The sequence below is a fragment of the Capsicum annuum genome, chromosome 2 (assembly GCF_002878395.1).
Source record: "Capsicum annuum cultivar UCD-10X-F1 chromosome 2, UCD10Xv1.1, whole genome shotgun sequence".
In the NCBI taxonomy this organism is placed as follows: Eukaryota; Viridiplantae; Streptophyta; class Magnoliopsida; order Solanales; family Solanaceae; genus Capsicum; species Capsicum annuum.
Genome location: NC_061112.1, coordinates 119,114,843 through 119,186,617, shown reverse-complemented (window position 1 = coordinate 119,186,617; position 71,775 = coordinate 119,114,843). Strand labels below are relative to the sequence as shown.

The window sequence follows — 71,775 nt, the reverse complement described above, 5'->3', positions numbered from 1 at the left end:
AAGACAAGAGATATGCTTGATGATAAAATTGAATAGCCTAGCCCGTAGAGCTTGAAAAAAAATTGAATGAGTGAGGGGATAAGAAAGGCTTATAGGCAAAAAATCTCTTTAAAAGGTCAAAGAAGTGAAAGAAAGAAAATGGTGGCTTTGAATGGTTTGGTAAATGCTAAACAAATAGTTAAAAAAATATGGGAAATAATTTGAAAAAGAATAAGGTGAGTGGTTTGAAAATTTTGAGGGTAGAAAGGATTGAGCGATTGCATTGAAGGAGGTCCTTTAGTCACTTGATTCATACGTATTTTTTCCCGTACCTTAAATCTTCATATTGACCCGCAAGACCTTGGTGATTCCAAACTAAGTAAGTCTACATTAATGGCGAAAAACACAAAGGACAAGCCTATGTTTCTATTCAATGCACTTGAATTTATTTGTAAGAGTGAGTGTGAATTCTTTCTTTATTTGAGCTCCCTTAAGAATTAAAATGCCTTTGGTGTGTGGAGTTAACTCTTGCATGTGAGCTGCATCGGTACTTTTGGGTAGAGGGTGATGTTTTACTATCGATTTAGGTAAATGAGTGAAGTAAGTTGCATTGTGAAGATTGAGACAATCTTTGATGATTTTGTGTTTATCTTAAGATGTTTTGTGATTTGGAAAATTCATTTGATAAAAACTTGCATCCTTCATAATTATGTTCTTATTGAAAAGTTTTGGTTTACTTGTTGCCATGACATGTGTGGAAAGTGTTTGTAGAGTTTTGTTAGCCTGTTCCTTTAGTATAGCTTTCTTCTAGGTGGATTTGAGTTAAATACCCTATCTCATTGAATTATTCTTGGTTGCTTGAGGACAAGCAATAGTTTAAGTTTGGGGGGTTGATAAGTCGTCAATTTGACGACTTGCTAGTACCTTTTAAGCCCAAATTATCATGTTTTTCCATTGATTTGATGGTACTCTCTTACGTAATGCCCATTTATGTAGGTAAAAGTAAAAAAAGAAAATTGGGCAAGTCATTCAAGTCATCAAGAGGCCAAATGTGAAGGAAATGAGTCATCCGTTTCGCATCCGCTTCACATCTGCTTTGGAGCTGCTAGCCATCTGCTCTACATCCGCTTTGGATTCGTTCAAGCAGATCAAGACTAAGGTGGCAGTTTTATAATTTCCATCAAATGTAGAGTGGAATTTAAAAGGAGGGTTTTAGCTCTTTTTTCAAGACCTAGTATTTCATCTCTTTTGAAGATAGCCTCCCTTTTAGCTCTTAGCTTCTCTATTCTCTTTTAGCATCTATCTTTTCATCTTTTGAGAATTTTGTACTAAGATTGAATGAAAAATACATGGTAGTGATTTTTCTTTGAAGAATTATTGAAACCCCAAGTGTGGAATTACACTGTCTCTATCTCTCATGGATGAAGTTAATGATAACTTTGGTATATTCTTATCCCTTTTATATATGAGTAGCTAATTTCCAATCTTGGGGTTATGCTTGCTTAGGTAGTTGTAGTGCATGAGTTTTAGCTAATTATTTTTCTAATTAGTTAGTTGTGATGGGTGTTGCATTTATTTCATAAATTAATTGAGAGTTGGGGGTTGCAAACTCCAACCATCCTAGAACCCATGTCATTCTTGAAAAAGAGGATATGGGTGAGGAATAAATGCAACCAATAACTTGAATCATTTCATTTAATGATATCTCTTAGACATAAGGATGTCAATTGAGGCAATAGATGTGGAAAATTGTCACACTTGTGAGGTGTTCGAAAGAACTCATTTGTGAAATTTGGTGTTGTAATTGAAAGATTGACACCAATACATTGGCATCTAACCTACCCATGACTTTTAGCTAAAAATTGAATAAATAGACAAATACCCATGCCTGATCCCACACCTATAATTGCATAACCCCAAGGTTTATTCTCAATTGAATTCATTCTTCAACGTCAAGCTAGTGCACTTATCATTCTTATCAGAAAACATTTGTCATCGTATCCAAAACACCTTCATGTTGGACAGTTTTCAAGAACATAGCATGTTACTAAGACGAGGAACGTGTCAATTTAACGTTGAAACTGTACTCCTTTAATGTAAAAGATATTTTTGTTCAAAATTACACTTGAAGGACAAAAACAAATTGTAGCACTAAAAGTAAGGGACCATGTGATGCAAAGTTCATAGATTAGCTTGAAAATATAATATCATTTTAAAGCATTCATATCGTCACACAATACAAACGTGATGAATACTCTAATCTATGTACAAGAAAATACATTCCCCAAACATCATAAAACTACCTAATAATCACTCTTGAGGAAAAAATCACGTTTCGTGTTTGGGGAAGAAAAGGATAGCTTGAATGACTAAAATAAGTTTCCTCCTATGTTATAATGATGCATTCACATAATTGGTGCCTCAAATAAAAATACACCAAAACTTTAGTACATATAAAGAGTTTCCATAAACAGAGTGAAGCATCGAGTACTTCCTGAACTATGACACTTTAATTTTACGGGACTCTTATTACCTCCCTGAACTCAATTTTAACGTATTTTTGTCACTCTTTTGTGCTGACGTGATACCTTTTGTCAACCTTTTTAGCTGACATGACACCTTTAGCATAGATCCCATTTTATATAATAAAGATGTCACGTTAGCACAAAAGGATGCCAAAAATACGTTAAAATTGAGTTTAAGGGTAATAGGACCCAAGTTGGAGAGTGTCATAGCAACTTTGGTCATAATTCGAGAGGTACCGAATGCTTATCTCTAAACATTAATCAGTTAAGTTTGTTGAAGTAATTTGTTGAGGACATTGCTTCTAGAAAAGAAAGTTCCAAGTGCATTGCTTTTCCTCCCTGATTCAGTTCTCATAATCATCTTTTGCTCGCCACTCTGAGGGACAACTATTTCCACTTGGGGTGTCATAGTTTCATTATTTTCAAGAATGGCACCTTGCTTTTGTATGTATTCCCATTTGTCTTGGAAAAGATAGAAAAACCCCATGAAGGAGATTTGAGCTGTAAAAATTATTGTCCAAAGGCTTATTGGCTTAGATGTTCTTTCATGGTAGGCATTTAAGCCTGTGTAAGTGTTGATAATTCCTGCCAAGCATATTGTTGTTCCAAGTAGCCAATGGAAAAAGTACCATACACTTCTTCCTTTACTTCCCCTACACTCCAAAACAGTTCATAATAAGTTAGTCTTAAGAGTACTAGATACATGAGCTGTGGCTAAATAGCTAAGGCTTCAAGATTGAATAAGTAATGATTTCAGCTGAACCATAGAATTCTTTATAAATTTTACACTGCATCACACACCATACTCATATTGATATTATAAGTGTTCACTATAGGTATAAAAGGCTTAAATGTGCGATCTAACGATTAGTAAAGTGATTTAAGGACAGTAGATTCAGAATAAATGTGATCATTATTGCTATACATTTTGAATAAGTAGTGACATTGGTTGAATCACAGAATAACTGTTCACAAGGGGTTACTTGATACTTATACGGATGGATAATAACAAATACCGAATAAAATAGTTAATATGCGTGCAAAATGGGTCGAACATCATTGTTATAAAGGACAGTATATTGGTACAAAGGACAGACAAGAAATTTAAAACTGAAAAAAAAAAAAAAGTTACCTCTTAGGCCTGCGAAATCCCATAAGTAATTGGACATAGATGGCAACATAAAGTGCTAAGCCTATTCTTTGGTGATTGTTATTGAACGTATTCTCAAAGCTCTTTATTGATAGCACAGCTCCAGCAGTAGCCAACAGCACAGAGACCACCTTTTCAAATTGTAAATAGGATATTAAAAATAAATAAATCAATTAAGGCAGCCAGAAACAAAAGAGATAATGGAGCATAATTTTTAATTGTCTATTAGTTAAATTAATTCTCATTTCTTGCCACATACAATGGCCATAATCATAGTCAAATCTCTTTCACTTATATTCCCACCAAACTGTGGGCTCACATAAATGAATTTTGAACTTTTTAAACCCTTACTATGATTAAAGTGCACCTATGATAATTAAGTAGCAGAACAAAGTAAAGATCAATTTGTGATTCATGGCTCAAAAGAAACATCTATCATTCATCAAAAGAGATGTCAAAGGTTTTTTTTCAACAATTCCAATTCATTTTCAAAAGTTTTTCAGTCATTTTGCTATACTACAAGATTCAAATGTCTTATTTACTTTCTTAAACTCCGTATCAATTCAAGATCAGACAACAAATTGAAACGGAGAAAGAATTAATTACCTGAAGAGTTCCATGAACATAAAAGAGAATTTTGAGTTTTGTTCTGCTACATTCCTCTGTGTTGGAGAGTCTTATTGTGAGTATTCCAGCAGGCATCAAGAATCCCAGTGAAGCCCATAATAAAATTCCATGAATTTCAATCTCAAATATCTTGTGTGAATTTACCTATACAACACTTTGCATTAATTACTTGCAAAGAAGAGAAAACAAGGGAAAGTAAAAGATCTTTCTATGTCACATTTTGTTTCTCTAAGTTCTCATAAACCAAACAAGTGAAAGGAAAGCTTTTCCACTTAACTTACTTGGGAACATGAATCAGATTTAAATCCTGAATCCGCCTACGTACCCACAACAATTTTGTATGGGGTGGGGTGAGGGGGCCATACCTTGGGAACATGTTGGTTGATGCTAATCAACTGGCTGTTGAGTTGGATGTCTTCATTGGATAAACAAACTATGAAAGGTGGAAGTAAAAAAGAAGCAAAAATTGCATAAATGCTTGAACATGGCAGCCAATATTTCCTCATTCTTGATTCTTCACTGAAGAAGTATGATTTTTCAGGAAAGTTAGGTACTATGATGGAAGAGGAAACTCAAGATGACAAATTGTTTGGTGCAGTGACATATGGACTTTTAAAACCATGCAAGCATTAAAAAATTCTTCTAAAGTTTTTTCACTTTATAAATTCTTGGCTTTTACAGCTTCTTTTATTTTTTCTATTTCTAATGACAAACAAGGATAACCAATTGACTTTATTTAATCTAGGTTGTAATGATGAGCATGTTATCTAGATTAGACTAAAGACAATTTTTTTTAGACATTTTGTATTTTACATTAGCTCTACTAGGATGTGTCTTTTGCTTTATGTACAAAGAAGCTACTTTCAGATCATTGAACAAAATGAGCAAGTAACCATACCTTCATGTCTTGTGCAAAAATGCCAGCTATATATAATAGTAATAATAACCTCTACTTTCTATATACTAAAAGGAATGTATGGTAATAAGAAGTCCTTTATGGAGTAATATTTAATAATCACTAAGCTCAGTGCAAGACAAGTTAGAATTGGCTATACGAATCCCTACTTTTTTATTTGAACTCATCTCATATAATCATTTCTAAGGATTCATCATGAATTGATAAGTTTTACGTTGGCTGTCAGCCTAGTACGACCCTCCTCCTTTATCTGGATTTGGGACCGATAGTAAGCAAGCTCGTATAGGCAGAGTTTCCTTTTCTGCAAAGGGAAGAAGAAATTAAAATTGAGATTGCATTTTATAATTCAAGGTGATAATTGTGGCTTAATTAGGATTAGAGTAATAAGTAACCATTGCTTAGTCAGTCATAAGCTTGATTTATCCCTTCTCAAAATTCAAGGGGTTGAATGTTGATAGAGACACAATTATAGCTAGAAAAGAATTTTTAAATGTCATGTTAAGAATAACACCACAAATTTCAATCATTTGGATTTATGGTAGACATCACTTTTCTAACCAGAAATTGGACAAACATGTGATTTCTTCACAAAAATATATGAGCATTGCTATTACTAGATTCAACTAAAGCTTGATTAGCAAGTTTTTTTTCATGTCAGTTTATTGTCAAATTTTAGTACAAGACAGGTCAATAGTAGAAAATGGTAATGATATTTGCATACTGTGGTGGTAGACAAAGATAAAGTGCTTTTGCCCCATGTAATCATATAACAAAGCTTCTTTCTTCACATTCATAATAATGGTTCCCAAAGTGTACCATTAAAAAGCATATACATATGAATTAGATTGTCAATTTTCCTTCATAACATTAGTGTATAGTTTAACGTGTGACAGTAGGTTAGTTATCGTTTTATTATAGAAAATTTTCTGCAATCATCTTAATTGTGTTAATAATTCTTGTGCATCTTCAGTGCGCAAAACTTAAAAATATTTTATAAATCGAGCATACTTATTTTTCCTGTAGTCAAAGTCCAAATCTTTTTTCCTCCGCAACTATTTCCATAGTTCAATTTTATGTAATTCCTCTATTTGTTTTAAGTAAAAAAAAAAAATTAAAAAAAAAACAACTAATTCCTCTTCCTATTTCACTAGTTGAAGGAACTTCAGGAAAATGTTAATTTATGACATCATGGAATATTTAATCTTATTCTTTGTTGATCAAAGTAGAAAAAGATATCCTCATTGTATCCCCGTAGAAAGATGAGCGTCATGGCTTACTTTTATACTTTATATTGATTATATCTTTTTCATTTTCCCTCTTTGAAATTCTTGATTGAGGTTGGTGAAACATAAGTGTCCAAGTATATTAGAGGTTATTTCATCTTAGGCATGTCAAATATTGCAGCTATATAAAGTAGATTGACAAAACTTTAGTCCTTTTTATTGGAGTAATAATGGTTCCATATGTAGTTGAGATTTTCATATAATAGCATTTTTGTAGCAAATGAAGAGCATTTTGACATCTATCCTAGTTTGGTGAAGGGTCACATCCATGTCCTCAATTCCATCTTTGTTATGCATGCACTTTTATTCTCTTTATTGTATGAAAATTTCTACCCAAAATCCTTTAATCATTGTGAAACCAGATGATTGTAATATTTTATGACCTGTAATTGGCATATCTGATATGAGATGTTGCAAGAGCAGTGAAGATTTTGAGCTTCTTTTTACTTCTCCAAATATTCATATCAAACCTTTAATTTATATGCTAATACCTGCACAAATAAAAGCCAATATTTTTTTACTCTAGAATTTTTTTACATATCAAGTTACCTAAAAATAGTTACCTGCAAGTGTCCATACAAAAGAGAAATCAGTAAAATTACAACAGCGTTAAAATATGTTGATAGTATGAAAGTTTTTAAACCCAAACATCCAAAAAGACAAGAGACCCCCATGCTAATTAACAAAAATGTATTAGATAGAACTGCAACAATAAAAGCAAACAGATCAAATCCATGCTTGAAAATGTTCTAATAACCACCTTCATTTGATCAGAACAAAAAGGTTTCATAATGAACCTCAACTCAACTAAATTAAGCACCAAAATTGCATAAATTTGAAGTTGCGGTCTCCATGCACATATGACCAAACACGTTACATGAACAAGTTAGGCCTACTAGCCTTGTATGTGGTCTTGAGTCTCCTAGTCAGTGGCCTGGCTTTCTTTTAACACCAAGGGGGATTTGATCTTGGAGTCATGGAACTGCTTTGTGCTCTCTCTATATATGTTGCTCGGACTCTTCAAAATGTCAGTGGATGCGTGTCGAATTCTCCAAAAGTCGTATATTTTTGGAGATTCCGACATGGGTGCGGCGTCAAAGGTGAAGAGTCCGCGCAACTTAGCTCCCTTTTGCATAGCACTTAGCTGGAATATTGGTTGCCGTCTTTATGATCTGGATGCAATAATGGCGAACTCTGTGGCGAGAAGCCATCTCAGTGTACATCTGCTCCACAGCACCATTCAATGAGGTATCACGGTACTCCTTGTACATGTTGTGATACCCAGTTCTACTTTGATAACGGAGCCAAATACCATAATTCTTAATTTTTGTTGGGTTCTTCTCAAATATCTAAAAAGTTGAATATACAATCTTAGAGTTTAAGATATTCAACACAACGTACGTTTGTAGTTAAAGGAGTGGAAATTTTACTGAAACGAAATCCCACAGTTTGATGGAACAGGAAAAACACCGCGAAAATGAATAAAAATCAAGTACAGCCACATCCGCAGACAAGAGATCTAAACAACTACAAAAAAATCTAAATAACTATAGATATGGTGTATACGTTTTGTACCAGAGCATCATTGCATGATCAATAAACAGATAATACAACAACAGTGCCTTAATCACAAGCTAGTTGGACTAACTATATAAATCCCCGCTGTCCATTTTCTCCAACACTTAGAGGTTAGTTAGATTTGCTTCTAACAAATAAATCACTATCAAGATTCAAAACAAAAGGCTCTAAGCAAAAATTGGACCGTGTACAATTAATTACACCTCAAATTCCAATTAGACGGCACTGCCTGTATCAATTGTTCTCTCCTAACCAATTTATATAAAAGGTTTTTACCATGTTGTTGCAGCATTTCCAACTTCCTATCACAGCTTCGAAAATACTGTTGCACATTAAGAGACATGCCTCTTACCTCCTCTTTTAAACTTGGTGGAGATCTGCGTTTAAGTGAGATCCTATACTTCCCAACAACTTAATCCCCCCATCCCCACGGATTTCCTCTCCATGACTTACCAAATACAATTCAACCTTCAATTTGATGTATGGATCCTGGTCGCAATATAATGCACGATAACCTTAACCACCACGCGCCCCAAAAACCTCATGATAAAACCTACATGCAAACACAAACTCCACAGAATACTCATTTGAAACCTTTGCCCGACAGTGAAAGAAGAAGATGAGTACTGTAAGCATAAGAATACAAGTTTTGTTCATAGATTGGAAATGGAATCTCACAGTCCATTCACAAAACAAGTAAACTAAACCTAGAACATTTTATGGGGGTAAAGAAGGTGAAAGCATATTGAAAATGCAATCTCAAGAAGAAGTTTTTTTTTGAAGGGATGGATTTTGAAGGACTAACCACAGCCCAAAAAGAAGACCACCTATACAGCAGATTCACTTATGCAACTAGAACTTCATAAGATTTACGTTTGGTTATCCAAAAGACGAATCAATTAGAATCTCGATACTTTAAATCAAAAACCACTAACCAAATACTAAACACCATGCATCAAAATTTCCATCATTGAACTACAGATCATAACATTCCTAATACAGAATCTAAAAATACAGAGAGAAAAATATAGTCTAGAGAACTAAAAATACACAGAGAGAAATATCAGTCAAGAGAACTAAACACTTCGGAAAGGTATTCTGCATATAGGTTATCACCGTAATAAGTTAAACCATCTGTGAAGGCATGCAACGCCTTAAAACATTTACATAATCACTTAAGGGCTTAAGCGACCAAATGAGAGAGTAAGACACTTCAGACAACATCAACAGAAAAGCCGGTCAAATCCAAAACAGTACTAAACACATATAGCTATATAAGTTAGCTCTACATGTCACTGGTCTATGCCCAAAATGTGCCAATCATGGCAAATAACCTAAATCTAGACTGAACTTTGCGAAATGGGTCCAAGGTAATCACCCTCCAAGCTCACAACTGCTTGGAATTCCTTCTCCGCCTCCACATACCTAGCTCCAACCACGATGAAGCGCACCTGAGTGTCTTTCTCAATTCTTGACATCTTCTCATTCATAAAAATAGGATTTTCTCCAGGCACATACTTATAATCCGCCATCTTCTGATGAGAAAGGTATACCTTGTCGGTGGGGCCACATCGCAAAAAGACACCGTGCTTCAAGATCTTGTCAACAACCCCTTCCAAAATCTCTCCACGTAACATCTTGAAGGTTAGACAGCCGAATTCCACAGGGAAAAGAACATCACCAGTGTGTTCTCGAACTTTCCCTTCCCCAATCTTCTCCAGTGAAGTGACAGCCATAAAGTAACCAAGGTTTTTTGAGGCCTTCTTGGAAGCAAATTCATCCATGAGGCGAACAATAATTGCCTTTTGAAGCATTAAGCCTCCAACTTCAAGGATCTCAGCAGGGATTATGACATTCCATGACAATTTGGATTTCAAATACATTTTAGAGGACCTGCCAGAAACCAAAACACAGTGGGCTTTATTAAGGGAAATGTGGGGCCTTACAAAGAAACCATGCAGTCACAGCAATGCTAGTATGAAGTTCAAGAACATATTTTGAATTTCATATGCCACAACCACAAGAAATGTGGTGCATATCTACTGAAATTTATCCATCAGGAGAAGATCTGTAATACCCACAAACACTGTTAAGGTGCAAAAGTCCTGGCAGAGAACCGCCAAGAGACAGAATGGTACATCAAATAACGATTTGGACGGTATATTCTTAACTAGCAGTATCATCCATCTTTCCCTCAAATAAGTCGTAGAGATTGGCTTGAAACATCACAGAAAAACATAGAAAACTACACAAGTTCACTCCTGTGAGATGGATTGTAGCATTCATACGAGAATACAGCAATCAGGCTGTTGCAACATCGTCATTAATTACATATTACACCCCCACCGGTCACCACCACCACCACACACGGAGACATCTCTAACAAGAGTATTTACACAAATTTGAAACTACTCTTCTAAAGATTAAAATTGTAAGTGAATATCAGCAACAGCAGCAACTCCTTATGACTAAACCGACCATCAGAGGTAGAATGGTGAAATAGAGTTCTCCACTGAGAAGGAAAGAATTTTTCATGGAATCAAGTCGTTTTTGGACGCCAACAAATTACAATGTTATGTAGATGAAACTTAAATTCGTAAAATGTTACCTGCTCTCTCTCAAATCAAAACCCTTAAATTCGTAATGACTAATACACATATCCATCTTTCTCCCTGGGTTTAGGGCAACATGTGAAAATCAACCAAACATTGAATTTACCAAATGCCCCATATTCCAATCAGCTTCCCTTACGAGCATTTTCCAAGAGTCAATCAAAGACTAATGCAAAAAAACATACACATTGAGTAAGTTAAGATCAAAAGACGGAAACACAGATAAAGCAACCTAGGGTGTGGCCTAGTGGTCAATGACGTATATTCAGCACGACAAGGTCTCAAGTTCAATTCCCAAGCAGAGGCAAAAACACTAGGTGATTTCTTCCCATATGTTCTAACGTTGGTAAACAGAGTTAACACTCTAATACTGTGTTACTTGTGGAGATGGCACGTATCCCTTGGAATTAGTCTAGGTGACGGTTATCACAAAAAAAAACTAACCAAAAAAATGAGGAAATTAAAGGAACAAATTTTTGGCCCATAACTAGGGCAAAATCTAAAACAATTTTAGAATGGTGATAAAAGATAAATCGGTACTTCCAATTAGATTTATGTTAAGAGTAAGTATACTTATAGCATTGCACGATCGGAAAGTAACAAGTAAAGCAAGAAATCTGAACATAGAAAACAAAAACAAAAAACAGCGTAAGGAAAAAGAACCGGCGACGGCGACGGCGACGGCGACAGGGACGGCGGCTGTGCCGTGGGACTAACCTTTTTGTGGAGGAAGCAGCAGCGACCTAGGTACGATTACGGTTGTAGCAATTGGGTTCAGCTCAGTCCAAAGAGTTGTTGCATTATAAATGAAAGGGAGGGACTGAAACTTGATGTGATTGAGACTTTGGGGTTAAAATGTACTCCGTTTTATAATAAATAAATTGTTGAATTTTGACACACATATTAAGAAAAAAGCATTAAACACATAAATTTTAACATAACCTTTTATTTTTATCAAAAAAAGAAAAAATTAACTTTATAATACTTTTTCAAAAGTTAATTGATTATCAAATCATGAGGGCAAATTTAGAAAAAAATTCAATAATTCACTTCTTTTAAAACACTAATAAATACTTCAACAATTTACTTATTCTAAAACGAAGAAAATATTATTTTCCTTAATATATTGTATTGAATTATATTATGTTATATTATATTAAAATATATTATTTTAATGAATACAAATCTTTCGTAAATTCGAACAAGGAAGGTGCATAAAAGTTTCGATAAATACGAAGAAGCACATAATAATAGTATATAACCAATTTATCTTTCTCTATAACCTATGCACATATGTGAAGTGGTTGGATTTATAAGGAAAGATTATATCTAAATGTATTATCTTTTTGAATAAATTATATTATTTTTTATTATTACATAAGCGTCATATATTAATAATTTAAAGAATAAATCAATAAGAAAAAAAGGGCATGAGTAGGACTACTTTTGGATAAATTATATAAAACAACACCTTAAGTATTCTATATTACTTAAAATCTCATCTCATTAAACTAATTACAAAAATCCTTCTAAATCTCTAAACGAGTTTTTTCTCTGATACATAACACACAACTTCTATTTTTAAGCTTTAAATCAAGTTGACATTGTTGGAGATAAGAAAAATTCTGTTTTCCTTAGAAAATATAGTTATTAAATCATTAATCATTAAGTAATAAAAGTTAGCAATAAATTCAATAATTATTAATTCTCACTGATAAAATTTCAAAAATAAGCAAAAAAAAGAAAGTCGTATCTGTGTTATGGCCATTGACCGCCGAAAAAATTTCACAAACAACCTTCATTAACGTACTTCTTCATAAGTCTGTTTTTGAAGTTGCAAAGAGAAAATAAAAAGTTGTGAAAAGAGACCCAAAAAAATTCGTAGTATGTGTGTTATGACCATTGGCCACCAGAAAAATTTCATAAACAACCTTTATTAACGTACTTCTTCATAGGTTTGTTATTGATGTTGCAAAGAGAAAAAAAAATGCGAAAAGAGACCCATTACCAAAGGTATGATTTTTATGTATCAAATTGATAAATTTCATCCATGTACATTCTATTTATTTATTATAATGTTCAATGAAACAAACAGAGCTGTAAATATTATTTATGATACATAGATATTTTTTTAACAGAGATATTACATGCATTCTGATACATAAAACTATTTCTGACAAAGGTAATCAATGATTTCTGATACATTCAATATATATTTTCTTATTCTGATACATAAACATAAAGAACTTAAGTATTAAATTCGTTTTCTGATACATAGATATTTTTTTGACAGAGATATTACATGCATTCTGATATATAAAACTATTTCTGATAGAAGTAATCAATGATTTCTGATACATTCAATATATATTTCTTATTCTGATACATAAATAAAAAGAAATTAAGTTTTAAATTCGTTTTCTGATACATAGAAAGATATATATATATGTGATATGAGATTCACCTAATACATCAAATTCTTATAGTATGTTCAATTTTTTCCTGAAAGCAGGGAATGAACAATTGGAGAAGAAATTAGTTTTGGAAGATTATGATAAATGAAGATTGATTTGATTATTCAAATTTCAAATAATGAAGTTGTTGAGGATTTTATGTAATTAAATAAAAAATATCTTAAATTGAGTGTGTTAATTCCTCAATTGTAAGCACTTTTAACGTTTTTTTCCTTTTTTATCTCCAACTAATTGGTTAATAATGTATCATAAGCTTATGTATGGAGGTTAAATAATGTATCATAACCGGGATATCATGTAACTAATATAAAAGTTGGGAGAGAGGGTAATTAGGTAGCAAAGTGTTGGGATTTATGTTGTTTACCCATAAAAAAAAATAGATTAAAGGGTAAAATAAAATTATTAGCCCAAACCCATTTAGCCCGCCCAACCTGTCCATATTTTAATGGGTTAGGCTAGAGTGATTTTGAAGATGGACTGATTTGGGTTAGCCCAAGTAAACCCATCATAAATCATCAATACAAATGGGCTCATAATGATGCCCAACTTTGACCCATATAGATGTTTAATCTTAGTATTTGTATTTCTAAAATTTACATATATACACAAGATAACTTTACCTTATTACAATAAATTCCTTATTGACAAAGTAATTACATAAATCCCAAAATTATTACTAAAATCCACTATTTTTTTACTTTCTCTCTCATTCCTTTTATACATTCAAAAAAAAAAAAAGGCTTTGTTTCTTTACTTTCTCTTTCTTTCTCATATTTGCTCCCTTTTTTTCTCCCATTAAACAACCGATTATTCCTCCATTATTGAATCCCTTTTTTCACGCCCGAATTCAAGTAATCATGTACTTAGAGGTTACCAATTTGTAAGTTACCAAACATTTATTGAACTTACTGATTTTCTTCACTAATTTTTTTTTCAACTTTATCAAATCATAATTTGGTTCGATTTTTGATTGCATGTTTGTTTTTTGTGAAATTAGTTACTTTTTCAAATCCATTCCAGTTTGATAGTTCGATAATATCATTTTTTTTTCATTTATTAAAAGTCAGATCTTTGTATTTTTTTGTTTTAAAGTTGTTAGTTCTTATTCAAGATAGTATAAATTTTGTAATGGATTCGGTGAAGTTTTAGTTTTATTTTAGGACTTAGTTAGTTAGATGCTCAAGAAGAAAATATTCTTGTTATTGGTTTTGTTACTGGTACATTTAATTACGAAGAACTCAATTTCGCGGAGAATTATTCCAAGCACCGAAATGATCCGGTAGCCATGAAGAAATTGAAGGAAGTGGTCAGTTCTAGATCGAAGAAGTCTGCATCAAAATTGACAAGTAAGAAGAAGTTTGATTATTCCGGTCGAGTATGTCTTTCGAAGGTATTGATTTTATATTATTTGATTTAATACAATAACTGATTTATTATAAGTTGATAATCATATTGTCGGATTATACAATGTGCATACCTTATACATTACTTTATTTATCAGACTAATGTATAATATAAGTCTTATGCCTTACATTTCATTATATTATACATTAAGAGATCATATTACCTATATGAGGCAGTTTTGTTTTAAGTGGAATTATACTTTGTGAATGTCTCAATACCGTATAAGGTTACATTATACATTTTGATAATATTGTAGATAATTTATGTATAAGGTGAATAGTTTATATGTATGGTGTGCCATTATACATTATGAAAGATTGTATTTTAACGAAAAATTTATAATATTTCAGACACTATACATTAGTTATCATGGAAGACCAATGTATAATAAATTTATTATTATATATATTTCATTATGTTATACATTAAGAAGTTATTATTACATAGATGAGCCATTTTATGTAATATTTGGTTTTATACAACTAGAAAATCTTAATATTGTATAAGGTTATATTATACCTTCTGTTAAGTTTATATTTCATATGAAGTAATAATATAGAAGTTGGAATGTTGTAGAATATGCATTATAATATTGGATCCTCCAAAAATGCATTACTTTTGGAGGATTCGGCTGACACATATATTTTTGAAGAGTCCGACCAACGTAGCTTGTTTCTACTCTTTTGTTCTCTCATAGCACTTCAATCTTCTTTGAGACAACTTAAACATGTTGGTTATAGTAATTGAATAGTTAAAAAGTTTCAGAACTAGCCATTGTCTTAAAGGGATGAACTTTTATGTTGCCCAGTGCTATCTTAACGTTTGGATATTGTAATTAATGAAAATCTTTTTTGATTACTGATCAAATAAGTTACAAAACTAAAAGTTGAAGACGTATGAGAAATATGATTGGATAATATTTCATATAATATTCCGGCAACAAATTCAGTACTTGCAGTCCAGTTCTTGACATTTTTCAGTAAAGAATTATCACAGCCCAAACCCATGACATGCATTACATTTGTCCCTTGATCTATGTGATTATCTAGGTGCATACCATGTGTACGTATACTGTCTTTATATCACTTCACTATTTTCTCCCTTTCCTATGTGGGCTGACCTAAGGTGTCATATGCACTTCTTGTTCAAAATCTTGTTATCCTTGAAGACTGTCCTTCTCTTTGACTTCCTCGTGAGCATCACAAGAACAATTGATCTGATCATCCTCGATAAGAGGATCCTGCAGCTTCTCTGACCCTTTAATTGAATCTATCAGATAATTTGTCTTTGATCTTATTACTATGTTATGTGACTAGTCTCTGCTTGTTTATGAAGAATGTTGCTTGTTCTGAAAAGGCTTTTCTTGAGTCGAGTTTCTTATTAGAAAAAGACTCTGTAAAGTCTGTGTACAACAACGCCCCCAATGGGATCACACTAAAGTATGTGGTACTAATTCTCCCCAGAGGAAATTACAAACAGCCTCTGTAAGGTCTGCGTACACCCCACCTTCCGAAATCTCACTTATGGGATCACACTAGTTAAGTAGTTGTTGTTGTTTTGTGTTCTGATTGTCTCGAAGGGTGATTATAACGTTTGATTTTACCGTGCAGATGTCAGCAGATGAGTTTAAAGATGATAAAGACTCCATCTTATAGAATCTAAAAGACAGCACCATCACGGATCCTAGTTGCGCACAGACTGCAGTTATTGAGAAGAAGGTCATTATGGTTCCTAAAAGTGAAGTCATGGTACATGCCATTGTAACAAACATTGTCAAGTTTGACAAAAGCGATGGAGATCTAAGTAATGTCTCATGCAAAAGGAAATATAAAAGTTTTAGTGGCATAATTCCCTCGCGAAAATGATCAAATAGTAGAAAACCCAGAGCTGTAATTAATGGAAAGTGATATTCAAGGCTTTACAACAACTACTGTAAATATTTTTGTAGCAGAAACTCTGAAAAAAAAATGTTAATATATGAAGACTAAGTGAATTTTGATAGTTAATACACTCAGTCTGGCCCTTGGTTAGAAAATTAAAATTTCTTAATTAATTTTTTGGCGTTAGGACTAAAGTTTTAAAGCACTCATTTCTTTTTATTGAAATTTATAGACAGGTATATTATTATTGATCTAACTTCTTTTGATATATATATGTAACTAGTTTACTCCTTTTATGACTCTTGTAATTGAAGTTGACAATATACTTGAATTTAAATGCATTGAATGTACTTTTTTTTTTGGAACCTCTTGAAAAATCATTAATTTTTCACATGCTAAGTTTATTTAGTACTTTCATCTTGGGGTTATTATGGTTTCATCATACATTCGTTCGAATGTATAACAATACGTTATACATTCGTAATACATTCGTTGTTGTTTAAACATACAACTTTACATGTGACCAATTATAAAGGTAATGAATAAGGCAACGCAATATGATCTATGTATAATGTAACACATTGTATAATTTTCAGTATGTAAATTATTTTATAAGTTAATAATACATTGAACATGTAACTCATACATTTAGGCCTTATTTGTTTGCACTTAATGGAGGTCTGAATTTGAATAATTCAGATTTCAGTCCATTAAGTGTATTTGGTTTTATTTTTTTTTAAAAGTCTCTTAAAACTTCTGAATTAGTCAGACATGGAAAAGAGTCTTAATGGCATTCAGACTCTTTTTAAACACAATTTATTTTCTCACAAATCTCAAACTTTATTATTTTTTCTAAATAAGTTGTTCTCCCACCCTCTCTTCACGTTGCGCTCTCTCTCTCTCTCTCTTCACGTTTCTTTCTTTTTTTCTCTTCCTCTTCACATTATTTTCCTTCTCTTTCAGGTATGATTCACCAAAACTATTTATAAATATTTTTATTATCAATTTAAGCATGCACTATTTGTTGCTCAATATCTATGTTCTACTCCGGAAGATATAATTGGATATTCAATTGAAATCGTGCTTAATCTTCTTAATTCACCACGTATAAAATAAAGGTTAAAAAGATCGGCATGTAGTTTGTTTTGCTTCACTTTAGTTTTTGCAAGAATGCGCATAGATGTATGTTGTTGTTTTGCTCATCGTGTAGGATAGAACATGTAAATGAATGAAATAACAAACATTAGAATTCATTTAAGATTAGAAGTGAAACACTTTAATTTGTTCTTTTGCTACTTTGTACAGTCCTATTAGCACATTCTTTGGTGCCGTTATAATATGTATTATTATTTTAACTTCTCAGTCTTCTGAATCGAAGTTCTATCAGAAATATCCTACTTGTAGAGTTTCATACTATACCGTCAAGAGACATTGATTGAATTGATAATTTCGGGATGAAATTGGAAGTGGTTGTATGATATAATATTTTTCAGATAATATATGATTTTATTATTTTTTTAAATTTTAAATTGCATATTTATTACAAATAAATAAATTATGTACATTCAAATGTTAAAAAAAAAAAAAAACAGTCTTAATCATTCAGTATTCAGATCTACAAACAACATCTTAATCATTCAGACATCCATCCAGATTCAGACGTCTTAATCTTAAAAAAAAAAAAATGCACCCTTAGAGTTATGTATTACATAACATCATACAAATTGTTAAAAGTTTATTACTTAATAATTTATAACGAAAATTTTAACATCATACATATTACTAAAGTATAAAACTATATCATAAATTAATTACATACCGTTGATGTATTTTACACTTTTTACTTTATGATTGTTTTCAATATTAAATGTACGATTGGTACGCAAATAAGAGTAAGTTATAACAAAAATAATTTATATCATACATATATACTTAAGTATAATACATTATCATACACATAATACATTATTGAATGTCAACTAAAATTTGAATAAACTACGACACATGAGTGTGTCTTTTAATTTTGTTGTTTTAAACATAAAACTATACATGTGGTCAGTTATAAAGGTAACAAATAAGGCAATACAATTTGATCTATGTATAATGTAGAACATTGTTATAATAATGTCAAACACTTATTAAGAAGTAAATTTCAACTAACAATATAAAACATAATTCAAAATTATACAAGTGTGTCAACATAATCTAAGTAAAATGATTATTCAAACAAAACCAAACTAAGCATCAGCATACAGATAAACCAATTATCTTCGTCGCATTTTCTTTGGAAGAAATCGCACGTCCTTCAGTTGCGACCTGCACATTCCAATCCTTCGTGTCTGGCATTGGAACTATTGGGAGTTCATACGTCTTGACAATGGTGTTTGGCTTGTACAATTCTGAGCAGTAACAATCATAATATTTTACATCAATATTTTGACATTTTAATACGACAATTGCGTGTGGATAGGGTATTTCATCAATTTGATATCGGCCATAGTTACATGTATCACGATCAATATCAACAATGTACCTCCTTCTTGATTCATATACACAGTAAAGATAACTACCAACTGCTTTAACCTGTTAGAAATGAATTATTTAATACAGATATTCCAAATGATTCATACAAGATGCCTTAATGACGTATTTGCAGTCTTTGTTATGACAGTGAAGTACATAGATGCATCAAATATAAACAAGTCGTCAATGTATTAATATAGATATAAAATTCATGATTTAATTAAAATATTGAAATTGACCCTGTTACGATTTCATTATACATTCGTTCTAATTTATAAGTACGTATTATACATTATTTATACATCTTTCAAAAAACAGATAACAATATCCAAACATTAATTTCTTCAAAACACCTATTACAAAAAAAACATACATTAAACCTTCAACAAAGTAAGATAATATTTCGGTTCATACCTTTGTTTGTCAGATCATTTAGCAAAGGTGTTGAAGCCATTCGATATCGTATATTTTGCCATTATCGAATAAATATTGAAAAATTCACCCTACCACCCCAGCCCCCTTTCTCATGCGCCCCTCTCCTTACCCTTTAAAATTTCCCCTTTTTTTCCATAGAAATAAACACACACACACACTCTCAACGATAGACAACACTCACACAGAGGGTTATACACACAGTGATCTACACACTCACACAGATTGAGGAAAATAGAGAGAAACAGAGGAAAGATGAGAGGAAATAGTGAAAAAGTAAGTGAAAAACATTGAAGGAAATAAATAGTGAACGAAAAAGGCAAACTCAGATCCGATTGAGTTTTTTCAGTGAAGTTTTAACCGAAATTGCCTCCACTTCACGTAATTCGACCACCTTCTTTCAAAACCCGATCAAATCCAGTGACTAACACCCAAAAATTATCAGAATGACTAATTTGCGACTCCCAAATACCTGATCAACGCAACAAAATGAGGATGTTCATATTTGTTTTCTACAAAAAAGAAGAACGCAGTATAAGATTTTTGTTTTCAAGCGTAAATATATAGAGAAGACTCTTTTATTGTGATGTTTAACAAAATATTTGAATTTAACTTTCAGTTACTATAATTACGCATACACTACATAATGTTAGCTAATTAATGACTATAATTAAGGAACACAAAGATAATATTTGTTTTTTATTACCTTAAATTTAGGATTAACAGTTTTATCATACATTCAAACTATGTATGAGGGACATACTAATGTATGAGGATATTTTCAAAATCCGAGAGAGAGAAGGCCTTAAGGGATTTTATGTAATTACTTTGTCTTGGGAGGAGATTTATGTGGTTTATAGTTTCACTTTTAATATTTTTAGTTTCTTCAATTATATTCTTATTTCATTTTGAAATAATTGTAGTAATAAATTAGTTTTTGAATGAATAAAAATAATTTTTTTCTTATAACATCGCACTACCCCGACCCCTACCAGCCCCCCTCCCTCTTAAAAAAACTTATTTTTTTTAAAAAAATAAAATCAAAGTCATTTTTTACCCCAACCAATTCCTACCCCCGACCCTCCTAAAAATTTTTTTTTAATAAAAAATAAATTCTTACATGATTCCCTTACCTCCGGCTCCCTAAATATGACCCCCTACCCCCACCCCCCTAAAAAAAAATTAATTTTTTCTTAAAATTTAATTTTTTATAAAAAAAATAAATTTTTTCTTACCCCACCTCCTCCCTCGTCCATACCCAAACCCACCCCCTAGCCGCCCCCCTCCTAACAATTTTTTTTTTTTAAATTTGTATTTAAAAAAAATTCAAATTTTTTTCATAGCCCACCCCTACCCTAACCCCTCCCCCCCCCTCCCCCCCAAAAAAAAAATTAAATCTTTAAATTTATTTTATAAAAAAAATTATATTTTTTTCTTTTTCTACCTTTCTTATCTTATTCGTTATCATTATTTTGTATTAAATATATGTGTAAATGCTTTTATTAAATTTTTTTAGTTTTCATATGTTATTTCTACGTGGAAACAATAATATAATAAGATAAATATAAATATATGGAGAAAACTAAAAATATCATTCCAACTTAAATTGCTATTAGAATGGTAACTTGTTCAATGATGGGTTAAGTTGGGCGGACTATAATCCATTGTTTAGCCTATCTTGGCCCAACCCATCTTAGCCCATCTATATTTTGGACGGGTTGGACAATGACCCATTTATTGCTTTAGTCATTTTGACCCATCCAAATTTAATCCAATCCGTCCATTTGCCACCCCTAAATGCGATTAAATCAAATCATATGTTACAAAAAAATGAGATTGTTATCTAATACTGAATTTAATGTGATTTCTCTCATTTGTTTTACATTGGTGAATAGAGTTATTTAGTACCTGTTGTTGGTGGGAGATGACAAATATTTCCTTGAATTGAGGTGCGTGCAAACTAGTTCGAAGATTATGATGATTAAAAAAATATTTAAATAACTATCAAAATAAATATTATATTTAAATTAAAAGAATAGCTCGATATACTAAAACTCCCACTATACGTTAGTCAGAGGGCCAACCATCCAAAAAGTTACTAAGTGCAGTCATTATTGATTGCTTCGGTTTCATCGAAATTAAGTTTGATTATATTAATATTTTTGGTTATTTAGTAAGCACTGAAATATATATTTACTACATTAATCTTTTCGAATTGTATTTTTTTAAAAAAAATTGTACATATTCAATATCGAATCAATTTGAGTTATGGATAAAAAGAATCATAAGCTACTATGTTGATGGCAAGAATTGAATAAATTAATAAATTTATGATCTATTAAAATATATTGTCATGTGAATCTAACCGGCCAACATCACACTAATATTTATATATACTTTAACGTTTAACGTGATATTATTGCCTTAAAAGAATAAAGAGTACATAGAAGGCACAACTTAACATGAAATTTAAGGAATGATACATATATATCCCCACACAATTTATTTCCAATAATTATCTATAAACCAATATCACAATATCGAAAAATGATATGTAAACAATGCACATATGAATTTTATGGGATTAAAGTTCACAATTGAGATAATTTCTAAAGCAGTCACAAGTACGGATTTAATACAAGATCTATTTCATATGGGCAAATCAATTAAGGCCTAAAATGATAAGTCAACCCCACTAGCCTAAGGTCAAAGTGATGGGAAACAATTGAGTCCAAGATATCATTTAAGTCTTGAATTAAAAAAAAAAAAGTGATATTAACTTCGTCAATTTGATATTAACTTCGTCAATTGAGATTAATGATTATTAGAATTATTTAAAATTTTAGAATACAGATTAAATTTTTCCAAAAAATTTTAGAACGTCAGCGGTTGATAAGTGGAGGTCGATTGGGAAAATATAGATCTGATCAATGTAGACACATGAGGAAGGAAATAAGGAGAACGATTGAATATAAAGATGAAAGATGAAAGAAAAAAAAAATTGAGGACCAAGCTAATATAAGGAGCCTCGAGAAAATTTTCCCAGGTTTTGGTCACACAACAGAAATCCATAACCGATCACATGATAGCCTAAGGTCAAAAAGTAGTGGAGCTACAGGTGACATTAATCGTGATGGAATCCAACAATGTTGGAGGAAACGAACAACCACAAAATAATTTAGACAATGACTCGGAAGGAACTCAAACAGCCAGTACTTCTGGATAGAAGAAGCTTTATATATTCTCGGATGCCAAAGGAGTAGTAGATACAATGAAGAAGAATAATGTTAAGGCTACTTGATGTTATTTTATGGTGTTTTCGGGTACAAGAATCTGTATTTAGGCACAACAACTTCAACACTAGTTCAAGTTTAAAACAAGAACACTATGAAGTACAAAAACACCTTCAACACAAGATCAAAGTGACATTTCTAAGAAGTGTGTTTTATTTTTTCAGAAATTAAGATGAAACAGAAATATAAAGCCAAGTCCCCCCACTTCACGGAGTGTCTTAAGGAATAATTCTCCTTACTGTACCCGAGGTTTTGGAATCTTCCTCTCAGGATAAAATGGATTTCAATCCAACTATAGTGGTACCTCAAATAATTGGATTCGTCGAACTCACTCAACGATTTGATTGATCACAAAGAATGTTTTGAAGACAAGAAGAGTTTTTATTTCAGAAAATTTTCCATTCATATCAAACCTGTGGATGAAAGCAGGTTTATATAGCCATCATATGCCTCTTCTGAAAGGTGGCAATGGTTCACTTAAAAAGTGTATTCTTTGGAAGAGTCATGTCTATTCATTCGAAACATTGTGTCTTTTTCTGAATAGACACAACTATCTGAACAGTCACACCTTTTTCAAAATAATATGTCTTTTGCTCAAAGGTTTTGTCCCTCCATTTTCCATTCACACTAATTAAACACAACAATCCCCCACATGAATGGGGAATGACTATTCTTTGTAAAACTTTACAGACTAATATGTGATCATCAAGCAAAGACTGATTGCATCTGAATAAGTGAGTTTTCCTTTGAACTTTCCGTAGTGAACTTGCATCGGATGCACTCGATCGGTAGATTTGATATCTCTGAACCATTGAGCTTTAATGTACACCTAGACAAGACATGTCACACAACCAACCTTTTATCGTTTATGGTTCTCACGATTTTGTTCTTTTCAGCCATGAACACGTCTCGGTTTCATGAGAGCTTAGAGAATATGCCTTTACTAACATTCTCCTTGAAGCAGATTTCACTTCGCCCTCACATAGGTGATTCCTAAATGTTCAATCCTATAGATTAAACTATTTGGTCAAATCTGCCAAATTTAGATAATCATTAAAAGACTTTTCACTTTAAGTTTTATCCTTGTTTACTAAACATTGTCTACATCATGAGAATGGGTTGGGTAATTAACAATGTTGAACCTGTCAGACACAACTTTGTTTGATCTCCTTGAACCTAGCTCTTGGGATCTCCAGTCTGCTAGGTAGATTTACCGCTATGCTGACTTGTCCTAGGCCATAAACCCATTCCCTCGGATGTCCTTTCTACTCCTTCTCTAGATAGGCCTTTTGTAAGTGGATCCGACACATTATCCTTTGACTTAACATAGTCAACAGTGATAATTCCACTAGAGAGAAGTTCTCTAACGGTATTATGTCTCTGTCTTATGTGATGAGATTTACCGTTGTACATCATGCTCCCTGCCCTACCTATTGCCGCTTGGTTATCATAGTATATACATACTGGTGCCACTGGTTTGGTCCAATAAGGAATATCTTTCAAGCGATAAATTCATTTTTCATTGTAGAGCGAGCAATATAATTCTGTTTGGATGATTTTCAAGAGACTGCTCCTCCATCGACAGTAAATACATATCCACTTATGGATTTTACTTCGTTCGATTCGGTGATCCAATTTGCATCACTATATCCTTCAATTACTGCAGATATTTATTTTAATGCAAGACATAGTCTTGAGTGTATTTAAGATACCCCAAAACTCTTTTCATTGTCATCCAATGAGTTTTGTTGGGATTACTTATGTATCGACTCAATTTACTATAGCGCATGCTATATCTGGTCATGTACAGTTCATTATATACATTAAACATCCCGATACTCTTGCGTACTCTAATTGTGAGTCACTTTCACCTTCATTCTTTCGAAGTGCAAAGCTCACATCCAAAGGAGTCTTGACAATACCGAATTCCATATACTTGAATTTGTCAAGTACCTTTTCGATATAATGAGACTGTGACAATGTCAACCCTTGTGGAGTTCTATGGATTCTTATACCTAAGATCACATCTGCAACTCCAAGGTCTTTCATATCGAAATTGCTTTCGAGCATTCATTTCGTTGAATTTATATCTGAAATGTCTCTATTGATGATCAACATATCATCCACATATAAACAAATAATGACTTGATGATTCGGAGTGTCTTTAATGTAAACATATTTATCACATTCATTTATCTTGAACCCGTTTGCCAACATGATTTGGTCAAACTTCGCATGCCATTGTTTAAGTTCTTGCTTTAGTCTATACAATGACTTAATAAGTTTACACACATTATTCTCCTTTCCTGGAACCACAAAACCCTAGTTTGTTCCATGTAAATCTCTTCCTCTAATTGTCCATTTAGGAATGCGATTTTCACATCCATTTGATAGATTTCAAGACCATTTACTGCCGTCAAGGCAATTAACATTTGAATCGATGTTATCCTTGTTACTGGCGAGTATGTATCAAAGTAATCAAGGCCTTCTTTTTGCTTGAAGCCTTTTACTGCAAGTCTTGTCTTGTATTTGTCAATAGTACCATCCGCTTTTATTTTTCTTTTGAAGATCCATTTAGAACCTAAAAGTTTATTTCCTGGAGAAAGATCAATCAATTCCCATGTATGGTTGCTTAAGATTGAATCAATCTCACTATTGATTGCCTCTTTCCAAAAAGATGAGTTTGACGACTACATCGCTTCTTTAAATGTTTGAGGCTCATTTTCTAAGAGAAATGTTATAAAATCTGATCTAAATGAAGTATACGTTCTTTGACGTGTACTACATCTTGGATTTTCTTCATTATGTACATTCTCACTTGGTTCATCTCGAGGTCGTTTAAATCCACCACTAGACTGTTCATGTCTAAGTTTATACGGGTATATATTTTCAAAAAATTCAGCATTATCTGATTCAATTACCGTATTTTCATTTATATCCGAATGTTCGAATTTATGAACCAAAAACCAACATGCTTTACTACTTTTAGCGTATCCTAGAATACACAGTCCACCGTCTTAGATCCTATCTTAACTCTTTTGGGCATAGGAATTTGTACCTTTCCTAGACACCCCCACACTTTGAAATATTTCAAGTTGGGTTTTCTTCCTTTCCATTTTTCATAAGGAATTGATTGTGTCTTACTATGGGGAACTCTGTTGAGTATACGATTGGCTGTAAGGATAGTCTCCCCCATAAGTTTTGCGGTAAACCAGAACTTATAAGCAAGACATTCATTATTCCTTCAAAGTTTGGTTTTTTCTTTCCGCAATTCCGTTAGATTGAGGTAAATACGGGGCCGTAGTTTGATGGATTCCATTCTCTAAACATATTTCGGCGAAGGGAGATTCATATTCTCTGCCCCTATCACTTCTTATCTTTTTTATCTTTTTATCTAACTGATTTTCAACTTCAGTTTTATATTGTCTAAATGCATCTGTTGTTTCATCCTTACTATTTAGCATATAGACATAAAAATATCTCGTGCAATCGTCAATAAAAGTTATGAAATATTTTTTTCCACCATATGATGGTGTTGACTTCATATCACAAATATCAGTGTGTATCAAGTCTAAGGGATTGGAATTCCTTTCAACGGACTTCTAAGGATGCTTTGCATACTTCGATTCTACACACGTTTGACACTTTGATTTATTGCACTCAAAGTTTGGCAGAACTTCTAAGTTAATCAATTTTTGTAACGTCTTGTAATTAACATGGCCTAAACATTCATGCCATAAATCATAAGACTCAAGCAAATAAGAAGAATTTGAACTTTTATTTATTTCAACAGTCATTACATTTATCTTATAAAGGCCTTCCGTCAGATAGCCTTTTCCTACATACATTTCTCCTTTGTTAATTATAATTTTTCCAGAAACGGTTACACATTTGAATCCGTTCTTGTCTAGAAGTGAAATAGAAATTAAATTCCTACGTAACTCCGGAACATACAAGACATTGTTAAGTGTCAAGACCTTTCCTGAAGTCATTTTCAAGCATATTTTTCCTGTTCCTTCTACCTTAGTAATAGCGGAGTTAGCCATGTAGATCATTTCTTCTACTTGAGCCAGAGCGAATGACGGAAACAACTCTTTGTTGACACATACATGGTAGGTGGCACCAGAATCCATCCACCATTTGCGAGGATTCCCTGCCAAGTTGCATTCTAAGAACATAGCACACAGATCATCGCATTCTTTGTTGGATTCAATCATATTTGCTTGATCTTTCTTCTTGCCTTTCTTTGGGGCTCGACAATCTGTGGACTTGTGGCCAATCTTGCCACAATTGAAGCATTTTCCCTAGAATTTCTTCTTGGGTTGATAGCTTCCTTGTTCAGCTTTCTTTCTTTTCTTAGAATTGTTTTGGTCATCTTCTATAATATGTACTCCTTTAATTGTAGAAATTCCTTTTGACCTTCTCTCGGCAACTTTATTGTCCTCTTCAATACGCAGTCGGATAACAAGATCTTCGATAGTCATCTCCTTACGTTTATGCTTCAAGTAGTTTTTGAAGTCTTTCCACAAAGGTGGTAGCATCTCAACTATCGCTGCTACTTGAAATGCATCATTCACAATCAAACCTACAAACCAGTTTTTGTGAGTATTAAGAACTTTTTTAATTTGTTCAACTAAGGTATTTTTCAAAGATATACCTTCTGCTAGGAGATCATGTATGATGACTTGCAACTGCTGCACTTGAGAGACAACTGATTTGCTATCTATCATTTTAAAGTCCAGGAACCATGCAACAAGGAATTTCTTAATTCCCGCATCCTTTGTTTTATATTTTTGTTCAAGTGCCACCCACAATTCTTTCGATGTCTTAGTTCCACTGTAAATATTGTAGAGGTCGTCTTGGAGACCACTAAGAATATAATTCCTGCAAAGGAAGTCTGAATGTTTCCAAGCTTCTACAATTACGAAACGCTCTTTGTCCGAGGTTCCCTCGGGCACCTCAGGAGCGTCTTCGCTAGTGAACCGTTGCAGACACAAAGTGGTGAGGTAAAAGAACATCTTTTGCTTCCATCGTTTAAAGTCAATGCCCGCAAATTTTTCGGGCTTCTCCGCCGGTGTCATTGTAGGCGGAGCATTTGTGCGACTTGATGTGACAATATTAATTGCCCCCACAGACGTTGCCGCATCTTGCATTTGACTATCGCTTGTCATTTTTTCTGTCACCACAAGACAAAAAATACTTAGTATTTTCAGAATACTACTTATAAAGTTAAGCAACTTTAAACTTTTCTTCTTGTTTCTAGTTGACAATGAAGTTTTTATGACTTTCAATTGTCAACCGAATGATCTTTTACTTGTGATGAAGTTTTTATGACTTCAAATCACTAGTTAAGTTCAGGCGGAGTAGAAAGTTAAAACTTTAATCTCCAAAAATAAGTTATACAGATTCTGAAAATTATTTTCTTAAGATTGTTATTTTATGGTGTTTTCAGGTACAAGAATCTGTATTTAGGCACAACAACTTCAACACCAGTTCAAGTTTAAAACAAGAATACTATGAAGTACAAAAACACCTTCAACACAAGATCAAAGTGACATTTCTAAGAAGTGTGTTTTATTTTTCCAGAAATTAAGATGAAACAGAAATATAAAGCCAAGTCCCCCGACTTCACGGAGTGTCTTAAGGAATAATTCTCCTTACTGTACCCGAGATTTTGGAATCTTCCTCTCAGGATAAAATGGATTTCAATCCAACTATAGTGGTACCTCAAATAATTGGATTCATCGAACTCACTCAACGATTTGATTGATCACAAAGAATGTTTTTAAGACAAGAAGAGTTTTTATTTCAGAAAATTTTTCATTCATATCAAACCTGTGGATGAAAGCAGGTTTATATAGCCATCATATGCCTTTTCTGAAAGGTGGCAATGGTTCACTAAAAGGTGTATCCTTTGGAAGAGTCATGTCTGTCCATTCGAAACATTGTGTCTTTTTCTGAATAGACACAACTATCTGAACAGTCACACCTTTTCCAAAATAATATGTCTTTTGCTCAAAGGTTGTGTCCCTCCATTTTCCATTCACACCAATTAAACTCAACACTTGAGATGTGGATGTAGCTTGTGAAAATATCTGACATATATCTTCATGTCTAGAACTTGTTGTGTTTTTACATATTCCTAGAAATGCTAATGTTGTTGCCCATAATTTGGGTAAGTTTGCGATTTCTCTGTTGCATGAGTTATGTTGGGGAAGAAGATTTTCAAGTTGGATTCTAAAGAATCTTGTATTCTCTTTTGGACATATTACATCCCTAATGAGTTAATAGATGAATGATTCTGTTGAAAAAATTATATAGTATCAATGGGATTACATTATCTCATTAATTCCCTATTGATATATCGCATGAGTTATGGTTTATTCCCTAATGTCTCATTGACAGTTGAGTGAATCATTTGCTTTCGTATCAGAAACATCATAACGTATAAATAAATTTTATTTAGCTAACTAAAATTATAAAATTTCAAATTAGGCTAAGCTTGAAACTTATAAAAATATTGAGTGAAGTTGGGCGTGTTGAATTAGACCTATTATTTAGCCTATCTTAGTCCAAGCAGGATTTGGCAGGGCTGGGCATTAGCCCATCTTAACCCGCCCAATTTTAGCCTAAACGACCAATTTGTCATTCACATAGAAAAGGAAAACAAAACCTATGTATAAACCATATAGTAAATCAGAAACGTTATAAAACCAACCTTCATATTGCTGTTTGGCCAATTAAACCTACCTGTCTCTCTCCAAACCGGTGGAACTTTATCTTTGCCTTTTCTCTGCTATATTTTATTTATTTATTGTGCATATTCATGTTTTTCTTTATTTCATTGATAGCTTGCTGCGTTGCTTTTGAATTTAAAAAAAATGACTAATCAATTCTGGATCTGAGTAGTAGTATATAGTACCTAGTGCTTTTAATTAGAAGCTCTCTAATGAGACAAAGATAATTAATTAAGATACATAGTACAACACATAGGATTATTATTTTCAGAGTTAGTATATATATGATAACAAATTAGAACATGTATATATAGTACCGATGGTATTACATTATCTCATTAATCCCCTATTGATATATCAGTGTAAATGGTGGCAGGCTGGTCGGAGCTTCCACAGGATCTGTTGAGGTGAATAGCTAATTGTCTACTGGTGAAGTTAGGTTCGCATGTGTTTGTACTTCATGGACGTCTATATTGCCAACTATTCGCCGCTCACATCCATGGTGTCTGCTATCTCCTGAAGAAACAAATGAAAAATATGATAAGTATGACAAGTTTTATTGTTTATATGAGAAAAAGTTTCACTACCTTGAGGTCAGCAATAGGTTTCGAGGATCTTCCCACGGTTTGTTAGTTTGTATTGATGAAGATTCTCCTAGAATCTCTCTCTTTAGCCCATTCACAAAGTTTCAGATCTCCCTTCCACTGCGGTATATGTTTCCTGATGTGAGGAAATACTGTGAAGAGAATGAGCTTGAACCTCACACTTACTTTGATACTGCATTTTGTGTTCGCCGTGGCTTTTTAGAGAAAGTCGTCCTATCTTCAAGTCCTAGCAAAGCTAATTGTATGGTTGCTGCCATCTGTGGTAGAAAATGTAACTATTTGGCCTACTGCAAACTTGGAGATGAAAGCTGGACATGCATTACCAAAGGTATGACGATGGGATATGATGATGCCATTTTTTATCATGAACAAAAGTTATTATATGCTGTGACATTCACAAGTCATGTGCACGTGTTCGATTTGTTTGCTTCTGCAAAACTGATTGATACTACAGAACCACCATTATCTCAAATAAAAAGGAATCTGCTAAACCGTTGCTTGGTCAAGACTTCAATGGGACTGTTCCAGGTTCAACGACATGTGAGCGTGAAGAGTGAATGGGAAGACCAAACTTATGATTTTCATCGAACAAGCTTCTTCAACTTATATATGTTTGAACCTAGTAGTCGAAGTTGGTGCAAGGTGGAAAATATCGGTGAAAATGTGTTTTTTTTGGGACAAAATTCATCAATTTCAATAGCTTCTTCTTGTCTTCATGGATATAAAGGGAATCATATTTATTTTATAGATCATCTTCTAGTTTGCGATATGGTTCGTGTTCGAGGGGGCCGTTATGACATTGGTGTCTACAACTTGGATAGTACAAGTGTACACATTAATCTCTATCATGTACGCTTCACATTACTTGCGACCTTTTGAATGTCACTCTTTCCTGAACTGGACTCTGATAGACAGCATCGAACTGGAAATTCTCATAGATCTTGAGGTTCTTGCAAAATCTGGAATCCCCAAAGACCGTCTCCATGCATGTGTGTAGCCTCCAGATATATGTATTTCTTTCTTGCGCCGTATTTTTATATATGCATGAAAAATTTCCGGTCATTCTATGCCCGATCCCAATAGACAATTTATAAGATAACCTTTGTGGCTAATGAAATAATAAGTCAGCTCTTCTACTTGGAGCATTTCAGTTAATTATTGAAGAGTTGCTAGTCTGTGGTTACATCCAAATTTCTAGAGTTTACAAGTGAATTTTTAAGATGTTTTGCTTATTCTTCTTTTGAGAAGATTGAAGATGTTGATTTCCAAGACCTTATTTTTTGTTCTGAGAAGAAGAGTGGACCTGATGTAGAGAGAGAGATCAGGCTCAAGATTTGGTCTGGAGACGAGCGAAAGTAGGCAGAGAGAAGATATGGTTTTGCCATTGGTGTCAACGTTGCTCCCCTTGTTCGACTTCTTTTTTGGTTTTGGTCTCCCAAATAGTCTATCCAATAAGCAAGATGTGAACATTTCCATCTTGGTTTCCAATAGCGCTAGTTATACTTAATTATTTTGCACAAAAATAGCGTTTGAACACAGAACTCTGGGTTCTGCTAAGCCGATGAACCCATGGTTGGACTTGGACAGGCCACTATTCAGAATCTACCTTTACTCCTCGTTGACCTAATCCTAATTTGGTGTGAACTGTACATCTACTTGCCAATGCTGCTAACTTCATACTGTGTTTCTGCCAATCAGGCAGGTAGAGAAGAAGAATTATCGCTTCACGAGACAAATATTACTGTAGGAGCACTTAAGCTCGCTGAGAACACTGCAAGGGATGCCAACGTATGAAACTTTGCTATTGATGTCAATGCCAATCTTGACAGGTTAATTTCACTTGAGTTTACCAGAATAGATAGAAAGATGTGAGATGAGTAAGATAAGAATATATCATTTCTTTGAGCAAGGTTCTGATGAATTTAATCTTAGAGAAGGGGCATAGCAGGGGTTCCAGTGTACTACGAACATCGAACAAATTGTTGTTTTTAATACTGTTAAGGTTCAACACATGTTTCAAAGGTTACCATGTATCTCAACTCAATCCACTCTCACGACTTGCCATAAATGGCAATGAAGGTGATCAGCCTAGCACCCCAACAAGTCCACGGCAGCATAAATAATGCCCCTAAAGTATACTATGGCATCACGTACAAGGCCCCTAACATATTAGGGGAGCATACAATATGTCCCTAACATATTACGGCAGCTATGTGTGCCCCTAGTAACCATATCACGGCAGCGAAGAAAAGGTGATGACCAGAAACTATATACCCAAGCTTTCTTGCCGCTTATTATATGAGACCAGACACGAGAGAACGTATGTACAGACACTTATAAAGAGAGGAAACTTTGAGTGGAGCATACTGCTATAATTGCACCGCAACCAATAGACCATTATAATTATAAAAATAACATATTCTCACAGAAAACGTTCATCTCACAATAACCTTTGACAAACAATTAAATTAGATAGCTACGTAATTTTTTGTGAAAATAATCTGATACTTAAAATGGAAAAAAAATAAAAGAATTATAGATTGGAATACTTGACAACATGGGATTTAATCGATTCTGGCATCGTGAAAGCAATTAACACTCTCTTGACATAGAAAACAACATAACAGCAGCTTTAAGGACTCAAAAGCTTATTGATCACAAGTTGCAAAGCATCAGTCTAAACTTCTTATTGACAGCTCCTCAGGACTACAATTACAATTTCACAACTGTAAACCTGTCAAGTTCTAAATGTTTGATTCAACAATTGCTGACATGATTCATATGAACAAAGTGTCTTTGATCATAGTCAGACCAGAGAATTCACATATGCAAACAAGTAGAAGGTCAGAAATAACTCGAAAAGGGAACACAAGACAGATGTTATGAAGTGAATACTGAGAGTTGTCACAGCTTCCGCAAGAAGTCTTCGCTCGTGCTGCATCATCAAAAAGATGTCCGTAAGTTTATCAGAATATACTTTATAAGTTAAAGTTTTATAATGAATGGCAACATCCAACATAAAGATGTCTGCAAAAAGCAGAAATACTACATGAAAGCAGGTCTCTTTACTAATCAGATCAACACAAACTGGAATATTAGACGTGATTCAATAATATCTGAAGAATTAAAATGTACACAAAAAGTCCTGCAACAAAGCTTGTTTCTTCTCGAACAACATCCAGTCATCAGTACTAACTGGACTATTACAAGTACTTCAAGAATATCCGAAGAACCAAAATGTTCCATTAATATGTAACGAAATGTTTCTATTACTTTGGCCATCTACCCTTATCTTGAAGTATTTAACACTCTACCAATGGATCCCTTCTATTGAAGAATATCATGCTAGGTAAGAATTTCACAAACATGGGATTCAATGGATTTTGGCCATCTGGAAAGCATATTAACCTTTGGTCTGATCTGTGGATTAAGCCAACTGTTATACTTAGGAGTGAAATTGCAGGCCCCTCCAGTCACACCATTACTGGCTTTCTTTGGACTTGATATGTAGTAATTGTTGGGACCTAACTCCAATTCCTTTTGAATTACCGAACCTTATTACTCAACAAATCTACTCTTGCTACATACCTCGTTTTATAAATTAGTATGGAGTTTAGAGCCTAGTGATGTTTTCTGTTTTCAGTTAATGTATAAACAAGCTCTGTGGTCCTTTTCAGTCAGCTTCTCAGTTCTCGTGAATTTGGAAGCTCACGACACTACTGGAAATAAAGCACATAATACCTTTGACTTGTCTGCCATAATAGGTTGCCTACTTTGCTAGCATACTTTAAAAACGTTATAGAAGATGTTATGCAATTAACACTTTCTTGACACAAAAAACAACATAACAGCAGCTTTAAGGGCTCAAACTTATTGATCACAATTTCTGACATTATTCATATGAACAAAATGTCTTTGATCATAGTCAGAACAGAGAATTCACATATGCAAACAAGTAGAAGGTCAGAAATTACTTGAAAAGGGAACACAAGACAGATGTTATGAAGTGAATACTGAGAGTTGTCACAGCTGCCGTATGAAGTCTTCGTTAGTGCTGCATCATCAAAAAGTTGTCCGTAAGTATATCAGAATATAATTTTATGAGTTAAATTTTATTACTGAATGGCAAAATCCAACGTATAAAATGTATGAAAAAGCAGAAATACTACAAGAAAGCATGTTTCTTTACTGATCAGATCAACACAAACTGGACTATTAGAAGTACTTCAATAATATCTGAAGAACAAAAACGTTCATTAAAGTCCTGCAAGAAAATTTGTTTTTTTTCGAACAACATCCAGTCATCAGTACTAACTGGATTATTACAAGTACTTCTAGAATATCCGAAGAACCAAAATGTTCCATTAATCTGTAACAAAATGTTTCTAGTACTTTCATCAGTAAAGAGGGAGGTAAAAAAGGGCGCATTCAAGGAGTAGCTCTACCATTTACGATGTCTTCAAATGAATAACTACAAACATCTTGCTATTAGATGAATGGAAAGACAATTGCCTCATCTTATTACTTACGCAGTCAAGGAATCAAAACTGATGAGCACTTCCAAAAACAGAAGATAAAGCAAACACAGTTCGAGATCAGGGATTAGTGATTTTTCTATGTTTCCCTCAAAAAATATATAGAAGATATCATAAGCTCGGAAGTTGCTGGAGACCATTATGTTATTACTACTTATCTGAGACAAAAGTGACATACTGTTGACTTCCAGATTTTATTTACTCTTCTTTAAGTATTTCATGTTTCTCATAATCGACCAAGTACAGCTCAAACGCTAAAAGGCACCAAGAACAAGTAATGCAGTTCTTCTTAGATATCAGAATTCTTTAGCGAGATCAGTAGAACTCCTTGATACCTATGTTTTCTTATTCAGATGAGCTTCTCAACCAGTTAACGGTGCAGTTTGCTACAACCCACAATTACATTTGCTAGACCAGTGCTATGGAAAGCAGCTAGAAATAGCAGCAACACCCGAGCATCTCAACAAATTCATAGAATTAACTAAAGCAATCAATACACATAGTCATCAGAGTGAATGTGCTCAGTTCACCGAGTGTTTATACAATACATACATGGGCGTATAAGATAAGAAAACTCCTGAAGCAATCACAACATCTAAAAGTGGGAGTTAACGAGTAAAAAACCATCTAAAAGTGGCAGTTGACATGCAACACACAGCAAGAATGTATATAGTACATAACATAAACTATGGTTATTACCGAACCTTAAGATACTTTGCCATTTCAAGACATCTTGCGGATCAACTGTGACCATCCCTTCGATCAAAAGTAGGCCCTCTGGGCAGTCAAAAATCACGTGTGATCCTTTCTCAGAATTCCCCACTGTCAATGTGTTCTTAACTGAGCAAGGATAAAGGTTCTCATCATTCTGAACTGCCAATTCTGATTTATTCACTGTGTAAAACAACAGCACCCCTTCTTCATTCTCGGCTACAATTTCACCATTCCTCAAACAGCCCAAAATTCTGTCAAACCCAAATAACGGTCCTATCTTACATTTCTTTCTCCATTGAAATTTCTTATCATCCACTTCCCAAACATCAATATAGGAATTTTCTGTTTTCGTCCAGACCATAAATCCAAGAGAATCCTCAAAATCCGCAAGATTCGCATAATAATCCCCTACTCCAATAAATGGCAGTATCCACCATTCAAAATCCATTTTACTCACTTCAAAGTGCACCAACCTCTGATACTTGCCGGGAATATACTCTTCATAATCATAAGCCAACCAATAAGGCTCCGCTTTAAAGATCGCATCACAAGAAGGCTTGTCAATATAAAAATAGTTTGTTCTACTTTTCAGCTTTTCCCATCCTAAAGGATACTTCATTTCACGTATTTCGAATTCCACTTTAGTTTTGGTACATCCTGGAAATGGGGGAACACAAAAGATTTTCAAGATCAACAAATCCTTTTTCTGTGAATCAAAGGCCAATCCCACCGATACTTTCTGAGAGGGGTTGGTGGTTTTAGAAAGCATGACCATCTTAGACTTGTTCATTGCTGGATTCCAAAGTGTAAGTGCATCGCCCAGAGGTGGCTGAAAAATGCAGAGAATGCCATTGACAGGACCGGCAATGGACATTTTGGGAAAGACGATAGGATAAGGATTTTTCACTTGCACAGGTGGTAGAGGGGGTTTGTACTGTACGAGTACATTATGATTAAACCTTCCATCATGTCGGGACTGTATAATAATCATGGATGAATCAGTGCGTTGCAAAGAAGAGGAATGGCGGTAATGGGTGACGATGAAATCGGGCTTGTAAATGAGCTTCCGCCACTGCTTGCAAACAGACCTGAATTGTAAAAGGGTCTTCAGAGGAAGCCGAGAGAGAATGTTAGAGATGATTTCTGGCTTGAAAATGCAATTTGGTTCTTGAGCTCTGTTCTCTGTTTTCTTGGAACTTCCTTTCCCTTTCTGCTTTCCTTTTCCTTTCGGCGCCATCTTTTCAAGAATTGGCTAGAGGTTGAAGAAGACGATCCACTGTTTTTTTGAATTAGTAGAAGAGTGGCGGGTTTAAGGGTTTCACAAAAGCAGTTTTGGAATATAAAAGGGTGAATATTTCCAGTTATTTAAATTGTGACGGTTACATCATTATTCCCTCAATATTCCAGTTAGCCAAATGATTTGTTGCTTTTCATTTGTTGACGGTTAATTTAATGGAGATTAACAATCAAATTAGATAGATAATAACTTTTTTGTGAAAAATAATCTGATACTTGAAATGAAAAAATAAATAAATTATAGATTGGTTCTAGCGGTATATGTAAATACTCTTTCAATCAACAAAATGAGAAATAAGGATAAATAAAAAAATGTGAGCCTTTATTTAAGAGACTTTGCACTTGAAATAGGACAAATGAAAATTAGAAGGAATGATCTGGATTTTCGAAAAGATGAAAAAAATGTTGTCTGCCTTTTACTAAATAATGAGGAGCTGCAAGTAGTTTATCGGACAAATTGAATTGTCGTGACAATTTTATCACCGGAAATTCTCTATTAGGAGACTGGTTGGATCTGGTGTAGATATCCGAGAGTTCTTCGACTTGTCTATTCGCCTTTCTAGCTTACGCACGCTCCTTTCTATTGGAACATATCACTACCTTAATTAGTCAGCGTATTCTAGTTCGCCTTGTAATCTTTATCATTGCATCGTGAAGTTATCATTCTTAGCTACAATGTCACCATTCTTCAAACAAACCAAGACTTGGTCAAACCTGAATGACGTTCCAACACTATATGGCAATCGTCTTTGTGATCCCAATCTAACATACAAAGCGAATCCTCCAAGTTCTACAAACCAACCAATAAGGTACCCTTTTAATAATTGCATTGCAAGTAAACTCAAGAATACAAAAAACATCTCATTTTTCAGCTTCTTCCATCTGCCACTCCTGGTAGAATACATTTCAATATGGTTCGGGACTATAGACATTAGCTCGACACAAAGGATTCTCAAGACCAACCAATCATTTTGTTGGTAATCAAAAGCCATTCCAACAGATGTCAAAGAGTGCAGTCCCTGAATGGGCAGACTTTCAGAAAGCTGCACCATCTTATACTGCCTCATTGCCGGGTTCCAACAGGGGCGGAGCCAGCCTTCTGTTGACGGAAAAATATACTATTTATACATGATTAAAATTATTTTTTATGTGGTTATAGTAGGTGTTGAACCCCCTTCGACTAAGTTTTCTTTGAATATGGAATCCCCTTAGTTGAAATTCTAAGTTTTCTTTAAATATGGAACCCCTTCGTTGAAATCCTGGCTCCACCTCTGGTTCCAAAGGGTAATCAATTCACCCCAAGGTGGACTAAAGAGAGACACAATTCCATAGCAAGGACCCACAATGTACATATTAGGAAAGAAGCAAGGAAGAGGGTTGTCCAGCTCAACAAGTGATTCAGGCGGGTTGTATTGTGACAGTACATGCCTAATAAGGGATGAATCGGAACCGCGGAACGCTGCAAAGAAGGAGAGTAGTATAACGTATAATGCTTTTGACTTGACACTGCCATTTCTCCCTTAGTCAGTTCTTAGAAATACATGCTCAGTAGTATAATGTACAACACATCTATTTGGTGAATCATAGCAAAATATGCTTTTTATTTATCCAAAAATGACAGATGTTGTCTTTTGGGTGATGATATTGTAGCACCCCGAATTACTGAACAAAGATCCAAATCATTCTTCAAATGCAACACCTTTTGAATTTCACTCTTTCCTGAACTGGAATTTGATAGACAGCTTCGAACTGGAAGGTTCTAAATGGGAATAATATCTTTAGTTAAAGGAAACAATTAAAAAATAGAAATCATGGAAGTTTTCATAGCTCGTGTTAGGCCTTATGTCTATGGTCAGCATTGATCTTGAGGTTAAACTGGAATACCAAAGTCGTCTCCATGCTTGTATGTATTTCTTTTTTCTTGCTCCATTTTTTTTATATATATGCATGAAAAGCTTCCGGTCATTCTATGCCCGATCCCAGGAGACAATTAAAGATAAATTTCTAATCTAATTCCTGCCAAAACTTTGTGGCTCATATATAATGAAATAATAAGTCAGCTCTTCTACTTGAAACATCTCAGTTAATTATTTAATAGTTGCTAGTGTATGGTTACCTCCAATTCTAGAGTTTACAAGTGTATTTTTAAGACGTTATTCTTGTTCTTCTTTTGTATGTTATACTTGAAACATCTCAGTTAATTATTGAGAGTTGATTTGCAAGATCTTTTTTTTGTTCTGGGAAGAAGAGCGGACCTGATGTAGAGAGAGATCAACCAGATTGGCTATATATTAATCAAGAACATGATTACCCTAAGCCAATTTTCATTCACAGAGAGATTTTCATTCATAAATAAAGAGATTAGTTAGAGATTAATTAAAATAGGCTGTTAGGAATGTTAGTTAGGGACAACTAATTGGTAGTTAGCACAGCAATAAGTAGTTGGACTTCCTTGCATAGTGTGTGTACATTTTTCATTCATTCGATACATAGAATATATTCACATTCTTCTCTAGAATATATTCACATTCTTCTCTACTCTGTCGACAAATGTAAGCTGCATTTGCACATATCCCCTTCAAATTCATAATGTAAAAGCTATCTGCTTTTGAAGTCTAATTGGTAAAAGCCAATACACATGAAGTCAGACCAGTTCACATAGGCAAATAACTACGAAACAAAAAGAAGTACAGCGCAAACATTGAGTGAAGGAAACATAAAGATAGATGTTACGAAGCAGAAAAAAAACTCAAAAAAGGATTTTACCACAAACATGAATTCACCAAAAAACGACATACATGCTATCTTCCAACTAAAAAGACATCAAAAAGTTTTTCATGCCATCCCTGAGGTCAACCAAAAAGGGGCAATCACGGTAGGACGATTTCTGAGGGTTGTCCCGTCAAGAACTTTAAGCAAGCCCTGCATCATCCAAAAAAAAAAAAGTGTTTGTAAGTTGCTCAAAATATCTTTTTCGAGTTAAAAATATATTGATGTAATGGGAAAATTCAACATACAAGATGTATGCAAACGGTAGAAATCCTATAAGAAAGCATGTTTCTTTACTATTAGCATCTACCCTAACTGCTATATTAGATGTACTCTGACAATATCCGAAGAACAAAAAGGTACACCAAAAGTCTTACGCGAAACCATGTCTGGTTACGAATAGCATCCAGTCATCAACACTAACTGAAATATTAGAAATACTCAAAGATATCCAACGAACAAAAATGTTCCACTAAGCTGTAAAAGGAAGTTCCACTCCATCAAACACTCTCTTTTCATATTATCTTCAAGTACTAAAAGAGCTACTTCCATGCTCTCTTCCTTGTGAATTTTCATACTAAAAGCACCGTTGTTACCGTCCCTGACATCACTTATTCACTTCAGACTCGATCTCCACACTACAGAGTATATAATAATTGTCTATAGATGCCAAAATTATGACCACTCAATTCGTTGTCCAAAGATTGATAGACATATTATCAAAGGAGGAAATTACCGAATGCATAAAGGCGACAAATATTCTACTACTTTCATCAGTCAAGAGGGAGAACAAATGATTTTGGGGGTTGGGGGGGAGCAATCAAGAAGAATAGCTCTACCATTCTTGAGGTCTTCAAATGAAGTGCAAATATCTTGCTATTAAATGAATGGAAAAGCAATTGCATCATAGAAGACAAGTAAACACAGTGCAGGAATCAAGGTTTACATATTTTCTAAGTTTTCCTCGTGAAAAATTATCATAGCTCTACAGTTGCTGGATCAATGTCTTATTACTACTTTTCTGTGACAAAATGACTTACTGTTGACTTCCAAGTTCCGTATATTCTGCTGTTTGTGAGAGTGATTCCAAGTTCCATATATTTTTCTGTTAGTATTTCACATTTATCATTCTTGACACAAAGTCCAGCTGAAAAGCTAAAAAACGCCAAGACCAGGGAATACAGTTCTCTGTATGTGTTTATCCTTTATTAGGTATCAAAGATTCTGCCGCAAGATCTCAAACTCTATTTTTTATAAGGAAAGATCAATAGAACTGGACCAACTTTTTCTTAATCAGTGTGTGTCACAAATAGTTCATAGAGCAGTTTGTTACAACCACAAGTACATTTGCTGGGACCTTTGGACCAATGCTATAGACGTATTACAGTCAGAATGAATACCTTGCATACATGTAAACTTCTCAACGGATTCTCGATCATCTCTCTTTTTTCTTTTCATTTAATTGGTATATGTTATGGTTATAAGCAAAAAACAGCACCATAACACAAACATCTCAACCAATGGCACAAAATTAACTAAAGTAATCAATAGAATTAGTTCACACAATAATTAACACGCCAGAGTTAATGTGCTAAGTTCCCCGAGTGCATGAACACATACACATTCACATAAGATATTTAACTTCTGAAGCAATGACAACATCTAAACGTGGGAGCTAACAATCTACACATAACAAGAATATAGTAACATAAACTAGAGTATAAAGGTAGTTTGATTACAAAAACCTCGTGAGTTTTTTGCGTGCCACTTTATCTTGAACATCTTGCTTCTTAACTGGTAGCATCCCTCCGAACAGAAATAGGCTCTCTGAATAGTCAACAACCACACATGATCCCTCCTTACTATCAAGGCTGAATTTCTCCTTGACTGACATAGTTATGGGATCACACAAGAATACCACTCCTTTATCATTCTTAGCTATAATGTCACCATTCCTCAAACAACCCAAGATTTGGTCAAACCTGAATGACGTTCCAACACTGTATTTCATACTCCAACCATCCACATCATCTAGTACCCAAACATCTATACGGCAATCGTCTTTGTGATCCCAATCTAACATACAAAGAGAATCCTCCAAGTCCACAAGAAATTGATGCTGCCTACGCCTTCCTATCGATGGTAACTTCTCAAATTCTGTTTTGCCCACATCAAAGCGCATTAACACAGCTCGCACCCCAAATTTATCAGGCATACAAACCAACCAATAAGGCACCCCTTTAACAATCGCATTGCAAATAAACTCAAGAATATAAAAAACCATCTCATTTTTCAGCTTCTTCCATCTGCCACTCTTGGCAGAATACATTTCAATGTGGTTCGGGACTGGAGACAGTAGCTCGACACAAAAGATTCTCAAGACCAACAAATCATTTTGTTGGTAATTAAAAGCCACTCCAACCGACGCCAAAGAGTGCAGTCCCTGAATGGGTAAACTTTCAGAGAGCTGCACCATTTTATACTGCTTCATTGCCGGGTTCCAAAGGGTAATCAATTCACCCCAAGGTGGATTAAAGAGACACACAATGCCATTGGTAGGACCCACAATGTACATATTGGGAAAGAAGCAAGGAAAGGGGCTGTCCAGCTCGACAAGTGAATCAGGCGGGTTGTATAGTGAGAGTACATGATTATTGGACTCTTGATGGCGGCTGCCTATAATAAGGGACGAACCGGAACGCTGCAAAGAAGAAGAGCGGCGGAAATGAGCAGCTATGAAGTCGGGCTTGTAAATGAGTTTGTTCCATTGCTTGCAAACACACCTGAATTGTAAAAGGGTCTTCACAGGGAGACGAGAAAGGATATTAAAGACGACTTCTTTTGGGAAATACAAGTCGGAATTTGCTTTGCATTTTGTTTCTTTCGAATTCCCTTTACCTTTCCCTTTCTTCTTCCCATTTCCTTTGCCTTTAGGAGCCATCTCCCTTTGGGCAATCACAGCAATAGTGTTGGCAAAGCAGAATGGGATTTTAGGGTTTTGAAGGTTTTAAGGAAGTTCAAAAAGAAGCATTTTTGTCTTTTGTGCCAGAAATGGGGACCCAACAGAGACATGCCCGTTTTAAAACCAAAATTTCGACTTTCTTTATTTGTTTGCATATGAAGGGGAAAGGATCAAAAATATCATCCTACTTTGATTAATTAATCATGTTTGTTCCTAATTAAATAATTGGATCAAATATATTTTTATCATTAGTAAAGTTATTAGATATATTTTTTATTTTAATATTTTTTTCATCATAGCAAATTAAAAGTCATATGGCGTGACATTTGAATGAGGTGGCACGCATCCAATTTTTCTTCTCTTTTTTATTTTAACTTTTATTTCCATCAAACTTTTATTAATATATTTAATATTATTAATTTCAAAAAGAAAATTAAAAAAAAAAAATCAACAACAGCCCCTCTCCCTTTGCCGGTGAACTTCCACCACTTCACTGCACCACCACTTACCATCCCTCACTTTCGTCGTTTTGTCGAACCTCATCGGAGAAGTCATCTGCGGTAAACGAAACAAAAAAATAACAACAAATAAAACTCCCCAGTTGCTATTTTCTTTTCCATTTCACCATCTTCCCCATTTTCAAAATCAACCCATTTCTAAAAATGTGTGAGCTAGCTTCTTCTTCTGAATTTTTTTTGATCTGAACATTTAAATTTATTGATCTTGTTATAGTTTCTAAATTTTCCAGTTAAAACAATTGAGTTCAGGGTGTCAAAGATTTAATTTTGATAAGGTTGTCTCAATTTTCTTGAAAATCTCAAATATAAAGTTGTTTGTTTTTCTTCATTTTATGTATTTTGATACCAAAATTGAGTATTTTAATTTTGATAAGGGTTGATTCAGACCTGGGCTGCATGCCAATAATTTTTTTTTTTTGAATATTTTAATTTTCTTTTTAAAATTAATAATACTAAATACACTAATAAAAATTTGATGAAAATAAAAGTTAAAATGAAAAAGGGAAGAAAAATTGAATGTTGAGGTGACACGCCGCATGACAGCCACCTCACTCAAAATGTCATGCCGCATGACTCTTAACTTGTCATGATAGAAAAATGTTAAAATAAAGAATATATTTGATAACTTTACTAATAGTAGGGGTATATTTGATCCTATAATTTGACTAAGGATAACCATGACCAATTAATCAAAGTATAGGGGTATTTTTGATCCTTTTCCCACATATGAAACCTTAGTTTTATCAAGATCAAATTTAATTTATCTATTTGGGTAGAGTGTTGGGATATTGATTACGTTAATGAGATGGGCAGTCTTTTTAGTAGGTTTGGGCTGTCCTTCTCACTTTGAGCTAACTTTTGGGGGTGTCAGTTAAGCCAAAAACCTAATTTTACACACTTACAAGATATAGTGCATTTTGATTTTTTAACTTGTAATCTTGCAAATAGTAAAAATGTATGTATGATTTATCCTCAATTTTTGTTTTTCAGCTAGTGGTCCGATCCTTTCCTAGACTCCATGCACAACAAGAAATTTAGTGTGTCAGACTATTTTTTTCTCAGCTTATTTTGAAAGCCAAACAGATTGCTGGACCAGGTTCTTTTTATGCTTGTTTTTATCAGCATTTGACTTGATATGACATTTCTCTGGGATTTTTTTTTTCACAAAACATGCTTAGTAGTATTATAATAGCGGTAATGGGTGACGATGAAATCGAACTTAGAAATGAGCTTCTTCCAATGCTTGCAAACAGACCTGAATTGTAAAAGGATCTTTAGAGGAAGTCGAGAGAGGATGTTAGAGATGATTTCTGGTTTAAAAATACAGTTGGATGATGGTTCTTGAGCTCTGTTTTCCGTTTTTGTGGAACTTCCTTTCCCTTTCTTCTTTCTTTTTTCTTTCGGCGCTATTTTTTCTCAGTTCAAGAATTGGCCAGAGGTTGAAGAAGACAATCAACTGTTATTTGAATTGTAAAAGAAGAAAGTGTGGAAAAAGAGTCTTTCAGGTTTAACGTTTTCATAAAAACAGTTACTACTTAAATTGTGACGGCTACATCATTATTCCCTCAATATTCTAGTTAGTTAAATGATTTGTTGCTTTTTATTTGTTGACGGTTAATTTATTGTAGATTAACAATCAAATTAGATAGATAACAATTTTTTGTGAAAAATAATCTGATACTTAGAAGGAAAAAAAAATTAAGTATAGATTGGTTCTAGTAATATGTAAGATTGTCTTCCAATCAACAAAATGAGAAACGAGGATAAATAAAAAAAAATGAGGTCTTTATTTAAGAGACCTGCACTTGAAATAGGACTAATGCAAATCCGAAGTAATGATCTGAATTTTCGAAAAGATAGAATAAAATATAGTCTTCCTTATACTAAATAATGAGGAGCCTAGAGTTGTTTATTGGAAAAATTGAATTGTGGTGACAATTTTATCATAAAAAATTTTCTATTACGAGACTGATCGGATCTAGTGTAGATACTCAAGAATTCTTCGACTTATCTATACGTCTTTCTAGCGTACGCGTGCGCGCCTTTCGATTGGAACCTATCGTTACCTTAATCAGTCAGCGTATTCTAGTTCGCCTTGTCATATGATCATTGCATCGTGAAGTTGTTGCTTCGTATCTGATCATATCGACGATCACCCATTAGTTAGCACAACTATTTAAGAGAATAGGTCTCGAAAAATGGTCTGTCTTTCATCATCCATACTAGACCTGTCAAAATAGGTTTCGCCCATGAGGCCGGCCCAACCTAACCCTTTAACTAAGTGCGGTTGGGCTAAGTGTTTTCAGCCCATTTAGAAACTAGGCTTATAAGCTCAGCCTCACTTGGCTCGTCGTCCTCTGAGGCTGACCTAAGAGGCCTAACTCGTCAGCCTCAGAGGCTAGCCCATGGGGTGAGACGTTAAAAATAACTATTAAATATTTTTAAGTTGGTCATTTATTTATTAGGAATTAGAATTTTGTCAATCTTTTCTAATTAGCTACTTATTTTTTTATCCATTCTTCGGTTGATACTAATTTTTTGAAAGTTCTTAGTGTGTGTTTGAAATGACCGGTAAGCTGCTTTTAGTTGTGAACTTCAAAAAATTGTTTTTACTCGTGATGGTTTAGTAGTTGTTGCCTTTAATTAATGCAATATTCTGTTCTTTAAATTTAGGCTCTCATTTGTTATAATATTGTTGTTTTTATGTAGATACTTTGTGTATATTTGTATTTATCATCTTAACCATATTAGAACATTTTTATGGAATTTGTAGTTAATCATCATTTCTTTGCTTATTACAGTAAATGTCATGAGCTAATTACAATTAAGGGATAGTTTGGTGTGAGGTATAAGGAATGAATAGTCTAAGATAAATGAAGGATTGTTTTATCCCATGTTTGGTGTGAGCTATTACTTAGTACCGACATTATTTATCGCACCATTTACATCATAGTGATAAGATAAAGTATTTGTATACATGGTGAAATATCTAATTCCAAGATTAATTATCCCGGAATAACTCTTTCCCAACCTGACGACCCTTAAAGGTATTAGTAAGATGCCTATAACATGCTAAAAATTAGTAGGAGACATATTAAAGTGAAGCCATAAAAATTGGTGATAGTCTAGTACTTACAATATTTTTATTTATCATGTTTTGGATTGATTTTATTTTTTTTGAAGGGTCAACCCGTCCCAACCCGCGGCCCGCTTAGGGCTGAGTTGGGCCGCTATTTTAAAGGTTCTTTAGTTAAAAGGGCTAGCCCATCTTAGTCCATTTAATTATCTAACCCGCTAAGATTAGATTGGGCCAGTCCATTCTTACAGCTCTAATCCATACTAGTTGAAAGTCTACAACACAAAAATCAATAAAACGATTTCGATGTTCCTCTCCTTAAAGTCAAGTAGCTTTTAACCATAGGCCTACTTGTCTAGAATAAGGGCTTAGAGGATTGGGTGAACTTAAATCAAAATAACAAAAAAGAATTTGATAATTTTTGGATGCCCTTAACAGAGACTGAGTTAATTTATTTAGAAAATATGCATTTGAACCATAATAAAACATAAAGATAGATGTTACGAAGCGGAAAAAAAAAACTCAAAAAGTATTATACCACAAGCATGAATTCACCAAAAAAATTAAAAGACAAAATGACCTTCTGAACTCTTATAATACTATGCTAATTTTGTAAATTGAACACCTCTACTTACATATTTATCATCTGAATCTCTGAATCCACAAAAAAAATAAAAATAATTTAAACACTTTTTTGGTGAGTATAATACACTCTCGCCATGTCATCTTCCACGTCATTTTTATATATAAAAATATTAAATATTAAAATAAATAAACAATAAATAAATAAATAAAAACAATCCCCCACCCCCACCTTCTCCCTCTCTTCTCTCCCTTCTCTCTCTTCCTTTTTTTCTTTCTCTTTGTCCGATTCTCCTCCTTCTCTCTCTTCTTCTGTTTCTACTCTCTTTCTCTTCTCTTCTTTTTTCTTCTCTTGTGTTTCTCTTCTTTTCTTTATTCTACTTCTAATAAATCAAAAAATGCAATTAAAATTGTTAAATTTTATATATATAAAAAAAATCATATGAATTCAAGATCCATAATACCCAGTTTATATATTGAATATTTTAGTTATTTGGTGTGAAATTTTAGATTTTTTTTTGTTAGCAGATAATTTCATGGTAAAGTAATAAACATCTTTGACTGTATTCTTTTCTTGAATTTGTTTGATCAGTTAAATTAAGAGTAACTTATGTCTTTGAGATTTTGTTAGTAGATTATGATTCCATGATAAAATTGAAATGAAATTGAAATTTGAGTTTTTTTTTTTTTTGAATTGATTCCATGGTGTTTGGTTTGAATTGATTCCATGATTTTTGTGATGCTGCAGTGGGGTGGGGGAAGAACGCTAGTGTGGTGGTGGTTGTGTTGCTTGGGGATGGTGGAAGACGGGGTGGGGGGTGGGGGATGAGGAAAGGGTAAAGGACGGGGGAACGGGGTGGGGTACGGGGAGGGTGCTGGATGGGGTGGGGAATAGTGGTGGACTGGTGGATGGGGTGGGGGGCGATGGTGGACTGGACTGGTGGATGGGGTGGGGGGATGATGGGCGAGGGGGTGGGGTGTTGGACGAGGCTAGGGGAGGGGAGGGTTTTTTTATTTTATTTTTTAAAAAATTTTTAAAAATATTTTTAAAATTTAAAAGCTGAAAAAATGTTAAATTTTTTAAAAATATATTTTTTTTAATTTTTAAAATTATTTTTAAATTTAAAAAGCTGAAAAAATGTGTCTCACTCTCTCATACGCGCGTGACTACATGCGTTTTAGCCTAGTCAGCATTTTTAATGCCACATAGATTAAGTCAACGGTCAAAGGGTTTAAAATGTTGAATTTTATTGAGCTGAAGAGTTAAGATGACAACCATATAAATAGAAGTATTCAACTTACAAAACCGACATAGTACAGGAGTTCAGAAGTTAATTTTGCCAAACTAAAATGACACCAAAAAGTTTTTCATGCCATCTCTGAGGTTAGCCAAAAAGGGGCAATCAGGGTATGACGATTTATGAGGGTTGTCCCATCAAGAACTTTAAGCAAGCCCTGCATCATCCAAAACATAAAAAATGTTTGTAAGCTTCCCAAAATATCTTTTTTAAGTGTAAAGGATATTTGATGTAATGGGAAAGTAAAATTCAACATACAAGATGTATGCAAAAGGTAGAAATCCTATACGAAAGAATGTTTCTTTCCTATTAGCATCTATACTAACTGCAATATTAGAAGTACTCCAACAATATCTGAAGAACAAAACCAACCAATAAGGCAACCCTTTTAACAATGGCATTGCAAGTAAACTCAACAATCTCATTTTCAGCTTCTTCCATCTGCCACTCTTTGTAGAGTAGAATACATTTCAATGTGGTTCGGGACTGTAGTCATTAGCCCGACACAAAATTATTCAGGCGGGTCGTATTGTGAGAGTACATGATCATTGGACTTGTGATGACGGCTGTATATAATAAGGGATGAACTGGAAAGCTGCAAAGAAGAAGAGTAGTATAATGTATAATGCTTTTGACTTGCCACTGCCATTTCTCCCTTTGCCAGTTCTTACAAATACATGCTCAGTAGTATAATGCACAGCACATCTATTTGGTGAATCATGGCAAACAACGCGCACATGTTATCTTTTGGATGATGATATTGTAGCACCCCGAATTACTGAACAACGATCCAAATCATTCTTCAAATGCAATACCTTTTGAATTTCACTCTTTCCTGAACTGGAATTTGATAGACAGCTTCAAACTGGAATTATGTGTGTGCAAAAATAGAAATCACGGAAGTTTTCATAGCTCTTGTTATGTGTCATTGATCTTGAGGTTCTTGCGAAAACTGGAATTCCAAAGACTTCTCCATGCTTGTATGTGATCTCCAGATATATATGAAAAGTTTCCGGTCATTCTATGCCAGATCCCAAGAGACAATTAAATATAAATTTTTAATCTAATACCTGCTAAAACTTTGTGGCTAATGAAATAATAAGTCAGTCAGCTCTTTTACTTGAAACATTGCAATCAATTATATAAGAGTTGCTAGTGTGCAGCTAGAGTGTTAGTTAGGGATAACTAATTGGTAGTTAGCACAAGTAGTAGTACTTCCTCGCATAGTGTGTGTACATTTTTCATTCATTCAAAACACAGAATATATTCACATTCTTCTCTACTCTGTCGACAAATGTAAGCTGCATTTGCACATATCTCCTTCAAATTCATAATGTAAAGGCCATCATCTTTTGAAGTCTTTTGGTTTACACATGAAGTCAGACCAGTTCACATAGACAAATAACTACGAAACAAAAAGAAGTACAGGGCAAACATCGAGTGAAGGGAACATAAAGATAGATGTTACGAAGCGGGAAAAAAAACTCAAAAAAGTATTATACCACAAACATGAATTCACCAAAACACTACGTACATGCTATCTTCCAACTAAAAAGACATCAAAAAGTTTTTCATGCCATCCCTGAGGTCAGCCAAAAGGGGCAATCAGGACATGACGATTCCTGAGGGTTGTCCTGTCAAGAACTTTAAGCAAGCCCTGCATCATCCCCAAAACAAAAGTGTAAGTGGCTCAAAATATCCTTTTTAGAGTTAAAAGTATATTGATGTAATGGGAAAATTCAACATACAAGATGTGTGCAAAAGGTAGAAATCCTATAAGAAAACATGTTTCTTTACTATTAGCATCTACACTAACTGCTATATTAGATGTAATCCGACAATATCCGAAGAACAAAAAAGTACACAAAAAGTCTTATATGAAAGCATGTCTGGTTACAAATAGCATCCAAAGAACAAAAATGTTCCACTAAGCTGTAAAAAGAAGTTCCACTCCATCAAACACTCTCTTTTCATATTATCTTCAAGTACTAAAAGAGCTTCTTCCATGCTCTCCTTCACTTCCTTGTGAATTTTCATACTAGAAGTGTCACGACCCGACCGGGGCCCTGGACGAGACGGGCATCCCGAACCACGAAGGCCCGAGAGACTCCGGGAGTAAAGCTTTATTACTTATATACCCAGCATCCCTCCTGTGTTTTACCGATGTGGGACTCCTTCCTAAGTTGGGGTGTTACATGCACCCCTTTATGGACTCAGCGTTCCCTCCTGTGTTTTGCCGATGTGGGACTCTTTCCTAAGTTGGGATGTGGGACTCTTTCCTAAGTTGGGATGTTACATACACCCCCCTAATGGACTCAGCGACTCAGCGAGACTCTTTCCTAAGTTGGGATGTTACATACACCCCCCTAATGGACTCAGCGACTCAGCGTCCTCGCTGAGGTTTGCCCCATCGAATGGGATTCGCCTACACTCAGGACTGAGGTTTGCCCTGCCTTACCGAGATTCGCCTACACTCAGTTTGAACTCTGACCCACATCAACAGGGCTGACAAAGGAGACGGGGCCCTGGCCGAGACGGACATCCTGAACCACGAAGGCCCGAGAGACCCTGTAACTCCCAACCCACTAGTGATATTGTCCGCTCTAGGCCCAGGCCCACACGGCTTTAAAACACGTCACTAGGGAGTGAGACTTTCTTACTTATATACCCAGCATCCCTCTTGTGTTTTGCCGATGTGGGACTCCTTCCTAAGTCGGGGTGTTACAAGAAGCACCTTTGTTACCGTTCCTGGACCCGACCCGAGGCCCTGGCCGCGACGGGCATCCCGAACCACACAGGCCCAAGATACCCCTGCCACGTCCCAACCCACTAGTGATATTGTCCGCTTTGGGCCTAGGCCCGCACGGCTTTAAAACGCGTCACTAGGGAGTGAGACTTATATACCCAGCAAGTTGGGGTGTTACAAAAAGCACCTTTGTTACCGTTCCTGACATCACTTATTTACTTCAGACTCGCTCTCCACACTACAGATTATATAATAATTGTCTACAGATGCCAAAATTATGACCACTCAATTCTTTGTCCAAAGATTGATAGACAATTATCAAAGGAGGAAATTAGTAATTGTATAAAGGCAACAAATTTTCTTCTACTTTCATCAGTCAAGAGGGAGAACAAGAGATTTTGGGGGTTGGGGGGAGCAATCAAGGGGAATAGCAGTTGTATCATAGAAGTGCAAATATCTTGCTATTATATGAATGGAAAAGCAGTTGTATCATAGAAGACAAGTAAACACAGTGCAGGAATCAAAGTTTATAGATTTTCTAAGTTTCCGTCGCTAAAAATTATCATAGCTCTACAGTTGCTGGATCAATGTCTTATTACTACTTTTCTGTGACAAAATGACTTATTGTTGACTTCCAAGTTCCGTCTATTCTTCTGTTTTTAAGAATGATTCCAAGTACCATATATTTTTCTGATAGTACTTCACATTTATCATTATTGATACAAAGTCCAGCTGAAAAGCTAAAAGCGGCCAAGACCAGGGAATACAGTTCTCCGTATGTGTTTATCCTTTTATTAGGTATCAAAGATTCTTCAGCAAGATCAATCAAACACTATTTTTCATAAGGAAAGATCAACAGAACTGGACCAATTTTTCTTAATTGGTGGTGTTCGGCTAAGCTAGTGCGTGTCACGAATAGTTCACAGAGCAGTTTGTTACAACTACAAGTACATTTGCTGAGACCTTTGGACCAATGCTATAGACATATTATAGTAAGAATACATACCTTGCATAAATGTAAACTTCTCAACAGATTCTCCATCATCTCTCTTTTTTCTTTTCATTTAATTGGTATATGTTATGGTGTTATAAGCAAAACACATCACTTAAACACAAACATCTCAAACCAATGGCACAGAATTAACTAAAGTAATCAATAGAAGTAGTTCACACAATAATTAACACGCCAGAGTTAATGTGCTAAGTTCCCAGAGTACATGTAGAACACGTACATGTTCACATAAGATATTTAACTTCTGAAGCAATGACAACATCTAAACGTGGGAGCTACAATCTACACATAACAAGAATATAGTAACATAAACTAGAGTATAAAGGTAGTTTGATTACAAAAACCTCGTGAGTTTTTTGCGTGCCACTTTATCTTGAACATCTTGCTTCTTAACTGGTAGCATCCCTCCGAACAGAAATAGGCTCTCTGAATAGTCAACAACCACATATGATCCCTCCTTAGTATCAAGGCTGAATTTCTCCTTGACTGAACTAGTTATGGAATCACACAAGAATACCACTCCTTTATCATTCTCAGCTATAACGTCACCATTCCTCAAACAACCCAAGATTTGGTCAAACCTGAATGGCGTTCCAACACTGTATTGCATACTCCAACCATCTACATCATCTAGTACCCAAACATCTATATGGCAATTGTCTTTGTGATCCCAATCTAACATACATAGAGAATCCTCCAAGTCCACAAGAAATTGATGCTGCCTACGCCTTCCTATTGATGGTAACTTCTCAAATACTTCTTTGCGCACATCAAAGCGCATAAACACAGCTCGCACTCCAAATTTGTCAGGCATACAAACCAACCAATAAGGCACCCCTTTAACAATCGCATTGCAAATAAACTCACCAATATAAAAAATCATCTCATTTTTCAGCTTCTTCCATCTGCCACTCTTGGTAGAATACATTTCAATGTGGTTCGGGACTGGAGACAATAGCCTGACACAAAAGATTCTCAAGACCAACAAATCATTTTGTTGGTAATCAAAAGCCATTCCAACCGACGCCAAAGAGTGCAGTCCCTGAATGGGTAAACTTTCAGAGAGCTGGACCATTTTATACTGTTTCATTGCCGGGTTCCACAGGGTAATCAATTCACCCCAAGGTGGACTAAAGAGACACACAATGCCATTGCAAGGACCCAAATGTACATATTAGGAAAGAAGCAAGGAAAAGGATTGTCCAGCTCGACAAGTGAATCAGGCGGGTTGTATAGTGAGAGTACATGATTATTGGACTCTTGATGGAGGCTGCCTATAATAAGGGACGAACCGGAACGCTGCAAAGAGGAAGAGCAGCGGAAATGGGCAGCTATGAAGTTTGGCTTAGAAATGAGCTTCCGCCACTGCTTGCAAACACACCTGAATCGTAAAAGGGTCTTCACAGGGAGACGAGAGAGGATATCAAAGATGATTTCTTTTGGGAAATACAAGTCGGAAGTTGCTTTGAATTTTGTTTCTTTGGAATTCCCGTTACTTTTCCCTTTCTTCTTCCCATTTCCTTTGCCTTTAGGAGCCATCTCTCTTTGCGAAATCACAGCAGTAGTGTTGGCAAAGCAGAATGGGGTTTTAGTGTTTTGAAGGATTTAAGGAAGTTCCGAAAAAGCATTTTTGTCTTTTGTGCCACAATTGGGGACCCGACAGAGACATGTCAGTTTTAAAACAAAAAAATATGGACTTCCTATTTTGATTTCCTTTTGCAAATGAAACCTTAGTTTTATCAAAATCAAATTTAATTTATCTAATTGGGCAGAGCGTTGGCATATTGAGTACTTATGTAGATAGGTTCTAAAGAATGAGAAAAAGTCTCATGAATCGGTGGTCAATGAAATGCATGATTTTTTTATAAGATTTGAACAATCTTTCTCCTTTAAGCTAATTTTTGGGGTGTAACTTAGGCTTAAAATCTAACTTTACACGCTTTTAGAGGCCAAATATGCTTGGCCCTATCATGTATTTATCCAAAAAAAGACACATGTTGTCTCTTGGGTGATGATTAACAATAAGAAATTGCTATGCTGTTCAATTCTGAATTTTGGAACACAAGGTAGGGAATTCTTAGTTGTTGGAAGAGAATAATCAACAATTACTTTGTCCAAAAGAAAAAAGTAGTTGTAGGTGCAGTAAGCAAGGGTAAATCAATGAAAGATTGTGTTGGATTTATGTCAAAATCTTGACAATATATCTTGTGTTGGATTAACCAAATCTGCTGTGTAGAAATGCAAACAGAACCTTCTGCACAAATAGGCAGGTCATGTATGCCTTATTAGTTCTAATTCGTTCCATCTTTCGCCAAATCCTTATGCAAGATGGCAAATGTGGTTTTAACAAGTGAAATGTTTATATATAGGAGGTTAATCAATTCATTCATAAGTCAAATGCAGAATCTCAAGCCTTTAACAATCTTTTGTTTTGAAATTTCAATCTTTACCAGCCCAAATTAAAGTACATATGCCAGTATCACTTGAACTTAAAGGAAGAAATGCATAATTGTTTTATATCCACTTTAATTTGAAGGATAAAAGTGCCAAATGGCAGAGATTTTCTTTTAAAGACTATAGCCTTGAGTTTGTTTTGGAACTTGAATGATGTACAAGGAATTGAGCTGCCTACTTATCAGCATGCTGTTATTGAGAGCCATTTGGAGCTCCAAGTCATCAGACCACCATTGTTTCAGCCTATGTGCCTCAAGAAACCTCTGCTTTCCTTTTGACACCACAAAAAGTTTTACCCCGCTTAGCCCATTTCCACCAGGTTTTGCTTCTCTCTCCTTAATACCACTGTTTTGTACTCCATCTGGGTAATTATAGTAGCAACAGATGTAGTCACTTGTGTTAACATACAAATGAGCCATAGGCAGCATTTGCTTGAGCTCTGAAGTGATTCTTGATTCTGTAGCTTCAGCTGCACCCTCAGCGACGCTCCTGCTTTGATACTCTGAGTTAGAAGGGAGCATCGATTTGAACCTTTTCCACACAAATCCAGCTTTTCCGCTCAAGATCCTCAAACTCATGGCCAATGAAACAGATGGTGGATTGAAAAGATGTGCTTCTACATAAGTTCCTTCGGCGGCTAACGCCTTGTATACCTCCAGAGCAAAACCAGCTCCTAATGAGTGTCCTGTGATGGACACATTTTTGCTCCCTTGCAGGTTGAAGAAGATTGATTTTAGAGCCGATAAGATCCTGTCAAATCTGAAGGACCCTTTGAGACTTTCCCACGCCAAGTAACGTAGATCATCCTCGATATCCCTCCTTATTGTGGGGTTCTTCAAGAGTGTTCCTCTGATGGCTAATACCACTTTTGGTGCACCAATTGGCCTTATGGGTATAAAATCAGCCAGGGCTGCTGTTTGATCCCACTCCAAAACTGCAGCAAATATCGAACCATCTCTTTCATCTACAAGGGCTTCAACCAGTTTGTACTTAAAGGGTGTCCACCACTGTGGTGCAAGGGCAGCTTCTGTGCCGTTTCTATTTTCTTGTCTGTCAAGTTCAAGCAAGTAAACTGCTTGTACAAAGCAGGCCATCACCACTCTTTGGTAGCTTTCGTCCTTCCTGCACACTCCAATCAGGTTACAGATCACTATACATCATGATAAGTAGTACAAGGAATAGAAATCTGAACAAAGACATTAAAGGATAAACGGAACTAACCAACTGGAGCTGATGAGTTCTCTCCATCCGGGAGAAGAAATGTGTCGAGGACCGAATACATGGAAGGCCTTGGGATGGTGTTGGAAAGAATGGTTTCTCTCCCTGGAATTCTTTCCGAAGGACCAATATGTTCTCATGATTTAGGCACTTCTTTTTCTTAATTAGGCAACAGTACTTGAGAAACCAGCCTTCATATAATTTGTGTATGGCATCGGATACCAGTGAATATGGATTCTTCCACCATATCTTATATACATATTATAACAACAGAAAGAATAGCACATACTATTGCACATATTGTATTTTAACAAGTGAAAGGTTCAAAGTTCTATTGTGAAGGAATGTGAGGATAAGCCTAACAAATTTTTAGTTGTGCCGAAAGAGGCAAAGTGTTTATCTTGTGCTTGGTAAAGTAGAGTCACCCTTGCTAAATTAGTCTTGAAATTAGGACATGCATGTGCATTAATAAAGAATAGACATGCTTAGATCTTACTCTATTATTCCTATGGATCAGCTTACCACAGAATCTGATTCTGTTTTGCTGCGAATGGCCTAAAAGAAAACGAGCATAATGCTCTAGGAATACATCTCTCTCTCTATATATATCAATCGTTTCATCCTAATTTTTAGCAGGCACTTTGTGTTTTCAACATAATTTGATTCATGGAAAATAAATTTCAACCACAAATAAAAATACAAAGAAATAATAATTTTATTCTCCCTTAATTCTTCTCTCTTGATTTTCTCCTTAATTCGAGGGCCGTTAGTGACGTATTTCTTGAACATAAGAACATTTGAATTTCTCCATAATTCGAGGGTCGTTAGTGGCGTATTTCTCGAACATTGGAATATTTGAATTTGATCTCCATGAAAAGAGGATTTGTCGATCTTCTTGATTTATTTGATTAATCAAGAAGAGGGGGTTTTGATCCCTTTGACCTTTGAGATATTCGAGATTTATGAATATCTCATGAATTTGTGTCTGATTCGCCTTTTCAAATATAATTTCAAGGACTTAAAGCTTGATCTTGAATTTGAATTTGATTTGTTGATTTGAGGAATTTGATCTTGACTTGTGCTTGAATTCAAGGGCTTTTGAGCTTGATCTTGAATATTGCGGTCTTGATCTTGAATCTTGATGAACTTGATTTGAATGCTTGAGCTTTTTAGATAAATTGCGGTGTTTGATCCACGAGCTTTCTCTTGCTACTTGTTCGAGATCTGGGGGTGGTTATGTAGGGTCTCACCAAGCAGAAGATCGTTATTTGTGAATGTGATTTTTGTATCACACACATGTGCCTCTTCGCCAAGAGTTTGAGCAAGCTTTTCGGAAGGTGAAGGAACCTCCATGGATAGATTCTCACCCTTTGCCCCCCTCTTTGGCGGTATTAAAACAAGATGCCTCAAGGTTGACTTGGGCAGTCTTTACACGAAACCAACTCGGTAAGAATTCCTCTAAAGTCACCAGACGCCGAGGTTTCTGATGGTGAAGCTCTGTTACCCTTGTCTTCTTTGGAAGTTCAACCAACTTCTGTTTCCTTAGTTTCTTCACCATTCTTTTTTCGGTTGGCTGCTCGTATGTCTTCTTTCTCAGGCTCATCTTCTTGCATCTGCGTCTGGTCACCAGAGTCCAACCTCTATCATCGTCTTCAGACCTGTCGGGCTCTAATATCTTCTCATTATGCTTTTTGACACAAATCTGAACCGGGTCGAGCGAGCCAAAAGTGATAGAGATTTGATGAGAACTGACTGTCTCATTGTCGAAGAAGATTTTCTTTTCTTTTGCCAGTTGCATGACTTTATCTTTAAAGACAAAACATTTCTCCAGAGTGTGACTTATGAGCCTATGATATTTGCAATAATTAGGGTCATTGGTCCTTCCAGCTTTATTAGGACGCTTCATCTCTGGGAGTTCGATGAGCTTATGCTGAAGGAGTTCACCAAAAATCTTAGCAACATCAGAATCAAGAAAGGGATATTCCTTTTCTTGCATCTCCTTTAAAGTTTTCTAATTTGGGCATGCTCCAGAAGTAGTCTTCACACGTTGCTTCTTGCTCACCTTTGTGGTGACTTTCACAGGAGACACATCAACATTCATAGATTCCTTGTTATCATTTTTGGGGACAAACTTATCCCATCTTTTGGATTCTTGCTTATCATTTCCCCTTCGAGGGTCATGTATAGGTGCTCCTTCCTTTCCAGCAGAAGACATGCTCAACTCCATGTCATGAGCACGAGTAGCTAACTCTTCAAAGAATTTTGGTTTGATTCCTTGCAAGATGTAGAGAAGCCCCCAATGCATTCCTTGGACGCACATCTCTATTGCAGAAGCTTCACTGAGCCTATCTTTACAGTTTAGGTTCGCATTTCTCCATCGATTGATGAAGTCGATGACTGGCTCGTCCTTTCTTTGCCGAGTATTTGTGAGCTCTACCATGCTTACCGTACGCCTTGTGCTATAGAAACGATTCAGGAAATCATGCTCTAATTGCTCCCAACTATCGATGGAGTTAGGCTCGAGATCCGTATAACAATCAAAGGCATTTCCCTTTAGGGAACGAACAAACTGTTTGACAAGATAGTCACCGTAAGTTCCAGCATTATTACATGTCTCAACAAAGTGTGTGACATACTGTTTTGGGTTCCCTTTCCCCTCAAATTGTTGCAATTTAGGGGGTTGATAGCCGGCGGGCATTTTGAGGCTATCTATCCTCACAGTGTAGGGCTTAGCATACGCAAGGGAAGACTTGGTGACAACATCATACTTATCTTTGAGGGTCCCTTCAATAAAATCCCTCAATTGCTCAATCGGGATCATTCCCTCAGCAGAAACTTGCACCTCTTTAGACGGTGGTGTTTGTTTCATAGGATTTCCTGTTTCATGAACCTCTGGAGATTTTACAGGTGCATGGCTAGACTCTCCGTCTATCAGGACTTCCACCCTATCCACTATCTTATCAATTCGAGCATCTTGGTTCTGAACATTGGGTCAGGCCCTCAATTGCCTTTGCTAGATTCGCAAGCTGCTCCTCCATAAACGAGGCATCAGTCACCATTGCTTGAATAATCACTGGAGATGTTGGAGAGTAGTAAGGATTATTGCGCAAATTAACCTTTGAAGTGCTCAACTTACATTGTGTAGTTGGAGATGATGAGTTGCTTGAACGACCATCGTTCTTTGCGCCAGAGTACTTGGAACCAAAATGCTCAAGTAGAGCAAGAGTCTTCTTAAGCGATTCCACCACACTGCTTCCTCCTTCCGAAGAACTTGCATTTGTCTTCGTTCTTTTCGGGGTTGAAGTTCCAAAAATTGGAGTTAGAGAGGACGACACTGGATGTGTTTGTAGTCCTAGCAAGCCCGCCTTGCTCCTTGTAACTGCTCCTAAGCTTTCAAAAATAACACCAAGGATTCTCTCTACTTGAGCAGAGAACTTTGAATCAGCAACCTTGAGAGCAGTTGATTGAGAGTTGATCTTCTTGGAAGTCATTTCAGTGTTCTTAATCTTCAAAGTCTGAAAAGTTGAGATGAGAGGTAGAGATTGTCCCACTGAGCGTGCCAGAATTTGTTGGACAATAAAATTCTCGAGGCCAAAAATAAATAATTGAGATAAGAAAATATACTGCAACAATCAATTTATTGATTTCAATATGTGAGTGGTACAATCTCTATGAATCCTCTGATTCGCCTTTTCAAATATAAATTCAAGGGCTTCGAGCTTGATCTTGAATTTGAACTTGATTTCTTGATTTGAGGGACTTGATCTTGAATCTTGATGAACTTGCTTTGACTGCTTGAGCTTTTTAGAGAAATTGCGGAGTTTGATCCACGAGCTTTCTCTTGCAACTTGTTAGAGTTCTAGGGCGCCTTTTTCTGAATTATGAGACTCCTATTTATAGTTGTAGAAAAGGAAGAGTCGTGATGAATATGGACTTCCTTTGACCAATAAGATGCAAGTGATGTGGCGCCTTTTTATGGGTTTTTATTTCATGGGACTGCTGCATCATTTTGACATGTGGCACAGTCCTATTGGCTCTTCACTTGACTTGGCATGCCACGTTATTTGACACATGGAGCTTATTTAGTCTTCTAGAATATGACAATATCTTGAGATTAGTAAAGTGGGCTCATCATTTGTAGCCTAAATTAATGGACTAACCCAATAAATATTGGGCCTTATTTAAATCCATACAATGGACTTAAATAATTAATTCAATTATATTAATCCGCAATATTTATTTGGGACTGATATATTTTGAATTTAATAAAATCCGAATTTTGTACGAATTTTAATTTAATAAAATTGCATAGCCCAAAAATGCCCCCTACTTCAAGACTTGCCGAGATATTTTAACCTTTTAAAGGCTAGTCTTGAAGTATGAAAACATTCTAGAAACATCCTGACTTATAGCACGCCATAAAATATTAACATGCTAATAGATGCATTTTTTTGGGGTTGCATTTTACCATTTAATTCCACACATCTCAAATATCATGAAATTAAAACAAAAATACGACAACAACAATTGTTTGAGTGTTGCTTAATATATATATATATATATATTTTTTTTTATTTTTTTTTATTTTTTTTTTTTATTGGACATAAGACATCACAGACACAGGCATATGGTGACTTCAAAATAATTACCTCAATGGTTGGTGGGTCCTAAAGTTGTTCATTATTTTCCATTATTGTAAAAACAATACTTTTGTAGTAATAATGTTCTCATGCTTCTTAAAATTTGTTTCTTTTAAAAGAAACAAAGAGAAACAATTCATTTGCATGACGTGGCCGATCAATGCAAGTTTGCATTAGAATGGGAATCCAGAATTCCACTGCCAAGTCTTTAACGGTTGACCCACTTTATATAGGAAATTAATTGTGTCTTTCGCTAATAGCCACCGCTGCCGATAGTCCGTCTTTTATCAAAATTGGCATGATCTTCTCAAAATTTATCAAGGATTAGGAGTATAAACCGCCCTACAATTATTATAAATACCCATAAGCGTACTATTTTTTTTCTTATACCTGCAAAGCTTGCACGATATCAATAGCAGTCATGGCCGATTGAAATCAAAAGCAAGGTAATTTCTTTTCCTTTCCTTTGTGATTTCTTTTCTTTTCTTTTCTTCTTCTTTTGTAGGGTGGAAACAAATAACAATATGCAACTATTGGCTGGCTTAAGGTGGTAAGAGTTTAACTTCGCCTCTTTCATCTTAAGACCGAAAGACTTGTGCATAATTGGCTGGCTTAAGGTGGTAAGAGTTTAACTTCGCCTCTGTCCCCTTAAGACTGAAAGACTTTGCTTGAAGAAGGTATGATTTTCTTTAAGTATGGGCCCTTTCATCGATGTATTTATGCAATGATCTTCTCTAAGTATGGGCCCTTTACTGATGCATTTATGCGATGGTCTTCTCTAAGTATGGGCCCTTTACTGATGCATTTATGCAATGGTATTCTCTAAGTATGGACCCTTTACAATGGTTAGCTTAAGGTGCGAGAGTTTAACTTCGCCTCCGTCATATTAAGACCTAACAAGTTCGACTTCAAGTATACGTGATTGTATTTCACCAGAGCCGAACACATAAAGAACCCTTTTTTATTCTTTGGCTTTTTTTCTTTTGCCGGTATATTGTTATTTTTTTTTCGAATCTTGACTTTGTGTCTTACCAAGATTCTTTCATTTATGCAGCTTGCAGAGATGGTTCACTTTAGAGACTACACATCTTTATCTTTTAACAACAAATATCTTCTAATTGAGGCTGATGATGGTACGGTTTTAACTAGGCTATTAATTGAAACTCCAATAACAGACAGGTATACAGATCCGTGGCCACCCTTGCAAAATTCTCTCCATATGTCAGATTGGACTTCAAAACATGACATTGGTGCTAATCAGTCAGTAAAAGTTTGGCTTCTTCGGACTCCCAACCAACGTCAATTGAATATTGCGAGCACCCTTGATTGCTTAGGACATCGGGTACTCAAAGGAGAAGTACGTTGGGGGGACACTATGGAGAGAACCAGTGAATATTGTCATACTCAAGGATATTAGGAATGGGCCGAGGACATATTGGATAGAAGCGCACCATCCTTGAAGGCAGCTAAAACATATGATGCCGTTTATGCTTCACTGTTTACCTGTGATCGAAACTCGAACATATTACAGGCATTCTTTGAGGCTTGGTGTCTAACTACCAACACATTGCTTACTTCAGTTGGAGAGCTATCCATATCCCTTTGGGACTTATACAAGATTGGAGGTCTGCCTATCGGAGGCTTTCCTTATGAAGAAGTAGTACCTGAAGCGAAGGAGATTACAGGTGTTGATGAAAATCATGAGAGATTTATCCCTCGTTTTTGTGAATCCTTGTTTGTAGATTTCCAACATCTTTAAGAAGGAGAGACTTCTAATCTGAGAGTTCCTCTAAGAAAGTGGATAAAGTTTTGGTGCAAAAGGGTATTAAGATATGAGTCAGCTCCATCGAGGAAGGAGAAAAAATCTGCACGCTTGAAGTTAACCCATAACCCAACTGGTACTATTTCGAACGCAGCGAAGTGGTCAAGCGCAGATGATGCCACATTTTCTATACTTGGAATGAAGTATGAACATAGGACTAATACATATTTGGCAGCGTTCCTATTATGTTGGTTGTGCACTTTTGTATTTCCCTCTAAGGATGGATATTTTATTCGCCCGGGAACTTTTAGAGTAGCAGCCATGATGGCGGATAAGCAAACTTTCAGTCTTGCAATTCCAGTCCTATCGAGCATTTATAATGGTCTCAATAGGGTCTATAAATCTCCGTAGCTTAAGCAACTCAGAGTATCCTTTCCTATCCATTATGTGTATGGTTGGCTTGCTTACTATTTTAAGACACATTTTTCACTTTCTAATGGACCATCTATTCCATTGATAACGGCATATTCCGGAGAAGGCGGGGCAAAGTACTTTGATGGAGAACTTGCCAGAAAGCGCATCCATCAAGGGGACACTGCTATTTGGAATTCAACTATGCCAAACAAGTCCAGTCCTTGTTATTTTGTGGATGATGATAAGAATGAAGAGTCAGAGATAAGCTACTTCATGAGCCTCTATTTTAACTTACTCATTTTTAGATATGGAGGTTCATTCATACTTGAGCCATACAGTCCACACCAATTTAACCTTCAGTTTGGGTTTTACCAAGGCCTTCCTGGAATCTTGGAGAATGATATTCGCAGTGCTTCACTAGATGGAGGCCTTAAATTTCATCGAATTTGTGTATTGAATAGTTCTATGTCAAAAGTAACTTTCCCTAAAGCCACACCTAATGCACGATGACATTCATCCACTCCGTATAAATCTTGGTGGGACAAAGTTCATGGATACTTTCTTGAAGTTAACTTGCAATCTTTAGTGAACGCCATAGGTCCTATTGTCGACACTTCCCAATAACATGGTAAGGAGGTCCCAGTTGTGGTTAAGGCTCCTTTTTTGAAACCTAAGGTAGTCATTCCATCCAAAGTCAAAGGACCTCTATATGTAGAAACTCAGAAAGAGGAGCAGCGTGCCTTGACTCAACAGGTTTTCCATAAACGACCATCCCAAGAAGAGAGCGATAGTAGCCATGGAGATCGTTGTTGGAAGAAGGTAAAACCATCCTTGGCAAAGAAAAGTGATTCTAATTCCTATGTGGAGATCCTTGCTAGTTCATCAAAGACTCTGCCAGTCAAAGAGAAGGTAACAACTTAACTCTCTACTATTTCAAGGTATATTACTTGCCTTTATATACCCCTCATATGATGTTTTTCTTTTTGTGTGCAGCCAGACAATATTCAAGTTTTGGAAGATCCTCACCAAAGTAAGCCACAAGATAGTAGTAAGTTCTTAGTAGGTCTAGACTCAAGAGAGTTACTTTTGTCATCCAGAGAGGTCACTTCCAACCCTTGCAGTAAAGTCAAAGTGAATGCAGAGTCAAAATTTGTCCAACAACCAGCAATAACCATGTCTATTTTTTATGGTGAGAAGGTCATTTCAGAGCTGAAGAAGGAATTTATCATGAAGACTTGGGCTAGTATTCGCTCCAAACTTGCAGGCCTTACTCCAAATTGTGCTTGTTCTATTCAAGATGATGTCGAAGTCATACTCAATGACATGAGTGGAATAGCGGCAGATATTTTTCCTTTGCAGAATCTATTGGGGTCTTTCTTTAGGCTGGCGACTTTCTATGAGCAAGCACAATCCGCTCTTGTTGATAAAACCACAACAATTAAAGATTCAGAACCATATTTGAAAGCCAAAACATCTTGAGCTTGTATTGAGGGAGACAGATGAGAAATCTGAAAAAGCTTCTGCCGCCTGTAAATCTTTTGAGAAGGCGAGAAAGAAGGTGAAGAAGTTACAAGCTCGCCGAAATGCTGCCAAACAAGAAGCTGCAGAGATGGAATCCAAAGTTTTAGCTACTAAAGAAGAGTTTTCCAAATGTTCTGATGTCTCCCTTGCAACAACAAAAGCCTAAAAGGTCGCGGAGAAGAAGTTTCAAGTCTTAGAGGCTGGTTTACAGGATTTAATCAATTATAAGCTATACTTAGATTAGCCTTAGGATATGTCTTCCTTCAAACCTTCTTGTTGCTTTATTTTACCCTTTTTATTGAGTAGTTAGATCTATTAGTTATAATGGAAACTCTTTTTCTTTATATTGCATATTTATTTTAATATTTTTCTTTGAATTCCAACTCCAAGAATTGTTTGCTTATTTTAATACATTGATTTGGTCATATTAAACTCTAGATTTTCTCTCCCAAACTTGTTGCTCATTGGGTTCATGTCTTTGTCTCGCAACCGAGTTGGACTTGCAACTTCAATTTGAAATCCTTAAGAATTAAAGCTTTTGACTTCATAATTGATAACTGCACATGTGGTGTCTCTATGCCTCAACTACAAGCTTTGGGTATTCCAAATCCTATAGAAAGAGCTTCCCCTTTTTTTCATGGGTTGCCCCCACTGAGTCACAAGTATTTGACATAATTCCAAAACTCAGTTGAGATGTATGCCAACTTGACTTTCATATGAAGGATCAAACAGGGACATGTATTTTTTTTTACACTCATGTAAGTAAACTCAGAATGAAATTCCAAGCGCCTACGTACCTCGATAAAGAGGATCAAGTCACAACATAGTTTTGAGTGAGTTTTTTTTTTTTGTGTCCTAAGTTTTGCCTAGGCTTCCACTTTCAAGGTTTTCAACCTAGCGGAATTTTTTTTTTAGTGTGTCTGTCCTAAGTTTTGCCTAGGCCACCTCTTTCGAGGTTTTCAACCTAGCAGACATTTTCAGACTTTGAAGACTAAGAATACTGAAATGACTTCCAAGAAGATCAACTCTCAATCAACTGATCTCAAGGTTGCTGATTCAAAGTTTCTGCTCAAGTAGAGAGAATCCTTGGTGTTATTTTTGAAAGCTTAGGAGCAGTTACAGGGAGCAAGGCAGGCTTGCTAGGACTACAAACACATCCAGTGTCGTCCTCTCCAACTCCAATTTTTGGAACTTCAACCCCGAAAGGAACGAAGACAAATGCAAGTATTTTGGAAGGAGGAAGCAGTGTGGTGGAATCGCTTAAGAAGACTCTTGCTCTACTTGAGCATTCTGGTTCCAAGTACTCTGGCGCAAAGAACGATGGTCGTTCAAGTAACTCATCATCTCCGAATACACAACGTAAGTTGAGCACTTCAAAGGTCAATTTGCTTGATAATCCTTGCTACTCTCCAACATCTCCAGTGATTATACAAGCAATGGTGACTGATGCCTCATCTATGGAGGAGCAGCTTGTGAATCTGGCAAAGGCAATTGAGGGCCTAACCTAATGTTCAAAATCAAGATACTCAAATTGATAAGATAGTGGATAGGGTGAAAGTCCTGATAGACGGAGAGTCTAGCCATGCACCTATAAAATCTCTAGAGGTTCATGAAATGGAAAATCCTATGAAACAAATACCACCGACTAAAGAGGTGTAAGTTTCTGCTAAGGGAATGATCCCGATTGGGCAATTGAGGGATTTTATTGAAGAGAGCCTCAAATACAAGTATGATATTATCACCAAGTCTTCCCTTGCATATGCTAAGCCCTACACTTCGAGGATAGATAGCCTCAAAATGCCCACCGGCTATCAAACCCCTAAATTGCAATAATTTGAGGGGAAAGAGAACCCAAAATAGTATGTCGCACACTTTGTTGAGACATATAATAATGCTAGAACTTATGGTGACTATCTTATCAAACAGTTTGTTCGTTCCCTAAAGGGAAATGCCTTTGATTGATATACGGATCTCGAGCCTAACTCCATCGATAGTTGAGAGCAATTAGAGCATGAGTTCCTGAATCGTTTCTATAGCACAAGGCGTACGGTGAGTATGGTAGAGCTCATAAATACTCAACAAAGAAAGTTCATCAATCGATGGAGAAATGCAAACCTAAACTGTAAAGATAGACTCAGTAAAGCTTCTGCAATAGAGATATACGTTCAAGCAATGCATTGGGGCTTCTCTACATCTTGCAAGGAATCAAACCAAAATCCTTTGAAGAGTTAGCTACTCGTGCTCACGACATGGAGTTGAGCATGTCTTCTACTGAAAAGGAAAGAGCACCTATAAATGACCCTCGAAGGGGAAATAATAAGCAAGAATCCAAAATATGGGGTAAGTTTGTCCCCAAAAATGATAACAAGGAATCTATGAATGTTGATGTGTCTCCTGTGAAAGTCACCACAAAGGTGAGCAAGAAGTAACGTGTGAAGACCACTTCCGTAGCACGCCCAAATAAGAAAACATTAAAGAAGATGCAAGAAAATGAATATCCCTTCCTTGATTCTAATGTTGCTAAGATTTTTGGTGAACTCCTTCAGCATAAGCTCATCAAACTCCCAGAGATGAAGCATCCCAATGAAGCTGGAAGGACCAATGACCCTAATTATTGGAAATATCATAGGCTCATAAGTCACCCTCTGGAGAAATGCTTTGTCTTTAAAGATAAAGTCATGCAACTGGCAAAAGAAAAGAAAATCTTCTTCGACAATGAGACAGTCAGTTCTCATCAAATCTCTATCACTTTTGGCTCGCTCGACCCGGTTTAGATTTGTGTTAAAGATCATAATAAGAAGATATTAGAGCGTGACAGGTCTTCAGTTGATGAAGACGATGATGAAGGTTGGAATCTGGTGACCAGACGCAGACACAAGAAGATGAGTCTGCGAAAGGAGATGTACGAGTAGCCAACCAAAAAAAGAATGGTGAAGAAACTATGAAAACAGAAGTTGGTTGAACTTCCAAAGAAGACAAGGGTGACAGAGCTTCACCATCAGAAACCTCGGCGTCCGGTGACTTTAGAGGAATTCTTACCGAGTTGGTTTTGTGTAAAGATTGCCCATGTCAACCTTGAGGCATCTTGTTTTAATACCGCCAAAGAGGGGGTAAAGGGTGAGAATCTACCCATGGAGCTTCCTTCACCTTCTGAAAAGCTTGCTGAAACTCTTAGCGAAGAGGCACATGTGTGTGATACAAAAATCACATTCACAAATAACGATCTTCTGCTTGGTGAGGCCCTACATAACCATCCCTTATACATGGTGGGTTAAATTCTAGGAAAGAAGATCAATAGAATCTTGATAGATAAGGAGTCTGGAGTCAACATCCTGCCTATCCGCACGATGAAAAAACTTGGCATCGCTACTAGCGAACTGGACGAAAGCCATATAATGATCCAAGGTTTCAATCAAGGGGTTCAGAGGTCCAAGGGATGTATCAAGTTGGAGATTTTTAGGGATGATTTTCAATTAAACCCATTGATGCATGTGATCGATATCAAAACTCCATACAATATATTTCTTGGTAGGCCTTGGGTGCACGAGAACAAAATTATCTCGTCCTCTTACTATCAATGCTTGAAGTACCTCAAAGGCAAGTGGAAATAAAGATAGTTTCCGATGATAAGCCATTCACTGAAGATGAGTCACATTTTTCCAATGCAGAATTCTACTTAAAAAGCATATTGTGGATGAGAAAAGGGTTGAAGATGTTACCAAGACCAAGTGCGATGATCTTGCATCTAAGAAGTTCGCGGTTACTATCGAAAAATTCGCCACCAAGAAGCCTCTCTCCACTTCAAATAAAGAAGGTGTCGCTTCTACGAAAAGAAGGCAACTCCCATTCTTCGTTACGTATCGAAGGTAAGAAAAGAAAAAGATCTCCCATCAGATTCCCAACATAATATGCTAAAGAGGCTAACTTTACCTATCAGGAAGATTGATGCAATAAATCCATCCTCAAGACTTTTTAAAGAGTCTGTGGCTCAAAATCTACGATAAGATATGACACTCCCTACGAAACGTACGAAAGATAGCTTTGATCCAAATGCATACAAGCTATTTATAAAGGCTGGATACAATTCAAATGAGCCATCAAGGTTGGGCAAACTTTCGTCGGAAGGTACGACCAGGCAGGCACGTGAAAGCCTAGGATATACACAGCCACCTCCAATTCGAATCTCCATAAGAAGGGCAGTCAGTAATTACATCACCATATAAGAAGAATCCACTATTACTAAAAGACCCTCTGTCTTTGATCGACTTGGAGAACCAACTGCAAGAACTTCTGTGTTCGAAAGGTTGGGACCTCTAAATAAGAAGAAAAGCAACAAGCGTTAAAGAAGTCATCAAAGCATGATGATGCACTCTTCATTTAAAATCCAGAATGACTTCCAAAGTTTGATCCCTTCCAGAATAAGGCGACAGACAGAACTGGTGATTTCATGCAACGAGATATTAAAAGCTAAAACTCATACCGTGGTGTATATCAAGGAGCATGAAGAATATGAAGAAAGTGTTGGCTCCTCATATCATGTTACGATCCAAAATACGAATGAGGTCTCATCTCAAATGAAGTTTGATAAAGAGATGGAAGATAATTTTTGGTGTCACCACATATCCATCAACAATGATGATCATCAAGAGAAGAAAGATGTTGGAGATGCTCTATCTCAACTTGAAGAAAGAGTAAAGGCCAAAATACATCCCCTGAATAAAGTTAATCTTAGAACTAATGAAGACCCAAGACTAACTTACCTATGTGCATTTCTAGAAGTAGAGGAGGAAGTCGCTTATATGGACATACTCAAAGAATATAAGGAAATGCCTGGCTTAGATCCAAAAGTAGTAGTCCATCAGTTGGCGGTTAAGAATGGTGCTCGTCCTGTTAAGCAAGCCCAAAGGCGCTTTAGGCCAGAGTTGGTTACTTTGATTGAAAATGAAGTTAACAAACTCATTGAAGTGGGCTTTATTTATGAATTCAAATATCTCACATGGATTTTAAGTATTGTTCCAGTACGGAAGAAGAATGGCCAAATTTGAGTTTGTGTTGACTTTTGAGATCTCAACAATGCCTGGCCCAAGGATGACTTTTCAATCCCCATACCAGAGTTGATGATTGATACCACCACTAGTTATGGGGCAATGTCCTTCATGGATGGTTCATCCGGCTATAATCAAATCCGTATGGCGCCAAAAGATGAAGAACTCACCGCATTTCGTATGCCCAAAAGTATTTATTGCTATAAGGTGATGCCTTTTGGTTTGAAGAACGCTGGTGCCACTTATCAAAGGGCTATGCAGAATATCTTTGATGGCCTACTCCATAAAAATATTGAATGCTATGTGGATGATCTAGTGGTAAAGTCAAGAAAGAGAGATGATCACTTAAAAGACCTAAGATTGGTATTCGAGTTACTTCGAAGATATCAACTTAGGATGAATCCATTGAAGTGTGCCTTTGGAGTTCTTCTAGAAATTTTCCTGGCTTCATTGTACGACATCGAGGAATTAAAATTGATCAAGATAAGGTCGATGCGATTTTAAAGATGCCTAAGCCTCGAAATATTCATGAGTTAAAAAGCCTTCAAGGAAGGCTAGCATATTTAAGAAGGTTCATCTCAAACCTAGCCGGAAAATGTCAACCATTTAGTCGTCTTATAAAGAAGGACACTCCCTTTGAATAGGACCAGGCTTATAGTAATGCCTTTGAGAGTATCAAATCATACTTAATGAAGCCACCAGTTCTTACGGCACCCATACCTGGGAAACCATTGATACTCTACATCGCGGTACAAGAGAAGTCAGTTGGAGCACTACTGGCTTAAGAAAATAGTAAACTTTATTATTTGAGCAGAATGATAACGCCGAATGAGCTAAAGTATTCTCCAATTGAAAAGTTATGTTTGGCATTAGCCTTCTCAATTCAAAATATGAAGCACTACTTTCAGGCTCATGTTGTTCGGCTTGTCTCAAGGGCAAATCCCATCAAGTTTGTAATATTGAAATCAGTCCTTAGTGACCGACTTGTAAGATGGTACCTTCAATTTCAATAGTTTGAGATTGTGTATGTTCCCCAAAAGGCTGTAAAGGGACAAATATTAGCTAACTTTTTGGCAGACTACCCGATACCTGATGATTGGGAACTGAGCGATGAACTTTCTGATGAAGATGTAATGGTCATTGAAGCTAGACCCTCATGGAAGATGTACTTTGATGGTGCCACATATCGAGATGGAGCTGGTGCCGGTGTGGTATTCATCACTCTACAAGAAGAGGTCGTCCCATACTCTTTTACCCTAACAAATCGTTGCTCTAATAATGTTGTTGAATATCAAGCTTTAATACTTGGACTTGAGATGGTAGTTGACATGAAACAACTGCAATTACGAGTCTTTGGTGACTCCCAATTGGTGATCAAGAAGCTTTTGGGAAGCTATGAAGTCAGAAAGCCTGAGCTACGACCATATCATGATTATGCACAGAAGTTGATGGGGTGGATTGGAGGAGTAACCCTCCAACATGTGCCAAGGAAAGAAAACAAGTAAGCTGATGCCCTAGCTACTCTAGCCTCAACCCTGACTCTTTCAAATTAGACCTAAGTTACTATCTGCCAAGAATGGGTAGTACCGCCGTCAGATGAGGATGTTGAAAATAAAGTTAAATACCTCGTTGCCCTGTCTGAAGCTATAAAAGAAGATTGGGACAACATATCATTGATTACTTATGTTATGGGATAATTCCAAAAAATCCAAGGAGAAAGACTGGCATTCGTCTTCATGCACCTTGCTTCCTCTACTACAAAGACACACTGTATAGAAGATCATTTGAAGGAGTACTATTACGGTGTTTGGGAGAGGAAGAAGCAATTCAAGCTTTGCAAGAAGTGCTCGGGAGTTTATGGATCACATCAATCTGGACCAAAGCTCCATTTTTACATTAAAAGGATGGGATATTATTGGCCAACGATGGTGAAAGATTGCTTGGACTATGCTAGAAGATGCAAAGCTTGCCAATTCCATGCAAATTTCATACATCAACCTCCAGAGGTGTTATATCCAACTGTATTGTCTTGGCCACTCAATGCTTGGGGAAAGGATGTTGTTGGTCCACTACCAAAGTCTTCTGGTGGACACTTATACATCTTGGCCGCGACAGATTACTTCTCAAAATGGGCCGAAGCTGTTGCTCTCAAGGAAGAAAAGAAAGAAAATATTGTGAACTTCATTCGAGTGAATATCATCTACCACTTTGGAATCCCTCAGTACATAATAACTAACAATGGAAATCCATTTGATAACAAGCTGATGAACAAAATCTGTGACCTCTTTGGTTTCAAGCAACGCAAATCTTTTATGTACCATGTTACCGCCAATGGTCTAGCTGAACATTCAATAAGACTTTATGCAACTTGTTGAAAAAAGTCTTCTCCAAATCCAAACGAGACTGGCATGAGCTGATGGAAGAATATTTGTGGGCGTATAGGACAACTTACCATACACCGATGCAAGCAACCCCATACTCACTTACTTTTGAAGTTGAAGCAATTCTGCCACTTGAGTGTCAAATACCTTCTTTGAGACTGACCATTTAAGAAGGGCTCACTGATAAAGAAAATATAAGTTGCATCTTGCGGAGTTAGAAGTTCTTAACGAGAAGAGGCTGGAGGCTCAACAAAATCTTGAATGTTATCAAGATCGGCTATCTCTTTCTTTCAACAAAAGGGTTCGCTTAAGGTACTGCTAAGTTGGCGATCAAGTATTTGTAATAAGAAGGCCCATTATTACTTCTCATAAGTCTGGGGGCAAATTCACCTCAAAGTGGGATGGACCGTATGTTATACAAAAGGCCTATTCAAATGGTGCTTACAAGCTTGTCGATGCAGATGGCATGAGGGTTGGCCCCATCAACTCCAAGTTCTTGAAGAAGTATTATCCTTCTCCTTAAGGCACGAGTATAAACTGCATATACACTCTTTAAGGCATGAGTATGAACTGCATGTCCACTCCTGGCCAGCAAGAGTATGGACTGTGTACGACCCAAAAAAATAAAAGTCCGCTAGATTGAAAACCTTGAAAGAGGCGGCCTAGGCAAAAGTTAGGACATAAAAAAAAACACTCTCCCAGAAATACGTTGTGACTTGATCCTCTTTACTGATGTGCGTAGGCGCTTGGAATTTCATTCTGAGTGCAGTTTCACGAGTGTCAAAAAAAAATGTTCAAGCAGTATCTACCATAT

At 35.6% G+C, this 71,775-nt stretch overlaps 7 protein-coding genes across 7 annotated transcripts; 1 reads left to right on the top strand and 6 right to left on the bottom strand.

Moving 5' to 3' along the window:
• Positions 1-2,167: 2,167 nt before the first annotated feature.
• LOC107861135 (cytochrome b561 domain-containing protein At4g18260) lies at positions 2,168-5,139 on the bottom strand. Its single transcript, XM_016706513.2, has 4 exons — positions 4,647-5,139; positions 4,261-4,425; positions 3,637-3,785; positions 2,168-3,157 (listed from the first exon to the last, which is right to left on the bottom strand). The coding sequence occupies exons 1-4, from the start codon at positions 4,785-4,787 to the stop codon at positions 2,770-2,772; spliced, it is 843 nt and encodes a 280-aa protein (XP_016561999.2). The 5' UTR covers positions 4,788-5,139; the 3' UTR covers positions 2,168-2,769.
• A 4,003-nt stretch (positions 5,140-9,142) lies between these two features.
• Positions 9,143-11,571, bottom strand: LOC107859119 (DNA-directed RNA polymerase V subunit 7). Its single transcript, XM_016704016.2, has 2 exons — positions 11,388-11,571; positions 9,143-9,951 (listed from the first exon to the last, which is right to left on the bottom strand). Exon 2 carries the CDS (start codon positions 9,939-9,941, stop codon positions 9,399-9,401), a length of 543 nt encoding a protein of 180 aa, XP_016559502.1. The 5' UTR covers positions 9,942-9,951; positions 11,388-11,571; the 3' UTR covers positions 9,143-9,398.
• Positions 11,572-30,126: 18,555 nt separating this feature from the next.
• On the top strand, positions 30,127-31,862 carry LOC107858039. The gene is made up of 3 exons (XM_047407784.1): positions 30,127-30,867; positions 31,717-31,806; positions 31,848-31,862. The coding sequence occupies exons 1-3, from the start codon at positions 30,127-30,129 to the stop codon at positions 31,860-31,862; spliced, it is 846 nt and encodes a 281-aa protein (XP_047263740.1).
• Positions 31,863-33,992: 2,130 nt separating this feature from the next.
• LOC107858038 (putative F-box/LRR-repeat/kelch-repeat protein At1g11620) lies at positions 33,993-36,609 on the bottom strand. Its single transcript, XM_016702777.2, has 2 exons — positions 35,258-36,609; positions 33,993-34,072 (listed from the first exon to the last, which is right to left on the bottom strand). Exons 1-2 carry the CDS (start codon positions 36,502-36,504, stop codon positions 34,042-34,044), a joined length of 1,278 nt encoding a protein of 425 aa, XP_016558263.1. The 5' UTR covers positions 36,505-36,609; the 3' UTR covers positions 33,993-34,041.
• A 2,587-nt stretch (positions 36,610-39,196) lies between these two features.
• LOC107859117 (putative F-box/LRR-repeat/kelch-repeat protein At1g11620) lies at positions 39,197-42,544 on the bottom strand. Its single transcript, XM_016704015.2, has 2 exons — positions 41,078-42,544; positions 39,197-39,485 (listed from the first exon to the last, which is right to left on the bottom strand). The coding sequence occupies exons 1-2, from the start codon at positions 42,271-42,273 to the stop codon at positions 39,434-39,436; spliced, it is 1,248 nt and encodes a 415-aa protein (XP_016559501.2). The 5' UTR covers positions 42,274-42,544; the 3' UTR covers positions 39,197-39,433.
• A 5,678-nt stretch (positions 42,545-48,222) lies between these two features.
• Positions 48,223-52,634, bottom strand: LOC107861136. Its single transcript, XM_047406716.1, has 2 exons — positions 51,871-52,634; positions 48,223-49,425 (listed from the first exon to the last, which is right to left on the bottom strand). Exons 1-2 carry the CDS (start codon positions 52,614-52,616, stop codon positions 49,374-49,376), a joined length of 798 nt encoding a protein of 265 aa, XP_047262672.1. The 5' UTR covers positions 52,617-52,634; the 3' UTR covers positions 48,223-49,373.
• A 1,371-nt stretch (positions 52,635-54,005) lies between these two features.
• On the bottom strand, positions 54,006-55,626 carry LOC107852007 (GDSL esterase/lipase At4g10955-like). The gene is made up of 2 exons (XM_047406715.1): positions 55,202-55,626; positions 54,006-55,102 (listed from the first exon to the last, which is right to left on the bottom strand). Exons 1-2 carry the CDS (start codon positions 55,336-55,338, stop codon positions 54,094-54,096), a joined length of 1,146 nt encoding a protein of 381 aa, XP_047262671.1. The 5' UTR covers positions 55,339-55,626; the 3' UTR covers positions 54,006-54,093.
• Between the last annotated feature and the right edge of the window lie 16,149 nt (positions 55,627-71,775).

Excerpts from the sequence above, each read along its gene's own strand:
- LOC107859117 (XM_016704015.2), bottom strand. The coding sequence starts at position 42,273 with ATGGCTCCTAAAGGCAAAGGAAATGGGAAGAAGAAAGGGAAAGGTAAA. Across the intron at positions 39,486-41,077 it reads GCACGCAAAAAACTCACGAG|GGCTTGCTTAAAGTTCTTGA; the intron begins GTTTTTGTAATC and ends TGGATGATGCAG.
- LOC107858039 (XM_047407784.1), top strand. The coding sequence starts at position 30,127 with ATGTTTCCTGATGTGAGGAAATACTGTGAAGAGAATGAGCTTGAACCT. Across the intron at positions 30,868-31,716 it reads TACACATTAATCTCTATCAT|GCAGGTAGAGAAGAAGAATT; the intron begins GTACGCTTCACA and ends TCTGCCAATCAG.
- LOC107861135 (XM_016706513.2), bottom strand. The coding sequence starts at position 4,787 with ATGAGGAAATATTGGCTGCCATGTTCAAGCATTTATGCAATTTTTGCT. Across the intron at positions 4,426-4,646 it reads TCAACCAACATGTTCCCAAG|GTAAATTCACACAAGATATT; the intron begins GTATGGCCCCCT and ends AGTGTTGTATAG. Across the intron at positions 3,158-3,636 it reads GGATTTCGCAGGCCTAAGAG|GGGAAGTAAAGGAAGAAGTG; the intron begins GTAACTTTTTTT and ends TTTGGAGTGTAG.
- LOC107859119 (XM_016704016.2), bottom strand. The coding sequence starts at position 9,941 with ATGTATTTGAAATCCAAATTGTCATGGAATGTCATAATCCCTGCTGAG.
- LOC107858038 (XM_016702777.2), bottom strand. The coding sequence starts at position 36,504 with ATGGCGCCGAAAGGAAAAGGAAAGCAGAAAGGGAAAGGAAGTTCCAAG. Across the intron at positions 34,073-35,257 it reads AAATGGCAAAGTATCTTAAG|CACTAACGAAGACTTCATAC; the intron begins GTTCGGTAATAA and ends TTGATGATGCAG.
- LOC107852007 (XM_047406715.1), bottom strand. The coding sequence starts at position 55,338 with ATGAGAACATATTGGTCCTTCGGAAAGAATTCCAGGGAGAGAAACCAT. Across the intron at positions 55,103-55,201 it reads GAACTCATCAGCTCCAGTTG|GAAGGACGAAAGCTACCAAA; the intron begins GTTAGTTCCGTT and ends TGGAGTGTGCAG.
- LOC107861136 (XM_047406716.1), bottom strand. The coding sequence starts at position 52,616 with ATGAAACAGTATAAAATGGTCCAGCTCTCTGAAAGTTTACCCATTCAG. Across the intron at positions 49,426-51,870 it reads GCACGCAAAAAACTCACGAG|GGCTTGCTTAAAGTTCTTGA; the intron begins GTTTTTGTAATC and ends GGGATGATGCAG.